This window comes from Nicotiana tabacum, chromosome 10 (assembly GCF_000715075.1).
Source record: "Nicotiana tabacum cultivar K326 chromosome 10, ASM71507v2, whole genome shotgun sequence".
NCBI classification, from domain to species: domain Eukaryota; kingdom Viridiplantae; phylum Streptophyta; class Magnoliopsida; order Solanales; family Solanaceae; genus Nicotiana; species Nicotiana tabacum.
Genome location: NC_134089.1, coordinates 81,881,360 through 81,953,448, shown reverse-complemented (window position 1 = coordinate 81,953,448; position 72,089 = coordinate 81,881,360). Strand labels below are relative to the sequence as shown.

Here is a 72,089-nt window from a genome sequence, read left to right as displayed (position 1 = left end):
TAAAGTATAGTATAAGTTTTGCCAGACATTTCGTGTCCCTGCAATAGTTGTTGAAGTCACTATTTATAGCTATACCTAGGAAACAAAATACTAGGAGCAAGCCCCTCTTAAATGACAATAAATAGCGCCATTGATGAAGGTGTAACGACAGGCCATGAAATCCAAAATTCTCTGCAACGGATGCCTATTTTATATTAAGGAATATTCTTCATTATATGTCACCTGGTGACAAACATTCGTTTTGCTTCCTTTAATTACATTCCCTTCGGGATCTATCCGATACCAACCGTAGTTGTTGTCCTCAGTCGTGGTTCTTACTCGATTCATCTTCCGTCTGCCTCTGGTTCTACGTGTCACGCAATCATTCGATCATTTAATATAAACCAATTTTACCCTGTACAGATAGTCCCCTTGCTTTGTGGTGGCACATCTTTGTGTCATCGGGAAGTTAGTGAAGATTCCTTTCTTGGCGAAAAATTTTCTAAAACACTCTTGGCAGTCTTTGACGCTTGATAAGATGCACGTATCCTTGCATTTAATGTGTTGCTCCACGATTCTTCAATATTTTTGTTGGTTCTCGAGGTAATCATGACCATGATTTTAGTCGTCTCTACCTTTACTTATACGCATCATTCCACCTCTTTCACTTCAAAAATCCTCATAAGTTTATTATCTCCTTTGCTCTTAATACTCTTCTTCTTTTAACACTTTCCGACTTTATTTGCTATTAAACCATAAACTCTTCATTACCATGTCTTTATTTATTGAATCCTCTATGAACTCTGGTCTTATCTTTAGTGGAGGCCCGAAGAGAAGAAAAGATAAAAAGGTGGATGTCAATGATGATCCTCCACCGGTGAGCACCATCATACCCAGACACTCGAGCATTGTTAACGACTTCCAAGAGAAGTTCTCTTCTGCAAATCCTCAAGCTTGGCCTATTAGTAGTATATATCCTTCTTCTATTCTCCCTTCCAGTATTCCTACTATGAAGGAGGACTGTAATTGTCATGATCTAAACATCATTACCCCTGACTTGGTGGAGGGAGTGACCTTCACGGAGAAGGGTTTTACATTGTCTATATGTCCCCTTCACTTTAGGCCCGTTTTCTTTGAGCGAGGGACTTGACCTCGTGATCTTGGAGTTATTTTACCGGTACCAGGTCTATTTGGCACAAATAGGCCCTTTTGTGTAGCAAACAGTGGCATGTTTGTGCCGGTTGTGCATAGAAACAGGTAAAACCCTATCCCTAACACATATGATGAACATGTACTCCCACAAAATCTTCCATGGGGGAGTAATAAATTTCAGCAAGCACGACCACAATGATATGCTTACCAGCATGGATGATGACAATGACCATGGTGGATGGAGCGGTTTGTCATCATTGCTACCAGGGATATCATCCCGTCCATAAATCCATTTTTCCTGAATCACGAAGTCGTTCACGTAAGTTTATAATCTCTCTCTTTCTCTGTAAAAGGTTGTTCCATGTCATTGCTAACCCTTTTGCTTCTGTTATTTCAGCTACTCAGTGGATACCACCGAGGGTTGAAGGCCTGGACCAATTGGTTCAGAAGATTCTGGATATTACTATGCCAGAGACCCGTCGATGGAAGGAGTTGGCCCCCAAATACAGGTGGAAGGCCAAGAACCACGGTAAACTAATTTTTTATACTTTCCGACTTTGTATGTTCATAGGAAAACTTGCTAACCATACAATTTTGTTTGATCCAAGACTCCCGCATGGTTTTGTTACTTGTTCCAAAGTCGAAGTTTTGGCCGATCCCAAAGAGACTGCGAGGCTATTGCAGGAGCCTCTCACTCGGAGCGGTGCCCTCAGGTCTTCCTTCGGTGCAGGTGCTTCTTCTCGGAGTCCCCGCCTAGAGAACAAGCAACTAAAAAGGTGGCGTTCTTCCTCGGTCGGGGATAAAAGTAAGTAAATAAAGAAGGCCACGCCCGAACCAGCCGCAACCACTATGGTCATTGACGATGACGGGGAAGCGAGTGATGAAGAGGCTTCCCTTCAAAGGAGACAACGATCTTCATCAGCTCAACAAAATGATCAATCTGGAGAGCTTAGAACCCCAATCGAGGGTGTGGTCCGAGAAATCTGGGGACAAATGGATTTAGAGAAGAATGTTATTCTTCCTTTTCGATCCCAGTTGCTGCTCCCGATCCTATGAGGTTGGAGATCGAGCCTTTTCTGCCTTTGGTTGATGAGCAACCAATAATCAACAATGCCTATGTCGCAGCTGCTTCTCAACCCACAACACCATCAGCTTCATCCCCCTCTGTACCAGTTGTACCTTTATCACTAGCAACTACTGTATCTCTTCCGTCGGCCGCAGGCACCTGAGAAGAGGATTGTAAGGCCCCGTAAAAGTTTACCCAAAGACCCAAAATTTCATGGTGCCGAGATAGTCTTATGTGTTAAAGAGTGTAGTGTAATGACTTTTTGGGTTGAATAGTGCACTGAGGAGTTAAAGGAAGATGTTGGTATAAGAAGGCATTTTTGCGGCCCACTATGCAGCCGCAGAATGGCTACAGAGTGAAGTAGAAACTTGAGATAAATTTTGGACCAATTTGCGTTCTATTATGCGGCCGTACAACGATTTTGCGGGCCGCACACCAATCGTAGATTCAGCTTGGAAATTTTTGGAGGTAGGTTCTGTGGCACATTATGTGACCGTAGAACAGGTCTGCGAACCACAGACTGGTCAAAAAGTGAAGCAAAAAATATCAGTTACTGAGGACCAATTATGCGGCCATTTTGCGGATTGCAGAAACATTATGTGGTCGCATATGCGACCGCAGACCTGTGTCGGGACACCTATTTTCTAATGTTTAAACCCGACCCCATTCTAATATAACACCCTTGGGGATCTTTTTAGAAAGATAAAACATACACTTCTAGAGAGAGGGAGTGACATAGAGTGAGAAAGGGAGTTCCGAAGCTCCATCCACCAATTCTTGCCCGAACATTGGAAGATTATCAAGTAAAACTCACTAGGTCGTCATCCTAAAGGTAAGATTCTACACCCTAACCCTTAATTCTGAAATTTATCTAAAAATGGATAATTAATAAGTTAATTCATGGGTATGGGAGTTGTCCATCTTGCATTCATGTGTTAACAAAGGGTGTAGAAACATTGTGAGCTAAACATGGTAAAGAATGGGTTGTGGGATGAGGAAATCCTCCATAAAAGGACCTTGAAACCTTAATGTGCACCTAGTGTTTGATAAAATGCTCAAATGAGCTAGAACCATGATCATCTTCCTAATTTTGATTCAATTTGCTATATTTCTAAAATAGATTGAAGTTGCTAAGAATTCTAGAACATTTTAGAGTTTAAAGAAGCTAAATTGAGGTATGTTGGCTAAACCCTCTCTTCTTAGAACTGAATCCCACGGTGTTCATGTAATTTGTGTAAGTCCCAAATTGATCATTATAAAATTGGCTATCCAGGATAAACTTGTGGTGAAAGATATATGTTCAATATATGTTCCATAATGCTTTTATCATGTTATGTTATCACTTGAGAATATGTTCAAAGTATGGACTGTGTGTTATAAATGTTACGACTTCAAGTCAAGTGGAATGAATGTTGTTATGCCAAATAATCTGAAAATCTCTATATGTCTGAGACTCATAATTGCTCACATGTGTACTTAATGTCTTGAATTGAAAGGCTTTGCTATTGACAATGATGGTGATGGTTTAAATGGATAAGGTGAGCACAAAATATGAAATACGGCCAAGTGCCAAGGATGATATTATAACTATGGCCACTAGTGCCAATGAATTGAAAAGATGTGAAAGAAGTATGATGTGAGATGATTGATAGAAAAAGGTAATATTTCGGATGAGGCAGCCTAGCCAATCCGGCCGTGATCAGATGCCATGTCGTACACATGGTGGTGATTGTGCTAGAAATTATAATTGAAATTGTGATTGTGGTTGATGTCTCGAATTAGATGGCCTAGCCGATCGGGTTGTGATCGGACTTCGTATAAAAGTACGGTGGTATTGTGAATGATGGTATATCAGTACTAAAGATCTCCCAACCTAAAAACATGGAAATTTACTTGAAAACTTATATGGTTCTTAACTTTATATTTTGGTATTGTTCGAGGCTTCTATTGAATTCATGATTATTTCCCCCTTGTATATTATTCATTCTATTGAGATGGTGTTTAGTTATATATACTAGTACTATTCGACAGTACTAACGTCCTTTTTACTGGGGGCGCTACATCTTTAAATGGATGCATGCGGTGTTAATCAGCGATAGTAGTACACCCTCTTTCCAGCAGACTCGGTGAGCCCCACTTTATTCTGGGGTTATACATCTTTTGTTTATTATACTATCACATTTTGAGGTATAGCCGGAGCCTTGTTGTCAGCACTACTATCGTACTCTTTGTAATTATTAGAGGCTCTGTAGACATAGTGTGGGTTGTATATGGGTGCTGGAAAAGTCAAACGAGTTATGTTATGTTTGAACCATTTATTCCACTTTAGCCTATGAATATGTGTGTATTTTGAGACATTAAAAATAAAGTAACTAATGGAACGAATTGTTATTGTTACATGATCTCTTTGTGGTCTAATTAACGGAAATATGTATTATCTTTAAGCATGAGTGAGTTTGGGTAGAAATTATCTAACAAGATTGCTTGACCGGGTTCACTAGACTGAGCGCCAGTTGCGCTCCCCGAGTTTGGGGCGTGACAAGGATGTGTCTCCTCCCCAGTCCCCTGACCACGGGAATTTGGGGCACAACTACTCACCCCCTCCCCCCCCCTATCCAGATCCCGGAAGGAGGAGGAGTGTCACTCTCTCAGTTTTAAATGGGTGCCATCTGTTGTCCAAGCCGGTGGATCTTGCCAACTATCTGAAGTCGCTGCTTCAAAAATAGATAATAAGGAAATACACTCTCTTCCTGGGGAGTGTATGTTGAATAATGCCATGCACAATGTGGTAGCGATACCGTACTTGTACTCTTACTGGTTATTTTTATTCATCTGTTACAATAGGGTTTTTGACTTTGATATATGTTTGACAGGCCAACTTCCTTGCTTCCGAGGGCCTTCACAGATTGATCCTTGATAAAGAGGGTCTTATGTCCAAGCGGGATCAGTTGTTGGCCGAGAGGGACCAAATTGCTGCTCATCTGCCAATGATGGAAGAAAAAGCTGTTGAGGCCAATGAGTTAGAAGCTTGGTTGCAGCAAAGTGATCAGGAAGTGATGGCCCTCAGCCAAGAAGCCTCTCAAATAAATGTACAGTTTCAAGAAGCTAAATGTTTACGGTGCTCTTGAAGAGGATGTCTCCTATTCATTCTGGCACTAGCATTTGAAGTATTAAGTTAACTTTCAAATGATAAAATCAATCTATCGTTTGGACAAGAAACAAGATAAAAATAAAAGGACTTCATTTTATTCCTTCTATCTTTAAAGTACATAAGCATTCGTTTGCTGAAAAGGAAATTGCCAATACATGTGGCTAACTTGTACAACTTATTTCTACGGGGCTAGTTGTGCAGATGTAACGACCCGGTCGGTCGTTTCAAGAGTTATAGCCTCGTTCCCCCATTTTCTGCTTCATTTTTGTGTTCTTCAGCTGTATTTGATCGTATCGTGTTAGTTGGTTCGGGTTCGGAGTGATTTTGGAGGGGACTGAGACACTTAGTCTCTTTTGAGAAGGCTTGAGTTGGGAAAGTTGATCGGATCTTGACTTATGAGTAAATGACCTCGAATTTGAATTTTGATGGTTCTGTTAGCTCCGTTAGTTGATTTTGGACTTAGGAGCACGTCCGGAATGTGATTTGGAGGTCTGTGGTAGAATTAGGCATGAATTGGCGAAAATTGGAAATCTGACAATTTCGGCCGGCAGTGGAAAAATTTGATATCGGGGTCGGAATGGTTGAGGTCCCAAGGGACTCGGGTGAGTTTCGGGTGGTTATTGGATCACTATTTGGCCTTGGAAGTTGCAAAATACCTGATATCTGGTGTTGGAAAGTTGCAGGTCTCGGATCATTGGAAGTGCGGCCGCGGTATGGATGACGCGGACCGCAGTAGGAGGATGCGGTCGCGATGGGAATTTTGTGGACCGCGGAAGGACTTGATTCAGGATTCGCGCTAGCGGTAAGAATCTCGCGGACTGCGGTAGAGGTTGGTTCAGGACTCGCAGACGCTGTGGAATTTCGCGGACCGCGGTAGTGATTGTGCAGCCGCGGTGAGAAATATGCGGATTGCAGACTGGGAGTTCAGAGAGCACTATATAAGCGAGGTTTAGGGTTTTATTTCACATCTTGTAATTTGGGAGCTCGATTTGAGGCAAATTTTCGAAAGTTTTTCAAGGAAATCGTTGGGGTAAGTAATTCTAACTCGATTTTGGTTAATAATCATAAATATATCATTGATTTCACTATTTGATTAGTGATTTGGGATGAAATTTAGGGAAAATTTGTAGAGTTTCATAAAATGAACTTTTGGGATTTGAAAGCTGATTCGAAGTCGAAATTTAGTAGAACTAGTATAGTTAGTCTCGTAATCGAATGGGTTATCGAATTTTGTGACTTTGGTCAGATTTCGAGATGTGAGCCCGGGGCCCAACTTTGAGTTGACCTTTTTGACTTTTGGCCTAAAGCTTAGTATTTTGTTATGGGAATGAGTCCTTTAGCTTGTATTGATTGTATTGAATTGTTTATGGCTTGATTCGGAGCATCCGGAGGTCGATTTGACGGGCAAAGGCATTGCGGAGTAGGAGTTTGGCTTGGTTGAGGTAAGTAACGCTTCCAAACTTAGTTTTGAGGGTTCAAAACCCCGAGCTATGTGTTATATGATTGCATTGAGATGATGCACATGCCAAGTGATAGGCGTGCAGGCGTGCACCGTGAGAATTGTGGCTTGGTTCATCCCATGGCACTGCTTCATGACTCATTCTTGCTGATATCCTTATTTCTATCATGTGACTAAGTAAATATGTTGTAAATCATGCTAGCTATCCTATTAGGGCTTCACGCCGATACTGTTGAGACCCGAGTGGTCGTTTCTTGCTATCATTTCATTAGATTCATTGATATTCTGCACTAAGTTTTTTTCATGCATATCATATCATGTCTCTGTCTCAGTTGTTATTATTTTGGCACATCATATCATTGTTTTGGGCTAGTTTCATGGCATTGTGAGCCCGTGTGTGTGAGACTGGAGAATGATGACTAAGTGAGGCCGAGAGCCTGATTGTGAGTGATAGTTATGGGATCGGGCTGCACGCCGCAGCGGTTATATTGATGATTATGATAGCGCTTGGGCTGTAGGAGCCCCTCCAGAGTCTGTAACACACCCTCAGTGAGCACAAATAATATTTTGAGGGATGAATTTCCTTGGACATGGATTTTTCCGAAGTATTGATATCTGGAGATGGATTTCTCCATAGGGTTGGATTACCCTTCACCTCAGTACCAAGTGACTTATAGTCAGCGATGAGTATGTTCTGGGATGGATTTCCCTAGGTCAGATGGCCATATGCGGTACCTAGTGATTGAGTGTGTGTATATATATACCTGGATACGGATTTCTCCTTGGGGTGGATTACCATTGTCTCTCGGTACTAGTTGACTTGTAGTCAGTGTTGTATATGATCTGGGATAGATTTCCCTAGGCCGGATGTCCATATGCAGTGTCGAGTGGTTAAGTACTTGAGAGTGGGAGCACATGGTGCATTTCATACATTCTATGCATTGGCATATAGAGTTAGTTGAGCTTTATATCTCACATTGTTCATATTCATATTAATTTTCCTGCTTGAGCCGTATTCCTGAACTGATAGCATGCGTACTTTTCTGCATAATTTATGTTTATTTCCCCATTGAGGTTACATTCCTCAGTACATATAAGTCCGTAGTTTGGACTTGTTATATACTGTGACGACCCGGCCGATCGTCTTACAAATTCATGCCCTGATCCCTTGTTATTTGCTTTTTCCATGTTTATTTCTCCTATTTTGAATTGCCGGAATGTTCAGTTTTGAGTTTCGGGAGAGTTTTGGGAAACTTAGTCCCTAAATGAGAGCTTAATTATTGGAAAGTGACCGTAGTTGAAACAGTGTGAAGACGTCCTCGGAATGAAAATCTGATGGTTCTATTAGCTCCGTTAGGTGATTTCGGGTTTAGGGGCGTGTTCGGATTGTGTTTTGGAGGTCCGTAGCTAATTTAGGTTTGAAATGCCGAAAGGTCAAATTTTGAAGTTTCCGGTTTGATAGTGAGATTTTGATCCGAGGGTCGGAATGGAATTACGGAAGTTGGAGTAGCTCCGTAGTGTTGAATGTGACGTGTGTGCAAAATTTCAGGTCATTCGGACGAGGTTTGATAGACTTTTTGATCAAAAGCGTATTTCTAGAGTTTTGGAGTTCTTAAGCTTGAATCCGTGGTTGATTCGTCGTTTCGATGTTGTTTTAGGTGTTTTAAGGATTGGTATAAGTTTGGACAGTGGTATCAGACTTGTTGGTGCTTTTAGCTGAGGTCCGGGGACCTTGGGATTATTTCGGATGGTTGACGGAAGGATTTTGGAGTTTAGAATTGCAGCTTCAGCTACTGGTATTCTGTCATAACCGCACCTACGAGTGTGGGACCGCAGGTGCAGCGTCGCAGAAGCGAGTTTGGGCCAAGCTCTAGGATTTCGCAGGTGCGGCTGGGTTTTCGCAAATGCGGTGCTGCAGATGTAGCCCAGCGACCGCAGATGCGGATCCAGCCCATTAAGTGACTTTTCGCACCTACGATGCATTCTTCCGCAGGTGCGCTCCCTTGACCGCAGATGCAGTAATAGCTGGGCAGAAATATGAAATTTCGAGGGTTTAGTTTCAAAAGTTGGAAATTCGATTTGGAGATCGAGAGAGGGCAATTTTGAGAGGAAATTGAAGAGGAGATCAGTGGGTAACAATTCTTTAACCCTTCCTAGTTATAATCCATCAATCTATAGTTAGTTTCATCATTTAATTTCGGATTGGAGATGAAAATTGGGGAAAAGTTGGAAGAAAGTTCTTAGACCTAAAAATTCGACTTTTGATTAGGAATTTGACCTTAAATTTGGATAATTTTGGTATTCATGAACTCGTGAGAGCATGAGAATTCTGAAAATATAGATTTTACCCGATTCCGAGCTGTGGGCCCGAGGGGCATTTTGGTCATTTTACCTAATTTCGCATATTAGCTTAGAATTTAATTGTATAATCAGTTACTTGAAGTGTTATTTACATTATGAAATTGAATTGAATAGATTTGGGCCATTTGGAGTCGAATACTCGTGGCAAGAACGTGATTTCGAGTTGATTTTGAGCTGGTTCGAGGTAAGTGGCTTACCTAACCTTGTGTGGGGGACTTTCCCCTTAGGATTTGGTAATCGAAATATCTTGTACGTGAGGTGATGAGTGCATACTTGTGCTAATTGTTGGGAATCCGATTTTCATTAAGTAATTACTAGTATGTGTCCTTTCCTGTTTTTATTACTTGCACTATTAAGCATGTTGTTAGCTTAGGAAAGCATGTCTAAGTGACTTAATTGTCTTACTTGCTCAAACTGCCTTACCTGAATTCTATGCAGCATGATAGGCTAGAATTACTTGTTTGCCTTAATATGAAATTTGTCATTCCTGAATATTTTCCTGTTGTTGCTGTGTATTTACAATGGGACTACGGATGTGGGATTCCGGTAGATCCCCCTGCACAGTTATATGGAACTACGGGAATGCACCCGGTAGATTCCCCCAGTACTGGGTATTTACATTTGGAACTACGGAACGAGATTTCGGTAGATCCTTGCGCACTATGAGGTGGACTAAGGGACGGGATCCCGGGAGGTCCATTTGATATGTATATTTGGGACTACAGGACGGTATCCTAGGAGATGCTCGATTGTTACTTTGGTGTTGGACCGTATTTCTTTCTATGTTTACCTTGTCTCTGTAATAGTTGTTGTTGCCCTTTATATCTGGTGTTACTTTTATTGCTACACTTATTTATAATGTTCTGTTTTACATTGTTGAACTTTATATCTTATTTAACCTCAGTAGGACCCTGACCTTCCTCGTCACTACCCGACCGAGGTTAGGCTTGGCACTTATTGAGTATCGATGTGGTGTACTCTTTCCCCTTCTGTGCATGTTTTTCATATGCTAATCCAGGTACTGCGACTCAGTCCTATCACCCTTGAGGCTAGGCGACTGCTCCAGCGACTTCGAGGTATATTTGTCGCGTCCGTAGACCGAGAAGTCCTTTTCCATTCTCACTTTTAAGTATTAGCCCTTCTACATTTCTGTTCTTTGTTAGACATTCTGGAGTTAGACACTGTTAGATATTCAAAGGCTTGTGGTTTCATGAGATTCCGGGTTTTGGGAAAGTGTATTAGTTTTTGAGAAGTTGTATTGTATATGTCGAGCGGCATTTTAAATACTGTTTCATTCAGTTATTTTGGCTTTTAATTATTTTCCACAAGTTTCGTTTATTTTCTGCGTTTGTTAGGGTTACCTAGTCGTAGAAACTAGGTGTCATCACGACAATTCATGGAGGGCAAACTGGGGTCGTGATAAGTTGGTATCAGAGTACTAGGTTCATAGGAGTCATGAATCACAAGTCAGTTTATCAGAGTCTCGTTGATCGGTACGGAGACGTCTATACTTATCTACGAGAGGCTATGTAGCTGTTAGGAAAATTTCACTTCATTTGATTTCCTTGTTGTACGATATTTTAACATCATAATTCTAAACTTCTATATTCTATTCTCTCATAGATGGTGAGGAAATGCGCTACACGAGATAATCAGGCACCCGCGCCCCCTACTACAGCCGTTAGAGGCCGGGGCCTGGGTAGATGCCGAGAACGCGCACGTGGTGCAGCCATATCACCTACGTGAGCTGCCGTCGAGGTACCACCAGCAGTTCCAGCTGGATTCCAGGCACTAGATATGCCTACTACTACTACTGCAGCACTTCAGAAGACTCTGGCGCAGTTCATGAACATGTACACCACTTTGGCTCAGGAAGGGTTGCTTCCCCTTGCTGTAGCTACGTCTCAGGTCGGGGGAGGAGCACAAACTCCCGCCGCTCGCACTCCTGAGTAGCGAGTGCATATCGAGCAGGTCCCTGAGATTATTCCTGTATAACCTACAGTCCGAGATCAGCCCGAGGACAGGGCAGCGACTTCCGAGGATGAGCAGTTGAGGCTTGAGAGGTTCAAAAAGTACAAGCCTCCTGTATTCAGTGGTCTAGTATCGGATGATGCTCTGGGATTTCTGGATGAGTGTTACCGCATTCTCCGTACCATGGGTATATCAAGATCGAGCAGGGTTTCCTTCACTACTTTCCAGCTTCGAGGAGCCGCCTATGAGTGGTGGCGCACCTATGAGTTAGATAGTTCGGATGAGGCTACTTCACTGACTTGGGCTCAGTTTTCAGACCTGTTCCTGAGAGAGTATGTTCCTTAGAGCCTCAGGGACGCGTGGCGCATAGAGTTTGAGCATTTGCGCCAGGGTACTATGACTATTTCGGAGTATGTAGTCAGTTACACTAGTTTGGCTAGACATGTCCCAGCCCTGGTTTCTACTGTTTGTGAGAGGGTTCGCCGGTTTATTATGGGGCTTATTCCCAGCATCAGGTCTAGCATGGCTCGTGAGTTGGAGATGGATATTTCTTATCAGTAGGTGGTAAGCATTGCTAGGAGGATTGAGGGTATGCATGTTAGGGAGAGAGAGGAGAGAGAGGCCAAGAGGTCTCGAGAGTCGGGCCATTTCTCTACTGCCCGTGCCCCAGCAACAGGTCGTCATGGTAAGGGTTATATGAGTTGCCCTATTCATTCAGCTCTTCCAGTAGCCAGTGGTATTCCAGCTCCTCCTAGGCCTTAGGGGCCTTATTATGCACCACCGGTATCTAGCGCACCTCCTACGCGGGGTGCTTTCAGAGGTCAGTCCAGCAGACCTGGCTTGAGCTATTCACAGCCAGCATGTCCTCCCAAATCTTGTTTTAAGTGTGGTGACACATGCCATATGGCGAGGGATTGCCCCAGACTTGGGATGGGTGCACCTCCAAAGACTTCTTAGCCACAGCGTGCCCCACAGAGTTCTCAGGCTATGGTTACAGCTCCAGTTGCTACCCCACCTGCTCAGCCAGCTAGAGGTGGAGGTCGGGGACGTAGAGGTCGCCCTAGAAGGGGAGGCCAGGCCAGATACTATGCCCTTCCTGCTCGTACCGAGTCTGTTGCATCCGATTCTATCATCACAGGTATTATACTGGTTTGTCACAGAGATGCATCGGTTCTGTTCGATCCAGACTCTATTTACTCTTATGTGTCTTCTTATTTTGCTCTGCATTTGAGTGTACCTTGGGATTTTTTGGGTTCCCTTGTTTATGTTTCTACTCCTGTGGGAGATCTCTTGTTGTGGACCGCATTTATCAGTCATTTTTGGTTGCTCTTAGTGGTTTTGAGACCAGAGCCGATTTATTGTTGCTCAGCATGGTAGATTTTGACATTATCTTGGGCATGAACTGGTTGTCGCCCCATTATGCTATCCTTGATTGTCATTCCAAAATCATGATGCTGGTTATGCCAGGTGTACCGTGTATTGAGTGGAGGGGTACTTTAGATCATACTCCCAGTAGAGTTATTTCTTTCCTTAAGGCTTAGCATATGGTTGAGAAGGGGTGTGACGCGTATTTAGCTTATGTGAGAGATGTCGGTATTGATACCCCTTCAGTTGATTCAGTCCCAGTAGTGCAGGATTTTCCCGATGTGCTTCCAGCTGATCTTCTAGGCATGCCACCTGATAGAGATATTGATTTTGGCATTGATCTGTTGTTGGGCACTCAGTCCAGTTATATTCCCCATATCATATGGCTCCTTCTAAGTTGAAGGAGTTGAAGGATCGGTTACAGGAATTGCTTGATAAGGGTTTTATTCATCCTAGTGTATCACCTTGGGGTGATCCTGTCTTGTTTGTGAAGAAAAATGATGGTTCTATGCGTATGTGTATTCATTATCGCCAGCTGAACAAGGTTACAGTAAAGAACTGTTATCCTTTGCCTCGTATTGATGATCTGTTTGACCAGCTTCAGGGCGCACGGGTGTTTTCTAAGATTGACTTGCGCTCAAGTTACCATTAGTTGAAGATTCGAGAACCAGATATCTCGAAGACTGATTTTAGGACTCGGTATGGTCATTACGAGTTCCTTGTCATGTCATTTAGGCTGACCAATGCCCCAGCAACTTTTATGAACTTGATGCACAATGTGTTTCAGCCGTATCTTGACTCGTTCATCATTGTATTTATTGATGATATTCTGGTGTATTCCCGAAGTCGGGAAGATCATGAGCAGCATCTGAGGACTGTGCTTCAAACTCTGAGAGAGAAAAAGTTATATACTAAGTTCTCGAAATGTGAGTTTTGGTTGGATTCAGTGGCATTCTTAGGCCACATGGCATCGAGTGAGGGTAGTCAGGTGGATCCAAAGAAAATAGAGGTTGTGTAGAGTTGGCCCAGACCATCCTCAGCTACAGAGATCTGCAGTTTCCTTGGCTTGGCAGGTTACTACCATTGTTTTGTGGAGGGGTTTTCATCGATTGCAACCCCTATGACCAGGTTGACCCAGAAAGGTGCTCCATCCCAGTGGACGAAGGAGTGTGAGGCGAGCTTTCAGAAGCTCAAGACAGCTTTGACTACAACCCTAATTTTGATATTGCCTACAGGTTCGGGGTCTTATACGGTTTATTGTGATGCCTCGAGAATTGTCCTCAGAGCGGTATTGATACAGGATGGTAGGGTGATTGCTTATGTATCCAGACAGTTGAAAGTATATGAGAAGAATTATCTGGTCCACGACCTTGAGTTAGCCGCCATTGTTCGCGCTTTAAAGATTTGGCGCCATTATTTATACGGTGTGCCTTATGAGATTTATACTGACCATTGGAGCTTGTAGCACCTGTTCAAGCAAAAGGATTTAAATTTGCGCCAAAGGAGGTCGTTAGAGTTGCTGAAGAACTATGATATCACTATTTTGTATCACCTAGGCAAGGCCAATGTGGTGGACGATGCTTTGAGTCGCTGGGTGGAGAGTTTGGGGAGTTTGGCTTATTTACCAGCATTAGAGAGGCCTATGGCGATGGATGTTCAGGCCTTAGCCAGCCAGTTTGTGAGATTGGATCTTTCGAAGCCCAGTCGGGTTCTAGCTTGTGTGGTTTCTCGGTCTTCCCTATTTGATCGTATCAGGGAGCGGTAGTATGATGACCCTCATTTACTTGTCCTCAAGGACAAGGTTCGGCACGGTGATGCTAGAGATGTGACTATTGGTGATGATGGGGTATTGAGGATGTAGGGTCGGATTTGTGTACCCAATTTTGATGGGCTTCGGGAGATGATTCTGGAGGAGGACCATAGCTCACTGTATTCCATTCATCCGGGTGCCGTGAAGATGTATCAGGATTTGAGGCAGCACTACTGATGGAGGCGGATGAAGAAAGATATAGTTGGATTTGTAGCTTGGTGCCTCAACTGTCAGCAGGTGAAGTATTAGCACCAGAGACCGGGTGGGTTGCTTTAGCAGATAGAGATTCCAGAGTGGAAGTGGGAGCGGATCACCATGGACTTTGTAGTTGGACTCCCACGGACTTTGAGAAAGTTCGATGCTATTTCGGTGATTGTGGATCGGCTGACCAAGTCCGCTCACTTCATTCCTGTGAACTACTTATTTTTCGGAGCGGTTGGCAGAGATCTATATCCAGGAGATTGTTCGTCTACATGGTATTCCAGTTTCCATCATTTTAGATAGAGGTACTCAGTTCACATCACGATTCTGGAGAGTCGTTAAGCATGAGTTGGGTACTCGGGTGGAGTTGAGTACAACATTTCACCCTCAGACGGATGGACAGTCCGAGTGCACTATTCAGATTCTTAAGGATATGCTCCGTGCGTGTGTGATCGAGTTTGGAGGGTCTTGGGATCAGTTCTTGACATTGGCGGAGTTTGCCTACAACAACAACTATCAGTCCAACATTCAGATGGCATAGTATGAGGCTTTATATGGTAGGCGGTGTAGATCCCTGGTGGGTTGGTTTGAACCGGGTGAGGCTAGATTATTGGGAACAAAATTGGTTCAGGATGCTTTGGAGAAGGTTAAAGTGATTCATGATAGACTCCATACAGCCCAGTCCAGACAGAAGAGTTATGCGGACCGGAAGGTTCGTGATGTTTCCTATATGGTTGGAGAGTGGGTTCTACTTCGGTTTTTGCCTATGAAGGGCGTTATGAGATTTGGGAAAAAGGGCAAGTTGAGTCCGAGGTTTATTGGCCCTTTTGAGATATTGAGGCGTGTTGGGGAGGTTGCTTATGAGCTTGTCTTACCTCCCAGCTTGACAGGAGTTCATTCGGTATTTCATGTTTCGATGCTTCGGAGGTATCACGGTGATCCGTCGCACGTGTTGTATTTCAGTTCAGTGCAATTGGACAAGGATCTATCCTATGTTGAGGAGCCAGTGGCAATATTGGACAGACAAGTTAGAAAGCTGAGGTCAAAGAACATTGCATCAGTAAAGGTTCAGTGGCGGGGTCAGCCGGTCGAGGAGGCGACCTGGGAGACCGAGCAGGATATGCGCAACTGTTACCCTCATCTTTTCACTACTTCAAGTATGTCTCTATACTCGTTCGAGGACAAATGAATGTTTAAGTGTAGGAGGATGTGACGACCCGCGACCTGGCTAGTCGTCTTAAGAATTTTTGCCTCGATCCCCTATTATCTGCTTTCCCCGTATTTATTTCTGCTATTTTGAATTGTCGGGATGTTCGGTTTTGAGTTTCGGAGAGTTTTGGGATACTTAGTCCCTAAATGAGAGCTTAAGTGTTGGGAAGTTGACCGTAGTCGGAACAGTATGAAGTCAGCCTCACAATGGAAATCCGATGGTTCTGTTAGCTCCTTTGGGTGATTTCGGGCTTAGGGGCATGTTCGGATTGTGTTTTGGAGGTTCGTAGCTAATTTAGGCTTGAAATACCGAAAGGTCGAATTTTGAAGTTTACAGTTTGATAGTGAGATTTTGATCCGAGGGTCGAAATGGAATTCTGGAAGTTGCAGTAGCTCTGTAGTGTTGAATGTGACGTATGTACAAATTATAGGTCATTCAGACGAGGTTTGATAGACTTTTTGATCGAAAGCATATTTCTAGAGTTTTGGAGTTCTTAGGCTTGAATCTGTGGTTGATTCGTCATTTCGATGTTGTTTTAGGTGTTTTAAGGATTGGTATAAGTTTGGACGGTGGTATTAGACTTGTTGGTGCTTTTGGTTGAGGTCCCGGGGGCCTCCAGATGATTTTGGATGGTTGACAAAAGGATTTTGGAGTTCAGAGCTGCAGCTTCAGCTGCTAGTTTTCTGTCATAACCGCACCTGCGAGTGTGGGACCGCAGAAGCGGCTAAGTGGCCATAGAAGCGAGTTTGGTCCAAGCTCCAGGATTTCGCAGGTGCGGCAGGGTTTTCGCAAAAATGGCACCACAGATGCGGCCCAGCGACCGCAGATGGGGACACAGCCCGTTAAGTGACTTTTCTCACTTGTGATGCATTCTTCCGCAGGTGCGGGACCACAGGTGCGAGACCGCAGGTGCGCTCCCTTGACCGCAGGTGCGGTAATAGCTGGGCAGAAATATGAAATTTCGAGGGTTTAGTTTCAAAAGTTAAAAATTCGATTTGGAGCTCGGGAGAGGGCGAATTTGAGAGGAAATTGAAGAGGAGATTAGTGGGTAACAATTCTTTAACCCTTCTAGGTATATTCCATCAATCTATAGTTAGTTTCATCATTCAATTTCCGATTGGAGATGAAAATTGGGGAAAAGTTGGAAGAAAGTTCTTAGACATAAAATTCGACTTTTGATTGGGATTTTGACATTAGATTTGGATAATTTTGGTATGCATGAACTCGTGAGAGTATGAGGATTCTGAAAATATAGATTTTACCCGATTCCAAGACGTGGGCCCGAAGGGCATTTTGGTTATTTTATCTAATTTCGCGTATTAGCTTAGAATTTAATTGTAAAATCAGTTACTTGAAGTGTTATTTACATTATGCAATTGAATTAAATAGATTTGGGTCATTTGGAGTCGAATACTCGTGGCAAGAATGTGATTTCGAGTTGATTTTGAGTTGGTTCGAGGTAAGTGGCTTGCCTAACCTTGTGTGGGGGACTTTCCCCTTAGGATTTGGTATATTTGGTAATTGAAATGCCTTGTACGTGAGGTGACGAGTGCGTACTTGTGCTAATTGTTGGAAATTCGGTTTTCATTATGATTTTACTAGTATGTTTCCTTTCCTGTTTTTATTACTTACACTATTAAGCCTGTTGTTAGCTTAGAAAAGCATGTCTAAGTGACGTAATTGCCTTACTTGCTCAAACTGACTTACCTGAATTCTATGCAGTATGCTAGGCTAGAATTACTTGTTTGCCTTAATATGAAATTTGTCATTTCTGAATATTTTCCTGTTGCTGCTGTGTATCCACATTGGGACTATGGATGTGGGATTCCGGTAGCTCCCCCTTGTCTATTTATTTTGGGACTACGGATGTGGGATTCCGGTAGATCCCCCTGCACAGTTATATGGAACTAGGGGAATGCACCCGGTAGATTCCCCCAGTACTAGGTATTTACATTTGGGACTACGGAATGGGATTCCAGTAGATCCCCCCGCACTATGAGTTGGACAACGGGACGGGATCCTGGGAGATCCATTGGATATGTATATTTGGGACTACAGGATGGTATCCTAGGAGATCCCCGATTGTTATTTTGGTGTTGGACCGTATTTCTTTCTGTGTTTACCTTATCCTGTAATAGCTGTTGTTGCCTTTTATATCTGGTGTTACTTTTATTGCTGCACTTATTTATATTGTTCTGTTCTACACTGTTGAACTTTATATTTTATTTAACCTTAGTAGGGCCCTGACCTTCCTCGTCACTACCCGACCGAGGTTAGGCTTGGCACTTACTGAGTACCGCTGTGGTGTACTCATGCCCTTTCTGTGCATGTTTTTCATGTGCTAATCCAGGTACTGCGACTCAGTCCTATCACCCTGAGGCTAGGCGACTGCTCCAGCGACTTCGAGGTATATTTGTCGCGTCCGCAGACCGAGGAGTCCTTTTCCATTATCGCTTTTAAGTATTAGCCCTTCTATATTTATGTTCTTTGTTAGACATTCTGGAGTTAGACACTGTTAGATATTCAAAGGCTTGTGGTTTCATGAGATTCCGGGTTTTGGGAATGTGTATTAGTTTTTGAGAAGTTGTATTGTATCTGTCGAGCAGCATTTTAAATACTATTTCATTCGGTTATTTTGGCTTTTAATTATTTGTTCTGCAAGTTTTGTTTATTTTCCGCATTTGTTAGGCTTACCTAGTCGTAGAGACTAGGTGTCGTCACGACAGTTCATGGAGGGCAAACTGGGGTCATGACACTCACTGCGTTGGTGCACTCACGTTACCCTCTGCACCTTGTGTGCAGATCTAGGTACTTTCGGTCCCAGTGGCAGTCATTGATCGAGGTTGCAGGCTTTGGTGATTGTTGAGGTATCTGCATGGTGTTCGCAAGCCTCAACCATCCTTCTCTATTCTAGTCGTGTTTCAGTTGTATTCAGTGAACATTGTAGTAGACTATGCTATTTCTCTAGACGCTCATATACTCCGTGACACCCTGGTTTTGGGCCGGTTGTATCGTATTATGAATTTTTCCTTATATTTTTAAATAAGTTATTTTAACGATAAAAGATTTTTTTCCGCAAATCTTCTAAATTTTAGTATTGTGTTGTTGTATTACGTTGAGTTGAGGTTGTTCTAGTTCCACGATAGGCGCCATCACGACAGGTTGAGTTTTGGGTCGTGACAGCAGTCCCCGATCCAGATGAGACATTATTGTTCCCGAGACTCGTAGTCTCGATTATCGTGGAAATCATGTTGTCGTATTCTCATACTATCCCCCTCCCCCAGTGTTTGAATGTGAAGTATGCGAATTGGAACACTGGAAGTCTTGCTCCTTTGAGGAAAAGCACTTGTGAACGATTGGATAATCTTTGGTTCGATGGCAATCTTCGTTTCCTATTAGGAACTTTTCCATCGAGCCAAAGATTATCTAACCATCCCATAGTGGCTTGTTGTTTCAACGCCTTGTCATTTAAATGTCTTAACTTTGCTAATGATACTCCCTTCGTAGTATGCTTTTCATTGTTGCCTCATTAAAAACCTTGCCAGAAAAATCCTATTGGGACAAAACTAGATGAAAGGAAAAGAGTGCAGCACATACTTTCAGTATAGGCAGGATCCATCAGTAGAAGTACCTCTTGAGGTTAGTCACGTTCCAGTTGCTAGGCAATTTGACTTCATCTTAATCCTCCTGCTCGTGTGAACCTTTACCAATGACAGCTGAAACCGGTAGGCAATTTGACTCCATATTGATCCTCGCACGTTGGACCTAGCTTCCCTGCGTTGATTTGTCAACTATTCTAAGTGAATTTCCTCAAAACCAAGTCTTCTACTTCAAAGTAGTCGATATTGGTCCTTCAGTTATAGTACCTTTCCTATAGTACCTCTACTTCTGAGCAATCATTCTTATGTGTGCCAAGCCCCTGTGTTCATCAAGCAATTCTATCTTGACCAACAATGCCTCATTATTCGCTTACTTGTCCGTTCGGAAGAATCATAATGTCATTTCTCCCACTTCTACCAGGATCAGAACTTCTGCACCATATATGATAGAGAAAGGTGTCTCTCCCATATTTGATTTTGCCTTTATCAGTTACACCCATAGCACGCCCGGTAACTCTTCGGGCCACTTGCCTTTAGCCGCTTCTAAGCTCTTTTTGAGGTTTTGAATGATCACCTTATTGGTCGATTCCGCCTGCCCATCAGTGCTTGGATGGTATGGTAAAGATGTTATCCTTTTGATCTTCAAGTGTTCAAGAAATTTTGTCACTCTTGAACCTATGAATTGTGGCCTTTTATCACAAGCAATCTCCTTCGGTATTCTAAACCGACAAATTATGTTTTCCAAGAGGAAGTCGACCACTTCGCGCGTACCGATCTTTTGGTAAGGACTGGTTCAACCTATTTAGTGAAGTAATCACTTAAAATTGAAAGAAATCTTACCTTTCCGGGACTCGGTGGCAGTGACCCAACTATATTCATCCCCTATTTCATGAATGGCCATGGGGATAGTACCGAATGCAAGAGTTTCACTGGTTGGTGCACCAATTGAGCATGGCGCTGACATACTTGTCGCATTTCTGAACGAATGCCTTTGCATATTGTTCTATCAAGGGCCAATAGTATCCTACCCTAGCCAGTTTTAGCACCAACGAATTTGCCCCGGAGTGAATCGCACAAATTCCTTCATGGACCTCTCTAATTACATAGTCCGCTTCTAAGGCTCCTAGACATCGGACCAAAGGGCCTTGGAAAGATCTTCTATACAATTGTCCACCCAAGAGGCTATAGCGAGCCATTTTGGTGTTTAGTGCCTGGAACGTCTTCAGGTCTTCAGGCAACTTGTCATGCCAAAGATACTCGATGAACTCATTCCTACAATCCCAGGCTAGGTTGGTTGTATTTACTTCACAATAGTTGTCCACATCCAGCACCGAATGCATAAAGTGAATGACAGTGCTAGAGTCGGATCCTTTCATCTCTGTAGAAGACCCCAAATTGGTCAATGCATCTGCTTCTATAATTTCTTCTCTTGGGATGTGGGTGATCGACCTCTCCTTGAACCGTGTGAGCAAAGTTTGAACTTTAATCACATATTGTTGCATGCGTTCCTCATTTGTGTCAAAGATCGCATTTACTAAGTTTACTACCAGCAGTGAATCACATTTGATCTCTATGACCAAAAGAGGCCAAGTCCTTGGGTCCGTTCGAGTCCTGCAATCAATGTCTCATACTCGGTTTTATTGCTAGTTAAAGGAACAATTTTTATGGCATGCCACAAGGTCTCCCCCGAATGGGTGATTAGAACCACCTCGAGCCCAGGCCATTTCATATTGGAAGCTCCGTCTATGAACAAGGTTCGAACTCTTTATGTCATTTCTGACACCATCACTGCTTCTTTTGCAGCCAAAGGCAGTAAGTAACCCAAGACTGAAATCTGCCATAAAGTCGGCCAGAACTTGCGATTTGATCACAGTCCTGGGCTTATATTTAATATCAAACTCGTTAATTTCAACTTCCCATTTGGCCAACCGACTTGACAACTCAAGTTTGTGAAGGACATTCCACAGGGGAAAGGTTGTCACGACAGCTACGGGGTGGCACTGAAAATAAGGCCTATGTTTTTTAGAGGTGACTACGAGAGCTAAGGCCAGTTTTTTGAGGTACGGATAATGAGTTTCTCCTCTTGACAAAATTTTGCTAACATAATAGACAGGAGATTGCGTACCTTCATCCTCCCGGACTAGAACAGCACTAACTACTACCTCAGAGACCGGTAAGTATATTAGCATCTATTCATTTTTGCCTGAATTTGATAGTAACAAGGGGCTTGATAGGTAATGTTTAGGACTTTTAAGGTATGTTGACATTATGGAGTCTATTCCAAATTGTTCTTGTTCTTCAGAAGTGATAAAAAGTGATGACATTTTTCCAAGGATCAAGAGATGAACCTGCTTAGAGAGGCCAATCTTCTGGTTAGCCTTTGGACTTCTTTCACACTTGTCAGATGGTCTGGTATGTCCTTGATGGCTTTGATATTATTGGGATTTACCTTGATTCCCCTTTGTGAAACCCAAGAACTTAGCGGAGTTAACCCCAAACGCTCATATTTCGGGCTTGAGTTTCATGTTGTGCTTCCTCAGCATATCGAAGGTTTCCAAGAGGTGTTTTAAATGGTCACCTGCATTCAAAGACTTGACCAACATGTCATCTATGTGGAATTCCCTTGTTTTACCTATTTGTTTCCCAAACATCTTGTTTAAGAGCCTCTGATAGGTGGCTCCAGCGTTTTTAAGCCCGAAGGGCATCACTTTATAGCAATATGTGCCAAAGGTTGTTATGAACGAAGTCTTTTCCTGATCCTTCAAGCTCATATTAATTTGATTGTACCCAGAATAGGCATCAAAAAAAACTCATTAACTCGTGTCCGGCCATTGCATCAATCATTTAACCAATATTTGGCAGTGGGAATGAGTCTTTTGGGCATGCCTTTTTCAAGTCTTTGTATTCTACGCACATTCAAAATCTATTATTCTTTTAGGAACTACAACTACATTAGCTAGCTAGGTGGGATACTTTATCTCCCGGATTAAACCGATGTTAAGTAATCGAGTTACTTCTTCCTTAATAAACCTATTTTTGACCTCGAATATCGGGCATTTTGTTTGCCTCACCAGAGGGATGCTTAGGTCCAGGCTTAGCTTATACATGACCATCTCTAGCGGGATACCTATCATATTCAAGTGCGACCATAAAAAACAACCAACGATAGTTTTACAAAAATCAATAAATCCTGACTTGAGCTCAGGGTTGAGTCTTGTTCCCAAGTGAAATTTTCTCTCTAGGAATTCCTCAAACAAAGCTACTTGTTCGAGTTCTTCTGTCGTGGACTTGGTTATGTCTGCCTCTTCCGGTACCTGAAAGTATCTTGGTACCTGGTGGGATTCCGACGACCTCACATCCTTATCATCTTCGCTTGGCTCGGGAGTAGGCGTTGGTTCCTGTAATTGCTATTTATTGGATCCTTTCCCCCTACTACTTGAAATTGACATTGCGTTCGTTTCCTTTTCTTCCGGTTGATCTACTTTTATCTGTTTGATTCCTTATAGGGTCGCTAATTTTAGCAGTTGGTGATATGGTGATGGTACAGCATTTATCTCATGTAATAATGGTCTACAAATGATTATGTTGTAGCTCATGTCACTGTCCCCCACTTTAAATAAGGTGGTCTTGGTGACCCCCTTCAATGTTTGTGGGCAGAAAGATCTCCTATCGGGTTGTCACACTTTCCAGATTGAACCCGGTGAGGAGCTTTGCTATCGGAATGATGCTTCCGGTTAACTTGGTTTGTTCCAATACTCTCCATTAAAAGATGTTGGTTGAGCTTCCTGGGTCAACCAAAACACGTTTAATCATAAAATCTAGAACATTAAGAGAAATACCATGGCTTCATTATATGGCACGAGAAGTCTGTTGTTAAGGTGATGCCGTCTCGGCAATTTTTTAGAGTCTCTTGTTATGGGTCACCAATACTTTTGTATTCTTGGCCACCGAGAATGTTACACTATTGATTTTAGTCCCTCCAAAAATCATGTTGATAGTCAACTGAAGAGGGTCTTCCCCTATCTTCGAGGGCTCTGCGTTATCTTGGTTGCAGCCGTAGTTATTTTTGGATCGATTGCTCAAGAACTCCCTGATATTGATGTTCTTCAACATCGTTGCCACCTCCTCGCTCAAATGCCGACAGTCCTCAGTTCGGTGGCCATGAGTCCCATGATATTTGCACCATAAGTTAGGACCATTTTGGTTGGGATCGAATCTTATTGGTTTTAGGAATTGTGCCTCTTTGATATTCCTCATTGCCGATACCAACTCCACGAAGCTAAACTTGAAATTGTACTCTAACAACCTATGATAAGTGGAATACAATGACCCCGATACCTTTTTGTCTTGCAACGATCGGTTGGTTCAGCCATGGTCAGTTTTGCTTTCGAGAGCGAACCTATCTGAGGACCAGAACCCTTTACTACCACGTCCCTCGGCTCTATCGTAAGGCAATAAGCGACCTTTGGATGCTCGTTGGTCTACATCAAAATCATCCTTGACCTTATCCTAGCTCTTGTCTCGGTCCCACCCCTTGGTTGATGTCGGGAACCCGATATAATAATCTTCTATCCTTATCTTCGACTCATAGTGGTTATGGACATCTGCCCATGTGGCCGCCTAGAATTCGAGCAGGCTTTCCTTCAACTTTTGGGAGGCATCGAGGCTTCTCGAGTTCAGACCCTTAGTGAATGCCTCTGATGCCCATTTATCTAGTACGGGCGGTAACAACATCTTTTCTTTTTTGGAACCTGATAACGCAGAAATTCGAACCCTCCTTGAATAATTCTAAATATGTTCGCCTACCGAGCCTAGACCTTCCTAACCCCGGCATGGGCCTTAATGAAATAATCTGCAACCATTTCAAAAGAATCTATTGAGTGTTGAGGTATGAGTGAATACCATGTCAATGCCCTTTTCGTGAGGGTTTCTCTGAATTTGTTCAATCTCATGTTGAGCCAAGTCGTTTCCTTTCACTTCCATTGTATAAATTGTGATGTGCTCTTGAGGGTGGCCTGAAGTCCCATCGTACATCAGAATGTCTGGCATTTTGAACCATTTTTGGAATCAATTCCGGTGTTTTGATCGGCTTAAATAGTAAATGGGTGTACTTCTTCGAATCTTGGCCCTTCAACACTGGTGTTGTGCCCGAAATCTGGTCCATTCGAGCGCGAAACTCCTTCGTGTTCTGATCCATCTGCTTGTTCATCGCCCTCATGAATCTCATGAGTTCAATTTTGAAGGCATCATTACCGTTGTTATTACCGGATTTGCTATCAGTACCCCTGGTTATGTCGAAACCAACCTCTCTCATCGGGGCGTTATTATCTACTCTTTGAGCCGTTTGATTTACAGGAGAATTGGGAGGAACTGGGCCTCTTCCTTTTGCATTGTTGGAAGCACCTAATATTGCCTGCTTCAATTCTATCATGACTTGGTCCTACCTTGAGAGATGGTCCATGATGGTTTTTTGTTGCTCTCTTAAGATCCTTACTCTTTCCGCAATGTGTTCGTCCTCCGCATCATCGGGAGTTGGCACCCGCACATGTTAGGGATATTCTCTGCCATGGACCGGAGTTGCAACGTCCCCCCTCGTTGTGGGTGTCACTGATTGAATCCTCGTGTTGAGGCAGATGTTCGTGTGCTTCAACGTTATGTGCGATGTTGACATCGCTAGCTTTCATTTTCGATTTTTGCTATGAAATAAAAAATCAAATAGGTTAGTAATAGATGCAAGGATCAACTTAATTACGCAATTATCTAAGCCTCATGGTGGGCGCCAAACTATTTACCTGTAAAACAGTACAATTGAATTTATTGCGTGGTTTATAGATAAGCGAACTGATTTGATCCAAAATAATAAATAAATTAAATTAAATTAAAAATAATATTCGTTAAAATCAAAGGAAATGGCAAGCCTAACTCCGGGAATAATGCTTCCAGGGACAGAAGTCGGAGCAATATCAGACAGAAAGTAAAGTTGTATTCTTCAGCTTGAGAATAAAGTATAGCATAAGTTCTATCAGAGATTTCGTGTCCCTGATGGTTGTTGAAATCACTATTTATAGTCATACTTAGGAAACAATATCCTAGGATCAACCGCTCTTAAATGGCAATAAAGGGGGTCATTGATGAAGGTGTAACGGCAGGCCATGAATGCTAAAAGTATATAATGTAATAGCTTAAGCTTTGAGCATTAACGGTGTCAAAAATACTTAACCCTTATGTTGACGTTAAATGATAATTGTAGTTCATTCTATTAAGTATCCCTTATTGGTGAATATCTAAAATAAATTATAAACAACCTAATATAGTATGTCGAATTGCACTAAAAGAAAACGGGTGCATGAATGTTTTTGTGTTCATGCAGTTTGAGAGAACGGTAAAAGAAATTCATTACGTTACCGATATATATAACTTAATTTCTATATAAAAAGGATAAAATTAAAATTGAAGACTGAAGCAAATATGCTTATTAATCAATAAAGAAAATTATCAAAATTTATTAATATAAAATAACCCCAATCAAATAACAAAAAAAATATATTGTAATACTTTTCTTTATATTAATTATTATATAATTTATATAGCAATGATTTGTTTTATGGACAGTTATATTATTTCCAGTCCAAATGAGGTAGTGCCTAATGTCACCGGGAGCGAGTTGGTAGGGGGGCCTGAGATCTTGAGAATGGATCAAGGAAATCCTGATGCTCCGCCAGCCATTCCTCATGCTGAACAGGCTATGGGGGATCTGGATCTAGCCTTGCGATTGGGGCCGCCGAGCCCAACAAAAGAGGCTCTCGAAAGAGAGCTTTCGACCTTTCTTTCTTCCTTTGGAAATAGGGAAGTTAGAAGGGATGTCTTGGAAGGGACAATAAGGAAACTCGACTTGAACAGCGCGTCCCCAGAAAAGCTTTTTTTTGAGGATCCGACAACTTATAACTTATTTTGGAATTACTATTCCATCCTTTGGCAGGTATAAGTTATTATAGTACTATTTTATCCTGAGATAACTTATCCCAAAATTAGTAACCAAATAAGGGATGCGATATTAAATTTTTATCCCAAAATTATTTTTGTTTATCCATCCTAGGGATAAGGTAGGGACCTTATGAAGGACTGAGAGTTGAGATGATCTTCAATGCGGAGGCTACTGGAGGACCTTTACTGAGTCAACAATGAATTACATTCACTCTGTTCTATTCCCATTTAGAGATATACAAGAAAAATACAAAAAAGAGAATGTGTATAAATACTATATCTGTGTGTATACATGCAGCATTCCTTTCTTTTTCCTTTTTTTGGGGGAGGGTAGAGGGGGGTGTTGGGTGGATGCTACTAAATTCATTAGAAACCGCATTTCACTTTCCTTTCATGTGCCCATTCTTAATAAATCAACATCAAGTATACAAAGTTTAAAATCCCCTTCCCCGAGTTGAGATGTCAACTAAAAAGTCGACTAATTTAATTGAATCTTAACAAGCATAAATAAAACATAATCCTTACATTTTAAGAAAAAATATAATAAGATACTAGGAGTAGTAATTACTAGAGCTGTCAATATGGCTGGGTCGGGCTAGTCCAGTCCGGCCCATATGAGCTTAGCAATTGACGGGTTGGACTAGGCTAGCCCACCATTTTGATGGGCCTTATAATGGTCAGCTTACTCCAGCCCTATGTGGGCTGTGGGCCCTCACGGAGCTGGCGCATCATTTTTTAAAGTATAATTTTTTTTAAAGTTCTGACCTAAAAAAAGGATTATTATTTAAAAGTTAAAAAATATCTTATTAGAATTTTTTGCAAAACTTAATAACTTTTTATATTGTTCTAATATATCACAATAAACCTTAAAAGAGTAAAAGACAAGACTATATTTCATTCACTAAAAGTTAAAACTCAAACAAACTATTCTAGAGAACGTTCATGATGCTTATGGGGTATCCAACACATCATTTTCATCAAACACATTTGAATCTGTTTGTGACAAGGTTGTTTTTAACATCTTCACTTTCATCTACATCTACATTTCATATGCAATATTAATTAGTTAAATATTAAGAATAATTAAATTTTAAAAACAAATAATATTCAAATTCACATAAAAAAAATATTACCAGTTTGAGTGTGAGAAAAGTTGTGCAACCAATTTCGAGTAGTAACAAGTGTTTGGACAATTTAATAAAAATTCAACTTCTGTACTTTGTAAGAACACGCTCACCAATGCTAAATGGCGATTCCGATGCTACAGTGGTAATAGTAATACTAAGTACATCACACGCCATCACTGAAAGATCGAGATATTTTCCAGAATGGTCCTTCTAATACATGACAACAGCTATCTATTGAAACATCTCAAGATCAAGCTTTGGTTCCTCTAAAAAAAGATCCAATTCTGACTTTCCATCTCTAGACGCAGTATACTTTTTATTTTTTTTTACATATTTTAAATAAATATTTTATTAGGCTCACGGGCTTGCCCAGCCCAGCCTCAGTCAAGCCTCACGGGCCACGTGTTTACTTGGGCCGAGCTTAAAAGCCTTGTTTTTAAATGGGCTCCAAAAATTCTAGCTCAACCCTGCTAAATCACATGCTGGACTAGGCTGGCCCAACAGGCCAAACCCATATTGACAGTTCTAGTAATTATGGATACATGAAAACTGGGCACGACAGTTGTTGAATTAAGATTTTATGGTTTAATCTTTAAAGTTTTTAGCATTAAATTCAGTCTTACAAAAATACTAAATTGAATTGAATTAGTAACACCAAGTTACATCTGCCACTGGGCGTTGAAGCCACAAAAAGAGTATAGAAAAATAGAAAATGAGAAAGCGGATTAGTGATCCACGAGACTGAACTGTTGATATATATATTTTTGATAAAGAGAAACCAATATTTCCTTTTAGGGAAGGGGAAGAGGGGATCTGATCCTGTAGCTTCGTGATGAAGGAATCACCTCAAAATTCATACTACTTTTGATTTCCGAGTCATGAACCTGAATTAAGAAATAAAGAAAGTGCTTTTGTTTCTTTTCGCTAGATCAAATTTTAATATGTCTATAATTAATAGTACATTCTTTGATCAGTCCACACATAGAGATATTAGGTGTGAGGTGCTTTTTGCGGAGAAACTTCATCGTTTCCTTGCTCACCGAACCCCTCTATAAAAATAATACAGTATTATTTGATTACAAGGCATCACATTGTCAAATAAAAAGTAATCCTTTGAATATTTAATTTGTTCTCTGGCCACTTTATTAGCCTCCAAATTGAAAGAAATCCTCTAAAAATTAGCTCTCCATCTTTTTAGCTTTTCGTTCTAATGAACCACATGCTTATCAAACCTTGCCCCCTTCCTCGTATGTGTGCCACCTCTTTATATTGGTTTCTATCTCCACCTTGTTATATCTCACGGTCGATATCGATTTTCAATTTAATAATTTCAATCTTTATGTTCTCGACATCTAATATATTGGTCACTTGTACAATTATGAGTTCAGATTTTAATATTTATTAAAATTTTAATCATTTTTTAGATATATATTCATGCTTAATATAATAAATACGACTAAATTCTTATGAACTCTAAATACATCCCTCAGTACACCCCTTGCAGATCAAGTCGCTGCTGGGTGCTGGCCCTCTAAATAAACGAAATTAAAGTGTTCCAAAAATTATGGTTTAAACTTTAAAAAAATAAAAACATCTCAACCTTTAGCAATACTCAAAAGACCAAAGTATTTAAATTTTCCCTGAAAGATAATTTAAAAGAGCAGAGTTCAAGTTCTACTGTTAAAAATTTGAGTTGTACTAGTAATTTGAGTTGTAAGTATTTTCACTATCTTTTTGTGATAATGCATAATTACCTCATTGAGGTTGTAGCACATTACCTAATGCACCCTTTAATTTTGCGGGTGACCTATGATCACCTTATTTTTAGTGGAATTATTACCTTATTTGGAACTTACGTGGCACTTGTTGTGTAATGTACTTGATGCATGCCCATAAAAAGCTCCAAAATGACTTTTTTTTCTTTTTCTTTTTTTTTTCGTTTTCTCTCTCTTTTGTTTCTTTTCCCTATTACTCCATACCCATTTAACTATTTTCATACATCTCTATGCAACTTCCACCAAATTCCTCCCCTTTTCTTTTCTTTTTTTTAACTTGTTAATTTTGTCTTGTTTGCTCTCTGTCTTTGCTTCAAGAATTATTTGGATTTCTTTTGGTCACACGAATTTATCGATGAGATTGGAGTCACCAAATCAATTATCGTCCTTGGAATATACACAAATTTTCTAGGCCTTCAACTTCTTGGCAACTTTCATGGCCTGTTTCTGGACTTCCATTACCAAATACTTGGAGATCTAGAATGAAAGCTTATAAATAAAGGTTTAATAAATACAAATATATAAAGAAGCAAAGGAAGAAGAACAATTATTTTCGTTTTCACATGCTTAAGGGGTTTTGAGGATACTGGGCTTTGGAAAAGGTCATTGGAAAATGACGGAACAATAGCGGTAATGGTGGTTTTGAATTTTTGGATTTTGTAGTGGTGCTTTTGGTGGCAATTCGAATCTTCAGAATTTGATTTAGTTTAGTTTTATGATGATTTTACTTTTTAAATTCTAATCTGATGGGAATTTAATGGTGTTTGATGGTGGCTACAATGAAGATGGTAGCTTTGGCAATGATGGTGGCGGCTATAGAGAAAGAGATGTTGGTAGTGAAAAAGTAATCGCCGATAGAGAAAAAGAAAAAGGAGAAATCACAAAATAGAAAAAGGGACAATGCATAAAATCCACCCCATCTTATGACCCATTTACCAAGTATACACTTTTTCTTTTCGGGGGTCCTATTACCCTCCTGAACTTATTTTTACCATAATTGATGTAACATTATATGCTCAATTAAACCCTACTGTGACTACACCTCTTCCAAGCGCGTGAGGACTAATTTTAAAAGGTCCATCTGTGATTCAATTGCCACGTGTATGCCAAATAAGTCATAAAAAAGGGTCCCAAACGACATATCCAATAAACCACTTTATTTTTACATTCTCATGGAAGAAGGGGCGGAAAATTGAAGAAGAAACATTAAGGCTTTTGAATTTGAGCAAATAATTTTACTCTCAGAAAATGCAGCGGTGCCAGAACCTCGCCGACAACTCGAATGGAACTAGCAACCAACGAACGGAGCTTTAACTGAACTCGATCTCAATAGAAACTGCTTTTATGAGGAAAAAGGGTTGTAAAAACGGAAGGAGGAGAGGGAGGTTTAGCTGCGGCTGCTTCTTTCTTTTTCTGTCCAGAGCAAATTTGTGCAAATATTTTTCAAGATTTTTGGCTAAATCAACACCCCAGTCAGATTTTAAATCCCTGAGTGGCTGTACAACACTGTGGAGAGCTTGTGTCTTAAAATTTGATGGAAGAAGCTACTAGTATTCATAGAGGAAAAAGAAAGTGGCGTTGCTACTGGAGTGATTATGATTGGAGTGATTTTATGGAAGGAATCGAAGAGGGAGATTAAGAATTTGGTTTGGACTGCCCGTCGAAAATGGGAGAGTATGAAAGGAAATAATAAAATAGGGTAGGGTTTAATTAATGAATGAGTTTAATTTAGTTTAGAATAAAAGGGATCTGATAAAATGAGAGGGAATTGAGTGGGACCCATTAGCGCGTGTATACACAATAATCTTATAGATGGGGGTTGGGTTTAATTGAGCATATAATGTTAAATCAATTATGGTAAAAATAAGTTCAGGGGGTAATAGGACCCCCGAAAAGAAAAGGTGTGTAGTTGGTAAATGGGTCATAGGATGGGGTGGATTTTATGCATTATCCCATAGAAAAAAAAAGAAAAATTAAAATAAAATTGACGTGGCGTCACATGATTGATGTGTGTGTGTGTTCACGTATATTTTGTGAAATGGAGCTTGTCAGAAAAGGGGGTAATTACACCATTTAAAACGATTATAAGAGGGTCATAGGCCCCTCGCAAAATTAAAAGGTGCATTAGGTAATTTGCCCCAACATCAATGGGATAATTATGTATTATCCCTATCATTTTTCAATGGACATTTTCTATTTTTTGATTACCTATGTAAATATAATTGTCGCAACGCAAAAACCCATCAAGTCATGATGACACCTAACCTCAATCTGCTAGGCAAGCCAACCAACATATATACAATCTAAACCAGGAATCATCAAATACTAATACAAGAATGCGGAAATCACTACAACTATCCCAAGAACTAGTAGTGCAAGTCATGAACGACTAAAAATAAGAATAATATACCGATACAGAGATGGATTACATCATCTATTTAGAAGATACATAAACACTAAACTACTATGCACAAAGTGGTAGTTTATATATGGAACATTGGTACATATTCAATTGTCACGACCTAAATCTCCCTTCGTAGGAAGTCGTGATGACACCTAGTCTTAGGGACTAGGTAAGCCTAACATTTACCGAAATAACAACAATAATAAATAACGATTGACAAATGCGAACAAGAAATCTTGATATAAAGTTTACAATCCCAAAACCGGTAGTACAAGTCATAAACTCTATAGAATTTTTGCTACAAACCTCTAAATACAACTATTCTGAAATAAGGATAAACAGTGCAAATACAAAACTAGAAGGTAACTCTGAAGCTTGCGAACGCAGCAGCAGGTTTACCTTAAGTCTCCACAGCAAAAATCCGCACATCTAGCTAACGATTGAATACCTGGATTTGCACAAAAAATTATGCAGAAGCGTAGTATGAATACACCACAGCAGTACCCAGTAAGTATCAATACTAACCTCAGTGGAGTAGTAACGAGGGACAGTCAAGACACCTACTGGACTAGATAACCTGAACAAGTATAAGTGTAGTACTAACAGAACACGATATCTTTATAAACTACGCATAATGACGACGATGAAAAGGTACTTGCAATAAGAAAATAGAAACAAAAATTAGCAGCAGAACACAACAAGTAATAATACAATAGAGTAAGCTGAACACAAACTAAATCTGGTGGTCACAATTAAAAGAAAACAGGTAGCAGCTAGGCTAACCACTTTCACATTAGATTTTATCGAATAATCATCACGAGGTACCAAACCTCAGAATATCCACAAGTCAAGGGTCCCACTTTAAAAACCCTAAACACTTGGAATCGTGTGCCTTTATTTCAACTAGCAGCCACACGAACAGAGCATGTGCCAATAGAACCATTTTCGCATAGAAGGCAAGTAAACGAGGGTGTGCATCAATACTCAACAATATTAGAATCCATCTTCTTAAACTGATAGGAGTGATTAACTACGTGTATGCTTGTGTAAATGTTCTAACATAGTTCATGCCAGCTAGTAAGTATAGATAAAAGGGACAACACGTAAGAATATTTTCCCATAATTTTTCATAAGATAAAACTCACATAGGTATGTATGCTACTACACGAAAATCAACAACAAGAATGCCCACAGGCCATCACAAGTCATCACAAATCAATCCCTGACATAGCCCACCTTGTCTCGCCACGTGTGCAATAATAAAGTAAATGCTCACCTTATCTCGTCACACATGCATAATAATATTCCCACCCTGTCTCGCCACATGCGTAACCCACATATATATAGCCCGCCTTGTCACACCGCATGTGCACATATCAATAGTAACAACTGCATGGCAGAAACCTCGTGCAAAATAACCACAACCGCACGGCAAAAACCTCGTGCATCACAATAATAACCGCACGGAAGAAACCTCATGCATCACAACACTGAGTACAACAACAACAATGATAATAACACAACAGTATGGCAAATAAATCAATTCAAGAGCTTTCGATCATAAAGAAATGGTAGAACTAGTTCACAAGGAATAAACATAATAGAGAATACTAGTCATAATGAGAATAGCTCAACAAGGAAGAAATAATATGTAACAACGATCCCACAAGGTACAGTTCAACAACAAGGGAGATAACACGAGTCAATAACTCCAAATAAGGATAAGTCAACTAAAATATAGGATATCTAAACTTCTTTTAAGGTTGACCAATTACGAAAGAGATACAACAAATTCAATTAAGAGTAAGCAACAGAAGGATAATCATAACCTCAATTAGGGATGAACAATTACAGGACAGATAATTATACTTTTAATTAAGGGGAAGCGACTAGGAAGGGATAGCATGACAATAGAAGAGGTAACAACTTCAGTTAAATCATATAAGAGTCAAATAGGCAAAAAAAATGGATCATGAAGCAATTAATTCCAATTAAAGCATGTAGAGGTGAAACTAGTAAATAGAGAATTAAATCATAGTGAAACAACTTCATATCTAGTGAATATAAAGACCTGAGAGCCCTAAAAGGTCAACTTTCCACAAAATAAGCCCGAGCACGTACTCGTCACCTTGCGTACACGGACTTTACATGATACAATTAGCATAGAAGACTCAAATCCTAGGGATAGTTTCCCCACACGAAGTTAAGCAAGATACTTACCTCAAAGCAGACAGACCGATATTCTAAAATGAACTTCTCGGGTGAAATAACCTCCGGACGGCTCAAATCTAGCCAAAATAACTTCAAAACATAAATAAAACTCATAAAAACTATTCCGGATAATAAAGCTTCAATCTTTATCAAAAACTAAAAATCAACCGAAAAGTCGACCCCCTAGCCCGCACCTCGGAACCAGATAAATTTCAGAAAACTCGAACACCAATTCCGATACGAGTTCAACCATACTAAAATTATCAAATTCTGATACCATTTCGCCCCTCAAATCATCATTTTACATTTTGAAAGTTTTCTTAAAAAATTCTCATTTTTCCTCAACTCAAAACACAAATTATAAGATGAAATTAAAAATAGAATTATGGAATATAATAAATTATAGGTGAAGAACACTTAATGATTGGCTTGAAAAACCCACGAAAAATCTCCTAAAACCGAGGTCTAAAACTCAAAATATGGAGAAAATGGCGAAACCCTCGAATATAAACTCTCTGCCCAGGTATGACCGCACCTGCGACATAATTAGCCACTTCTGCGGTGTCGCTTCTATGACAAAAGAACCGTACATGCGAAGACCACTGACCAGCTTCCGTCTCGCACCTGCGGACATCCAACTGCAAGTGCACATGCCCAAACCGCATATGCGCTCAAGCTCGCCTCTATGCCCAAGAATCCGCTTCTACGGAGCTGCAGATGCGCACCAATTTTCCGCATCTGCGAAGACTGCCAAGCTCAGCCCTTCACGCGCATGCGTCCTCATCTTCGCACCTGCGACCATCCCACCTCCGCCCAGGGTCTGCAGGTGCGATTACACCAGAACTCAGACTATTCACAACTATGAAAATCATCTGCAACTCGTCCGAAACACACTCGGGGCCCCTGGGACCCCGTCCAAGCACACCAACAAGTTCCATAACCTAGCACGGACTTGCTCGAGGCCTCAAATCACATCAAACAACGTCAAAACTACGAATCTCACCATGAGTTGAACTTATGAACTTTCAATCTTTCAACTTCTAAAACTCGCATCGAAACCTATCAAACCAACCCGGAATGATGTCAAATTTTGCAAGCAAGTCCCAAATGACATAACAGAGATGTTCCAACTCTCGGAATCGCATTCCGACCCCGATATTACCAAAGTCAACTCTTGGTCAAACCTCTCAACCTTCCAAACTTCAACTTTTCCAACTTTCGCCGAAATGCTTCAAATTACCCTACAGACCTCCAAATCCAAATTCGGACATGCGTCTAAGTACAAAATCACCATACGAAGCTGTCGGAACCATCCAAACCTCATTCCGTAGTCGTTTACACAAAAGTCAAATTTCGGTCAACTCTTACCGCTTAAGCTCCCAAAACTAGAATCCTTCTTCCAAATTGGCTCTGAATCATCCGGTAACTAAACTCGACCACGCACAAAGTTGCTCAAGACCTTATGCCGCCGAACGAGACCTTAAATTCTCAAAATAACCGGTCGGGTCATTACATCAATACTAGCATTCGTCATCCACATTAGCCCAACTCCAGAATATGCACGCAAGGAGCAGAAGTATAGTGTGAGTACAACATATCTCATGTATTTTAGTAAGTATTTTGACTAACTTTACAGAAGTAATGATAGAGTTTTATGTCAAAGATATTCACTATACATAACCCGTGCAGCTCAAAAGCATATATAATAACAGAGAAATATCCAAGGAACAACAAAATAACATTGGATGTCAACAATAATATGTGAGATTCGGGAATAAGGTAATTAGCATGCCTTTTAAATAACTAGATTAAAATATGTACAATTGCACCCAATACGCATATCTACACAATTTGCATCAAATAACCTTATACTTCAAATACTTATGCATGATCATCAGGGACTATGCCTGATAAAGGTGCCTTTTCTCAAAAATTTCCAAAGAGCATTTATATGAATGTTTCGACATGAGTTCAACATATCGTTGTATGATATTACTCACCTTTTTCCATCAATTTGATACTCTTCAGGTGTCCAACAACTAACGAGTAAGTCAAATGTGTATGTATAATGCATCAACTAGCACATATAGAAGATATGTATGTAAAATGCATGAATACGCACAAAGAATTCACTTGAATGGTCAAAGTTTTCACCTTTATGCTCAACATTCATCATGTCAGATTCCATAACACAATCAACCAGAAATCCATCGATTTCTCACAACCTGCATATCCGCCATCAAGAGAGAAACATGAGAGGACGACTCTAGAGGGATGGATCCATATCCACACGCTGCACGATAGAAACCTCTTGCACTACACGGCAGAAACCTCATGCTATAACAATGTAAATAGCACAATAATCGCATGGCAGAAACCTCATGCCATAGAAATCACAATTTCACAATAATCGCACGGTACAAACCTCGTGTCATAATCATTCCAATTGCACGAATAACTCACATGCCCAATTTTGGTCCATATCAGGGACCATATGCATGTGACGTATGAGTACAACTCCAACATGGATTACATCCTCCAAATAATCATTATGTTCAATTAAGTATCAAAGGCTTAAACATGAGCTCTAACATAAATAAGGGAATTCAAGCAGTCATATAACAGTTTAAGGCAAATCACAAGAATAACATGTTTGAATGTGTGCTCATAAAATAATGTGCAACTATGCCCAAATCAAGTATATTATCAATCTTAAGAATGGCTCATCATGTCCCAAAATAAAAGGTGTCATTAGCCTGAACATTATCTCTAGCATAATTTGTTATGCTCGCATAGTCAAACAATAGAATAAAACATAGAACAAGTAGAACACATAACTAAATAAGGCACAAAATAGTCGAGAATCTATCTCGAACATGAATAACCATGGCACATGCATATACGCTCATCACTTCGCATATACATCACCCACGCATGTATCAAACAATGTCATTTATTAGTAAAAAAATTCTCAACCACAGTTAGGCAAGACACTTACCTTATCCAGCTGGTCTAAAGCTCCAAAATTGCTTTTCCTTTAGAAATCACCTCCAACCGATTCAAATCTAACCAAACATCATCCAAGAAAGTCATCAATGCTATAATAAGCAATCTCAATCAATAAGCTTCGATCTTTGAAATTTTTTTACCAAAATCAACAAAAGTCAATCCAGGCTCGCGTACCAGAAATCTAAAACCAATACCAAATCCTGATGATCCATAACCTATCATGTCCAAATATGTGGTTAGATTTCAAATTCGAGTCCAAATCGATATTCTAAATCTCAAAATATACTCTCTAAGTTGTGGGCTTCCTTATTTTAGGTGTAGAATAACCATGAGGAATCAAGATATATAATCAAAACCAAGTAAGAATTACTTATCATCAATCATGGGGTGAAAATCTCCTCAAAAATCGTCTCTAACCGAAGTCTAGATCTCAAAAAATAAAAAATGAACTAAAAATCCCGAAAACCAACTATTTATATTGTCGATGAAACCTCCTTCGCGAACATGACCGGACCATCACGCTCACGACTCACAAATTCTGATCGCGATCAATATCTCCTTCGTGTTCGCAGAAAACCCACCGTGTTCGCGGAGAATGAAACCTGCCCCAGCCAAAACCTTCTCCGTGTTTGCGGGACATCTTTTGTGTTCGCATAAGCCAAAACCATTCCCCTTCGTGTTCACGTACCTTCCCTCGCGAACGCCTAGAACAAAATAATCCAGCCCATTCTTTTCTTTGTGAACGCAAAACAATTCTCGCGAACACTACTAAAAAATGGCCTATTTCCGAATGAAATATTCCTACCGAAAATAAGTAATCGGAAATTTTCGACGGAATCGGTCAGAAATGGCATAAAAATATATTTTTCAATTTTTAATAATAATTATGGCAGATATTCCGTCTATATCCATCGCAAAATTTGACGAAAAATACCGCGAAGGCATTAGCGACCGATTCGGTCGGAAAAATATTTTTTTTAAAAAAAAAAATTGCGGCCGATTCGGTCGCAAAAATTTATTAAAATGAGGTCTGGCTTTCTTGATAACATTGACGATCGGAAATTAGCCATTTTCTAGTAGTGAAACGCGATGACCACCTGACACCTGCAAAAACCAACAATCTCAAAATGGCCCAAAATGATCTGAAGTCATCCGAAACTCACCCGAGCCCTTAAGAATCCCGTCTAAACATACTAACTATGTTCGTATACCACTCACGAATTTAATAGCATATGTGATCAAACACCGAAGTGGTGTGTAATATACACTTTTAAAAATTGTGGTGTATAATATTATTCCCGTATTTAATATGTGTGTTAAAAGAGACCCGTAAACAAGATCGATGGGTAAAGAATGTATTTTGCTAATTTTTATGGCACAAAATCATTTGTATTCATAGATTGTGGGATGATCATAACTACAAAATTTTAAGAACTTAATACTATTATTAGCTGAGCCTATGCTATTAGTAGCAGTGGAAGTGTTAAAAGGCAAATGAAAGAAAAACACAACAATGGCAATAATGCCATGTCAAAGTTTACCCCACTTTGAAGCCATCTTTTTAAAATTCCAAGCAAACCACATACGCAAAAGTCACTCTACAGTCTATACACACTTTTCACCTACACTACACACTGTCTCTATCTCAGCCTTCTCCTCTCTCTCTCTCCTAAAGCAAAGCAAAGTCGAGAACAATAGTAGTAACAAAGCAATAGAGAGAGAGGAGAGAAGATCCTTTACCAATTACTCCTCCTGCAACTGCTTGGCGCAGAAAAAATATGACTCATCAGACCGTCAATGGCAGCAACCATAACTCACATGATCCAGTACCACTTCAAAGTCACCCTCATTACTACCCACCCCCTTCTTCATCATCTTCGAAAGCTTCTTTCAGAGGCTGCTGTTGTTGTCTATTCCTACTTTTCTCCTTTTTGCTTCTACTAATACTCGCCGTCATACTAGTTATCGTCCTCGCCTTGAAGCCCAAGAAACCCCAATTCGACCTTCAACAAGTGGGTGTTCAGTACGTGGGCATCACTCCCAACTCCGTCATTGCTGCTGCAGCGTCATCTGCCTCTGTTTCTCTCAATATCCACATGGTCTTCACCGCTGTCAATGATAATAAGGTGGGAATCAAGTACGACGAGTCCAGGTTTACTGTCATGTACCGCGGGATTCCACTCGGTCGGGGAATCGTTCCCGGGTTTTACCAGCCCGCTCACAGTGTTCGGCGGGTCGAAACTACGATCGCCGTGGATCGGGTCAACTTGCTCCAGGCCGATGCAGCTGATTTGATCCGTGATGCGGCGTTGAATGACCGGGTCGAGCTTCGGATTTTGGGTGATGTCGGAGCTAAGATTCGGATCCTTGGGCTTACTTCACCCGGTGTACAGGTTAGCTCTTTGCTTCACCGTTTTAATTTCTCTCTCTAAGATTGCCCTGTTTTTTTGGTCTTTCTGCATTTTCTCTGTCTAGACTTTTAGTACATTTTGTGCTCTAGAAACGCTGCATTTGCAGTGTAGAATATCAGCTTCGTCTCTCTCTCACGCGCACACACGCGAGAGAGACAAGAATTGGGGATCGGTGCTGACGTGTACGTTTGGTGCTACTAGCTTAGCTTTAAGAATTTAGGGACCAATTCAAGTTATATAATAATAATGTTAGTGTAGTTTAATGCTTTGTCCATGGGAGCTTGGTTACATTGCTCGTGCTAATTAAAAGAGCAAGTTTGTTGTAAGTATCATTCGCGTAAAATTAGTTAATTTATGATTAATTCTTACCATTTTCTTATTTTTGTAGGTTGCCTACTCACATTATTAGAAGATAAAAATAAAGATTAGAAACTCATCATAAAAATTATATAAACAATTACCTTATATAAGAAATTAAATCCTTTACTAAATATATTTTAGGTAATATATTGAACTTTTTATACACCAATACTTTTAACAAGAATTAGGCTATTGTGCTACTTAAGGAATATTTACAAATTACAAGTAGCCACATTTTATTAATGTGGATTGATAATTTATAAAAGATGGTATATAATTGCTATTATTGCATACACTATAGGAGGGAGCCTTGGAAAAATGGTCAAGTTGTCTTCGTGTGACCTATAAGTCACGGGTTCAAGACGTGGATTCAAGTGCTTTCCCGGACCCCGCGTGAACGCAGGATGCCTTGTGCACCGAACTACCCTTTTTTTAATACACTATAAATGCAAATTTAGGCACCCAGAGGCCAGAAACCAATATAGTGAACCAATCGCCCTTAAAGTAGTAGGAAATGAATTCTACATTTGCCAAAGCCAACATGGTATATTGTTGGTCCGTCCTTAAAGTAGTAGGAAAAGGGTGTTATTTACCAAAAGCCAATCTGGTTTCTTCTGGATTTGGTTAGGTCCAAAAGTAGGGGAAGCAAAAGTGGGAAAAAGGACTCAAAAAAGAAGGGGAAACTGAGAATCTAATAATTAAAGAGTGGGGATTTGGATGAATGATTCCATGAGTGTAGGAATGTTTTTCTCCTTTAGCTTTCTAAGTTTCAACAAGAACCAATAATTTGAAGGAATGGGAGCCACCCACATTGCCTATCATGTCTAGTAGTTTGTTGTCTAGCTATACAGTACTCTGCCATTTCTGAAATTTTTTTGAGCTGGTTTGCCGTAGTTTTCTGGATTCCCCACTACGCATGACCCAACAAACTATTTACTCTCTGAACGGCACTAAAATTTTCTCCTAGTACTGTGTTTGTGGTGTGCACTGCTTACAACTCCTGCTATTGGATCTTTATTGAAAGGGACTTTCTTGTTGAATAGTGCTCCAAAACTTAGTGGCTTTTGATATAGTGGTAGGACCATGGCGCGTTATGATGTGTGGGTTAGGTACACGTCACTGGTTCGCATTCTACCGTGCAAAGAAAAATTTGATAATTAAGTGAAGAAGTGCAAAGGGTTGGGCCATTTTCCTGAATTTTGAACCGTGCGCCACTAATCCTCGGAGAGAAAAAGTTTGTCTATTATTTAGTTTTGACACTAGTTTTTAGTAGTTACTTGATAACTTACGTCTTGGACCATGGTCAAGCATAATTGCTGGTAATAGTGCTCCGATCCTTAGTTATATCATGTTTCCATGCACTTTTTTAAGGAGCTTAAGTGAAAATCAATTTGTTGCTTGTTGAGCTATAATTGTATCCTTTAATCAGCTTGCAATATCAATTCAAGAAACAAACAACTTACAGTATATGTCATCATTAAAAAGCTGTCTCCTTTGTTTCATTTATAACCAAATTATTACTAGCTATCCGTTTCCAACATTTCCCTGTTCTCTTTGCTGACTTTTTGAGAGGCTGACACTTTCTCTCCCACTTTCTTGAACTGTTTGTCTTCCTAAATCAAGGTTCATGTTATTCAGCTTTTGCACAGCTTAATTATTGAGATATCATTGAATGCAAGTGATGGTGCTTTCCCTATTTAGTGCATGCTTCAAACAAGTAGAAACATTTGAAATAGGATATGATCATGGCATCACTCGTGAAGCGATTTCATCGTATTTTTAATGATATTGACGAATCGAGAATGTTTTCTGCCGAATTAATGATTACATCTTGTGGCACTTCAGTAATGCTTGTTTTAATCTTCCCTAAAACTCCCGATCTGAACTATTTTCAGCTCTTCACGATCACGAGTTACCTTCACTTCAAAAAAAAATGAATCTTATGTTGGTATTATTAGTATATTAATCCTTTAATTGAACAATAGATGAGTGAATCAGAAACATAACGTAACTGAGAATGGTTGCTGGAGCAGGTATCCGTGGATTGCGCAATAGTGATCAGCCCAAGGAAACAGGCTCTCACCTACAAGCAGTGTGGATTCGATGGCCTTAGCGTATGACAAATACTCCTAATTAACTGGTCTTAATTTGTCTGCCTTTGGGACTTTTCCAAAGCTACATTTTCTCTTTAATTCCACAAAGGGAGATGTACTATTAGTAGTCGGTAACAAGTGCACATGCATATCATTGGAAAAAAGGTTAAAAAAGAAAAGGCGCACATGCATCTGCTTCTACTTCATAGAAAAGCAAATTGAAACCCATAACATTTGAAACTTCTTCTTTTAGATTTAGAAAAATGACAAGTCAGTTACTGTAGCTAAAGGGTATCTTGTTATTAAAATAGTTTTTTTATTCTTTTTTAAAGACTTGGACTAATAGGTATTCCACGACTCATTTATTGTATTCATTAATTATTATAGTGTACCTTCTGAACTCTAGAGGTCCAATGGTAGAATCTGCCAAGTTTGGGAAATTAATAAACCTTAATCTTATGCACATTTACACTACCCTCCTCCCCCTTTTTCCTTCTCTTCACTCTTCCTTTCCTTTTCCCAACCGTAACTATTGCATGATATGAAATCCAAAATAATGCTGCCAAAGAATAATTTCAATCTTTAAGGATATCTCGAACTATAATATAATTGAACAAGTCTTGTGGTAAACAACGAAAGAGTAAAAAAAATATGAATCGTTGATAAACTTTTCAAACGAATAGTGAAACCCAAAAGAGGTCTGAGCAAGTTGACACTACAAAAATAGCAAACAGTTCAACATCCATTTTTCTTTGAAGAAACTAAAGATGCCCTTGCTTATTTTTATAATTTTTTTCAAACTACATTCTTTCTACCACACAAAGACTAGTTCCCGTTTGGCCTCTGTAGAGTTAATCACAAATTCTAACCAAATCCCAGAATATTTTCTTTCCACAAAAACACTCGTACTTGATTAAACTTTCAACAAAAATTGGTTTTGGCCATGGTTTTAGAGATATGCATGCAAAAATAATGAATACAAAATATGTATCTTTCGAAACACATTTTATCATAGTTTAGTGATATATATTCACTTTAATTTAACTTTCGTTTAGCGTAAACACCACCTAGTGCAAATAAATTTTTACCATGTTTCAACCCAACTAAAGGAAAGGCATTTTGGCAAGAGATAATCTAAATAGACCACGCCGCCACATTAGCTCCTTCAATCCTCACATTACTACACAAATCCAGCACTTGGTACTCTACTATACGACCAAAGTGTATCAACGTTTCTACTACTAGAGAGCTAATAGAGCCTTTTGATAGAAATGATGATTGGTTAAAATTTCACACGGCATAGAGCACATCTGACTTTAAAACCTAGAGGTACACATACAGACACTATCACAACAAAAATACACATCATTTAAGCTAAAAAACAAAAAATAGTTTGACCCTCAAACAGAGCTAAGATAGAATGTCATGTCTGAACCTATCATAGATAAGGAGCAGAAGAGAGCATTCCTTACCCCGGAAATGGTTCACGAGACTCGAAAGAGCAGTCTTAATTTTTGCCTGTAAATCAGGATGACAATTGCTCCTTCATCCATAGTCAAACATAAGAGGCAAATTCAGTGATCAGACAATTTTTCAAGACAGTGGCATAAAGGAACTATTTCAAGGTTTCATGTTATGCAAACTAACACACTAAAATCCAATAGGTGTTTAGTAGCATTCGGATAAACAGCAGTCTTCAGATGACCTCATAAAATAAAGATAACAATACCAATAGTAACTTGTCAAAACTTCTGTTCTACAAAATCGCATGTGTTTTAAGCTCGGCAACAGTTGAAGTTCAACTAAAATCCTAAAGGCACTTGAAAGCATTTAGATAAACACCATTCATTTTACAAAGACCTTGTAAAAATAAAGAAGAAAAAAAACAATAACGTGTCCAACGCTTCTCTTCTACCAAGATAGCATGGGCTTAGCTCAGCAAAGAGTTGCAGTTCTATAATGTCACTCAAGCCTTCAACCGACCATAGAACTTCTGCTTCTCCTGGGTGGTCTGGAAGCGACCATGTCCAAACTTTGAGGATGTGTCAATGAACTTGAGCTTAATCTCCTCAAGAGCAACACGAGAAGTCTGGTTGAGAAGTGATTGACGAAGGGTAACAACCCTCTTCTTAGGACCTACACAGCATCCCTTGATCAACAGGTAATCTTCCTTCACCACACCATAATGGGGAAATCCACCCATAGGTGTGATGTCTTTCTCAGTCCTGCCATCGTCAAGTAAGTGTAAGCAACAAAAGTGGAAACTAAAAAGTGACTAGCACAATCAAGGCACAACAAAGCTTCCACAGTGCCACTAGTACAAAATATGAGATATCTTCAGCAAGCGGAGTATAAAACATTGTTGAGTAAGAACTTTAAATCAAGCAATTTCAAATTGCAATTACCACTACCAAACCTAACAAACACTAATTGCAGACAAATAGAAAGTAGAATATCAGCTTTGCGGGAAAGGAATTTAGCAAGGAGAAATTATAAAAGAACCTGTCAAAGTCGGTAATAGCTGCATGTGACTCTTGCCCAGCTTTGCCAAGCTTGTAAACCTTCTTGTTCATCTCAGTACGGTGATGATATCCGTTTTGACCAGCACGGGCAACTGTGTAGGAAACTCTAGCAGGGTGCCAAGCACCAATACAAGCAACTTTACGAAGACCCCTATGGGTTTTGCGAGGAAGACGTGTCACACCCCAACGTGTTACGACACCTTCATAACCCTTACCCTTGGTAACACCAATGATGTCGATCATCTCATCCTTCTGGAAAATAGCATCAACTGGTACCTGCTTCTCAAAGAAACCATATGCATAGTCAACCTTTTGGGCAATAGTCCCACCATTCACCTGAATTTCCATCAAATGTGCTTTCTTCTGTTTCAGCCCCTTCATCTTCCTTATCTGAAGTAAAATGTGGTAACCAATACAATGAGTATCCAAATAACTAATTTGTTCAAATACCCAGGACATCTAACACCTGGAAAGAATAATTAAATCAAAACATGAAACTAAGCCAGGACAAGAATGCCTAGCACGCACGACCACCTACAGAAACAAATTCACTACATAAATAACCAGTCAGCATTTGAGAATTAGAAAGAACCAAATAGATCTTTTTTTATAAGGGTGGTGTTCGGGCAAGCTTGCACGCACCTAACACTATTCCATCAGTACCTACTACCTCCCACCAGCAGCACAAGTACCAGGCTTAGACAAATAGGACGAAATCAACTAGTGTTTTTTCCTCCACCGGGATTTGAACCTGACACTTCATTGACCACTAGCAACTCCCTTGGGTGCAAAAACCAAATAGATCTACTGCTCAGCAAAATGGGAATAATTTAATCAAAATATGAAACTAGATCAGTATAAGCATGCTTAGCACACATGACCACCTAAACCAACAACTTCACTACATAACTAATCCTTTTTCTATAACTTACATAAATAGCCAGTATTCATGAATTATAAAGAACCAAACAAATCTGTTGCTTAGCAAAATATTATAACATGCACGTCCACTAAAATTATCCTAAATGAGCTTATTTAACTTTAAGAGGTGCAAATATCAATGAGAAACTAATTCTCACAGCACCTCTTATTACAAGTATCTCAAACATGACAGTTTGTCTGTCTAAAATTTCGAAAAAGCAGGGGCAAAATATAGAACACATTTTATATATGCAACAAAAGCAGATATGGGTCATGGTCCCCAAAAAAAAAGTAGCTGTGAGAGATGGCATTAGGATAGTACCTGAGTGTGAGCCAACACACGGATGACTGAAGAATACTTCTTCAGTTTCTCCAACTGCGCCTGGATATCTTTTTTACCTTCATCAGTCTCGTATTTCTTTGAGTACTTCAAAAAGGCCTTCTTCTTGGACTTGCACCAATTCTTGTAGAACCTCCTCTTTAACTCTTCACTGAGATGCTGAGCCCAAACAGTGTTGAGGCAACGCAGGCCACGAGGTGTCGTAACATATCCAACAACACCAACTATCACCATTGGGGGTGTTTCAATTATAGTGACTGCTTCACATGTTTCTTTCTTGTGGAGTTCTACAATCACCAGATAAAATGTAATGTTTAACATCAACATACCAGTTTTCCCCCTAGGGTAAAGGGGAGTAGGACAATGCAAGAAACCCAATCAGTATCAAAATCTAATTACTAACACAGCTACCAAATAATGTGAATACAGGGCTAAAATACTATACACGAAAAGGGGATTTTACTTGATCCAGGTTTTTCTACATCTCTCACAATGTGGGTCATTCCAGCCTTGTAACCCAAGAAGGCTGTCAGCTTGCAGGGTTTGCTTTGATCATCCTTAGGGAATGCCTTCACTGAAAAAACAAAAACAAGAAAAAAAGACAAATGAAAACAGATGAAAATGACAAAGGATGACTCCTTTTTTTTCACTGAGCTTTCCTGGGATTTGTTAAAAAGCTATTTAAACCATCATATCATAACTACAACCTTCTCAATTTAATGTAAAGTAGAAAATTTGATTAAAATTCTACTATCAATTATCTCGTGGTACTGAAAAGAATATAGCATACCCTTTCCCCTGTGACGAGCAGCTCTCTTTCTGGGCAGAAAGCCCAAAGACCCGTGTCTTGGGTGCTCAAACTTCCTATGAGACATTTTTCTCGTCCTTCAATCTGTAAACACAACACAAAATGTAAATAATACAATTACTACGCTTCAATCCCAAAGAAAATCAAAGTCAGATATATGTATACAATTCAGCACTATTACCCCAATATTACTTTGCTTATAAATAATTTTCATTTCACTGCAAATTAGGAGCTCGCTAAAAGCCTAAACATATATAAGCAAATAAATGACGCACAAATCTATCCAAAAATTAACGATAACACATCCAAATAGACCTTAAAAAACGTGAAACCGTATACAGGTTCATAGCTATATCACTAATTTACTAAGCTTTTGGCATTTGATAATGCCATAATAGCTCATTTAAAAGAGCAACACGAATGTGTCCACCAATTCTCCAGATGTATATTGAGATTTACGTAAAAAATAGCTAGCTAGAAATTCAGAAATTAGAATGCATACACAAGTTTGAGGGAAAGAGGAGGGTACCTGCAAGGGACGGCTTTGGGAGGCTGCAGCGAAGAGGAAAAACCCTACTCAAACTGAGATTTATATATTGTCGTTTTGTTGCCGTACGGGGGATATTAGGCTTTTGGCCCAACTTTCTTTTGATCGTTTTGTCAAGCCCAGCTATCAGAGCTGCAAATTAGATTAAGGGATTTCTTTCCTATAAATATAAAAATCCAAGGGAACTTTCAGAAATGACTACCTTTAAAGGAGCTTTTAACAATTCATAGCTACATTTTATGTATTTACGTTCCGTAGCTAGTTTTGAACAATTCGTTGTATTTGAGTATATTTGAATACACTGTTAAGCTATATATTTTTTTAAAAAAATTATTTTTATTTTTTTCACGTATATTTGAGTGTATTCGAATATATTGTTCAGTTGTATCCAACCTTATTTGATGTAATAAGATTGAACATATTCGAATGTATTTGCATTAAAAAATGACGAAATAAAGAATCTGGTCAAATCTTCAGCAACAATACAAAATACACTATATTTAAAAAAGGAATAATACTATCAAACCAGTCGGATCTTCAGAGATATACAAAATACTACTGTATTTACACTAAAAATGAAGAATACATTTAAATCCTTTTAAAAATTAACTGTATTTAACTAAAAATAAAGAATACAGTCAAATCTCCAACGAGAATATAAAATACACTATATTTAAAAATGGAGAATACAATCAAACCCCGTCAGATCTCTGGTGAAAATCCAAAATACACTTAAGACATCTAACAAAAATATAAAATACATTGTATTTATACAACGATTTTTTGACGTGAAAGGCAGTGGAGAAGAAAGAGACGACACTAATGTTTAAGGGTGATTTTGCGGTGAGGGGTGTATACAACGGAGGGTAGTGATGTGCGGGGAAGAGAGAAAGAGGCGGCAATTTTGTTGGGCTCCGTAAAACTCCGCCGAAAAAGCGGGTTGAGAGAAAAGATTATACTGTGTAATAACTTTGTGTATTTGGTATTAGCTATGATGGGTAAATTGAAAATTCTTTGTAGCAATAAAAAATAACTAAATTAAAAGATAATTATGATCCATTAATAGCTCTTAGATTTAGCTATGACAAGTAAATATTTTTTTAAAGTAGTGAGATTCTTTTTATAAAATATATAAAATCTGGTCAAAATATTCAACTTACATATAACTCGGATATAATTATGTTGTTTTGTGTATTATACATTGCACATATAAATTATAAATCCGGCATACAAAATATACACAACTTAAGAAACAATATTGTTCTTCTTCCTCTTTGTGTTTAGATCTAAAATTCTAACTCAAACTCTCTCAAATTTGCGATATAAACTCCAAAGAATATTCTTAAGCATTTGCATCAACAATTCAAACAAGTAATAATTTCGCAAAACTCAATTTTAAATTCAAAGCTTCTCTAATATATTATATTAGAATAAATTTTATATTCTAAGCTTCGAATTATCAAAAGCCTATTTAACTAGTTTCAGACCTAAACAAAATAATTATATAAAAAAATACGCTCTCCTTCCTCATGCTCTCGCCACATGTTAAGTAACGTGCGCCGCCTATGTCAGTCATGACGAAAGGGAGAGGCAGAGGACTTGGTCGAACTAAGATGCAAACATTAGCTACCTTTGTAAGCTCGGTGGTAACTCGTAATCAACCACCGATGGAGAAATCAACACAAGAAATAACTACACCACCGTCAGTCCCAATTGCAGATCCAACGACAAACGGAGGCACTGCATGTGAAATTGGATCTTCATCGACAAATCTTGGTATCTCTAAGAGGCTAGATATAAACAACCTAGTGACAATTGGTCAATTAGCAACTTATCCACCAGTACCAGTCAATGGAACAATAAATCTATTAAATCAAGCTCGAAATAAAGTAAGTATACAAGGTTCATTGGAGAAATCAACAGTGGAAGAGGTGGCGATAACAAATGAGTCTACTAGACCTAAAGCTCCATGGACAACTCTGTTTCAGAAGAATAGATTTGCCACCAATAGTATGTCACTATCCTATATTCCACCATAAATTGTTGATGGCCAACCCATGGTTCAATTAGATAAATTAGAGGTAGAAGAGGTAGAGAACAAATGAAGATATGCATTGATAGCATGTATCATAGGTGATGGACTAGGGTATAATGCAATGAAGCGATACATCAAGTTGCATTGGTAAAATGTCACTGAACCTAAATTGTTCTATCATGATGAAGGCTATTATATTATTAGATTTCAATCTGTAGTAGATGCTCGAGAGATATTATATGCTAGCCCTTACTCAATTTCTAATAAGCCTGTCATTCTAAAACTATGGACTCCTGATTTTGATTTCACAGAAGAAATCCCTACTGTTATGCCATTGTGGGTAACGTTTCCTAAGTTGCTTATGTCGTGTTGGGGAGTTGGCTCTTTAAGCAGAATTGCTAGTGTAATTGGGACTCCTATCATTGCTGATGAGTGTACTACTAAACAGACTCGAGTATCCTATGCTCGAATGCATATTGAAGTTAATGTTACAAAATAATTCCCCACTGAAATCATGGTTATGGACCCTTATGGAAAGAAGTTTCTGCAAGATGTAACCTATGGCTTGAAACCTGCTTATTGTGACAAATGTTTGGTTGTGGGACACAAATGCACAAACCAGGCACAACCTGTAATGCAGCAGCCCAATCAGACAAGGAGAACAAGGAGTAGCAAGGTTATCACATAAGAATGGAGAACCGGGGGGTCTATACATATTGCATCTGGACCTCAGAATGTAACTCCATCCGAGGAACAACATCAAGAAGGTTATTGGTACTCAATTTTTTCCTCATATATTTTTAAATATGTATATATATTTTCAAAATAGTGCACATACATATTACATGCACAACTATTTCTATAATTTTTAAGGCTTTAAATCAATTTATTTCTGCATTTTTGTTATACAAATATCCAATAATTATCCCTCATATTATTTTTATAATGATTTGATCATCTAAACTCATCATTTATGCCCATATAGGGCTTAAATATTTTAACTATATTTTTTAGGGCTAGAATTGCACATTTTTCAACAATAGCCCATATATATATGCATAATTATATTATCTATACAGAAAATGACTTTCTATATTTTTATAATATTAAATAATTATTTTAAATTATTTTCATGCATAAATGATATTTTTATCATTTATTAATTATTTTTATAAATTCTTTTAGTAATTTAAATGGGTATTTAAAACATAGCCCCTTTCCTAATTAAATTCGGACCTAGACCAACCCCAATTTCCCCTGGCCCAAACTCATTAGCCCAATCCCTTACCCACTTAATCAACCCGACCCAGAACCCCCGACCAATCATGGCCGTTGACTCTGAGATCAACGGCCCATACTATTCCTACCCTTTTTAATTACACCCAAACCCCTAACCCTAATCCATTTCACCCCACCCCGCCGCCTTCAAACTCTCTCGTCTCTCACCTCTTTTCCTCTCAAAACCCTAGCGTTGTAACCTTAATTCCCCCTTCGATTCTAACCAGATATGGAATCAACCGCGGATTCCCTTACCTTATTGGTCTCTCCTCACCAGTGGCTACTCGTTTATGACCCTATTTAGTTGCTTGCCTAACATGGCAAGCAAATCTTGCCAAAATCAAACTAAATCGGTTTAACTCTCTGATTTCTGTGGCTATTCCGGCTACATTCATCTCTGAGTTTTTGTGAGTAATGAACATGTTCATATCTTCTTTGATTCTTACTTACCCAAAATTAGGGTTTCAAATCCTCTCTAATTTGAACCAAATCTGGTTCAAACTCTATCGTTTAAACATTTTCTTCGTTTATATTTGCTCTATTATTTATGGATTTGTTGATTTTTAACCGATTTTGTGATTTACTTGAATCTAGGGTTTCAAACATTTCTTTTGCTTGAATTAAAACTCATTGGACTATGAGTTTCCTTTAATAAACTTCTGTATATGTTTATTTGGTACGAATCTGTGTTATTCTCTTTTACTCTGGCTGATTTGAGTGTTTTACCCAAAACTAGGGTTTCAGATCTTTCTAGATCCAATTTGGTTTTCAATTGCTTAATTACTTTTCTTTAATAATGTCATTTATGTGTCTCTAAATATTTTACTACAACTCTTTGTTACTGCTGCTTCTTACTCGCCCTAAATTTGGGGTTTTGATTCTTTAGAATCAAACTAAGTCTGTTCGATTCTAGTTTTCCTTTTTGAATTCTCTTATCTACATTATGTACCCTATTTTACTGCTGATTTTTGGTTTACTGAAAATTAAGGTTGAAATCTTTTATTGATTTTCCGATACTTCTTTCCTTCCTCATATGTGACTAATACTTTCCTTATTTACCATGAGACTGCTTGTAAATTGATATTTTCCTCATTTCTATTACTCGCTTGATTACATGTTGTTATGCCCTGTTAATTTACTGAACCTTGCATTATTTATTCTGTGATTGATTTCTTTCCTTATTCATATATGTTTGGTTACTTCCCTTATTTGTTCACTTAACTGAACACTATTTAAACCCTTTTTTCCTTTCCCCTTAAGACAACTCTCGAGCTTTTCGATTCTCATTACTAAAACTTAAGCTCTCTTTCTTTCTCTTGTTCTGATTTCTGCACTAAGTGCCTATTATTTGGCCGGCTGAAAACTAAGGCCAAATTATTCTGGAACTTAACTGTTACTGTAACTTTACTTTCTTTCTTCTCGACTGGTATGCCCTAACCTTTGCAATTTCCTTCTTTATCCTTTGTTTGATTTAGCCTATTTCAATTCCTAGCATGATTCTATCCTTTATCTGGTAATTTGATAATACTGTTAACTTAAGACTAAGGCATTTATAATAACAGGAATCCTCTCATAAATTAGTTTAAGGTTTGATTTGTTTGTCAGCTTTATATCTGTTCTAAACTATGAGCATGTAATCGAGTATGTTTGTGCTTAATTCATATGTCCTATCTGCTCAATTCAAATGCTTCTGCCTAATTGCTTCTGTAACTAAACCATGATTGTTTCAAATACTAGCATAAGTACTTATCTTAATCAGACTTCACTAGGTTTGAACTGTATGCTGAACCTGAAGCTGGTTTGTTTTCTTGGAGCAGTTCTGCTTATAACTCTATATTCTGAACTTCCTCTCTTCTGAAAATTGAACTATTTCAAAACTTGCCCCTCACCCTTTATGCACTAGTTTTCCAAACTCCTACTCTTAGTCATTAAGGTTCTCACCACCTCCAATGTGAGCGCTACCTAGGGTCCTTGAGACTCCTTTGAACTCTGACATATTGGGGTTGGTTTTCCAATCTTTTATGAACTCTGTGCTGAATATGTGGTTCTGGTATGAGTATTGCCTGGGGTCCTTGAGGCTCTTTGGGGAGTTTGACACACTGGAAGCCTGGTTTTAATGTGCTATGAATAGATCACTGCTATGCTTCAGAGCTGTTGTGCTTGAAGACCTGGTTCCGAGGTTTAGATTGGGCCTATGAAGGCTTCCTATAGTGTAATCATTATTATTTCATTCTGGGCTATAATAATCTCTGTAATAACAGATTTTGGGTTAATTAGTAAAAGCTGGGGGGGTCTATTCTTATATCTTTTGTTGAAATTGGGTAGAAATCCTGCCTATATCAGGACTATGCTACCAGAACTTCGTCATATTCTCATGTGTTGCCTTGGACTTATCTGTCTAAATATATCATCTTGATATTACTTGTTATCGGTACTATCTTGCTATTCTTTGTTGTTATTTCCGATTTAGTTTTCTAACTATTTATCCTGCTATCACTTGCTATCAGGGCTTCCTTCACCTTCTTTAGCCAATGGTCATTCAGAAATAGTCTTCATACCCTTCCAAGGTAGGGGTAAGGCTGCGTACATCCTACCTTCCCCAGACCCCACTTGGTGGGATTATACTAGATAGTTGTTGTTGTTGTTGTTGTTGTTATCCTGCCTATAGGACTTAACTATACTGATTGAATTATGTGGATACTGTACTGTGTTTAGAGATCCTGCCTATAGGATTTTTCATGATCATTTGCATGCTAGAAACCCTGCTTATAGGACTTCACGTTTGATTCTGTATTAGAAATCCTGTTCATAGGATCTACACATATTTTCAACTCAATGTGCATTAGTGACCATGCCTATAGGATCTTGTTTGTTTGAGTCAACTATACTTCCTGGCAAATCTGTTAATTTCTGTCTAAATACGATTAATAGATATCATGCCTATAGGAATAAAAATTAGTTTCAAACCTAGAAATCATGCTTATAGGATTTAAAACTAATAGATATCATGCCTATAGGGTGAAATCAGTTCTGAAACTTAGAAATCCTGCCTACGGGAGTTTAAATCAAATCAGCAATTAGAAAGCATGCCTATAGGGGTTTAAATCAATTCAGCAATTAGAAACCATGCCTATAGGATCTAAAAGGAATAAAATTGTCTTTATGAGTTAAAATCAGTGCTACACTTAGAAAGCATGCCTATAAGTCTATCATTGACAAACTCGTAGAAATCACGCTTATAGGATCATGTTAGTCTATTATGAATTCAAGCGCTCTTGTAAATCACTTAGGCAATAGATCCACAGAACTTATTAATGATTCTGGGTTTAAAACCGTGACATATTTCTACCTGAGGCACACGGATTCATGCTGAATAAAATCAATAGGCAAACAAATAGGTCTTAATGCTCGCCTTAACAAAGCTGTCTCTGAACCCTATTTTCTCGCATAGATATCCTGCCTATAGGATCTTAAATTAATAAGTTTGCTGGTTCAAATGCGTGTTTTTGTTGCTTATATGTGGAGGTTAATATGAGCCTATACTTGCTCTTTATCTGAAAGTCCTATTTGTTTTTTGTGTGTCCCCTAGATTTCACATTTTTAAGTAACATAGATTGGTCTAGAACCATCCCAAATATAGGTCCTGATACCTCAAGGATCATAGGTAAGGGACGGGTAGTCCACGCATAGGGTACGGTTTAGAATCAATTAGTGCGCTTAAGTAACAACTTGAAGATAGTAATTGGGTAGTAAAGGAGATGATAGCCCATGCGCTAATGCTATGAGTAAAACCCCGACCTGAGGGAGTTGCAAAGCATTGCATGGAATGATCCTATAGGTTAAAAAACTTAGGACCACATCCTATAATCTTGTTTGAAATAAACGGAATATTGTATTTGTCTAAATTATTTTCTTCCCCTTTAAGACTAATTCGCTTAATTTAAGTTCGGTCGGGACCCACCGTTATGGACCCCGAGGGATGCCTAACACCTTCCCCTCAAGGTAATTTCGAGCCTCACCCGATCTCTGGTGATATAGATTGGTTATTTGAGTTAATTGCTCTAGATGCCCTAACACACTTTAAATCCATTAGGTGACGACTCTTTCAAATCCAATTCCCTACCCTCATGGAAAGGAGTTGTCCTAGAAATGTCAAAACCCGATTTCGCGAGAAAAAAGGGGCATGACAAGGCAATAAAGTGGAAGTTGCAGATCAAAGAGGAACAACAAAGCTACCTGATCCTAAGGGGACTAATGATCAACACAACATGATTCATGTAGCTGCAAAGGAGAAGCAGGATGACAGAGGAAAAGTAGTGCAAAGTCCTGAACTTAACTTCATCAACTTTCCAGCTTTGAATCCCATCCTAGTGAAGAATAGATTTGAAGTTTTATCAACAAATAGACATGAGGAGCACATTCCACCCGGGGATAGAGGTTGAAATACCATGCAACAATGATGAATTGGTTGTTCTGGAACATAAGGGGTGTAAATAAAAGGTATAAACAAAAGGAGGTTAGAGAGTATATTAGAGGAAATAAAATTAAGCTAGTAGGACTTATAGAAACTAAAGTGAAGGAAGGGAATACTCAAAGTATTGTAAAAGCTATTGCACTTAGATGGAATGTGCTGACTAACTACAAAGATGCCAGGAATGGAAGGATCTAGATACTATGAGATACCAATAACTTGATTATCAATGATATTAAAGATGATGCTCAAATGATACATTGTCAGGTAAAAAGTAAAAGAAGTGATATTGATTGCTTACTCACAATAGTGTATGGCCACAATGGGCTGGAACAAAGAATAGTCCTCTGGGATAACTTACAACAACTATCACTAAATATAGCAGTACCATGGATGATAGTTGGAGATTTTAATGCAATACTATACCCCAATGATAGACTATCTTGTAACCCAGTAAGCTACTTAGAAATACAAGACTTTGCAGCCTGCCTTCAACACACTATATTGACAGAACTACCTTGGAAAGGTGACTATTATACATGGTCTAATAAGCAGCCTAGAGCAGATATGATCAGTAGTAGATTGGATAGAGTATTTGGCAATTATGAATGGATGATGTCCTGGGGTTATGTGGAAACAAGTTATGGATTGCCTCAAATTTTAGACCATGCTCCTATGCTATTAACCTTGACATCCTCCACATGGAAAGGTAGAGTGCCTTTTAGATTTTTTAACATATGGGCAGCACATGAAGACTTTCCCAAATAGTTGCTAGCATGTGGAATTCACATAGTACACAGGGTACTTTGAAATCAATTTGGGCAAGATTGAAAGACCTGAAACCTGCTTTGAAAGCTTTAAACTCTAAGGAATTCAGGGGCATCACTCAGAAAATTGAGAAGGCTAGAATAGAGCTGAGGGACATCCAAGGGAAAATCTCATAGGATTGCACTGATGCTTTACTAGATATGGAGGAAAAACACTACTGAACCTTGAGAAGTGGTCTTTAATTGAAGAGAGTGTCCTACAACAGAAAGCCAGATCAAAATGGATAGAACTTGAAGATTCAAATTCTAAGTACTTCACAGCAGTAATGAAGGATAGAACTCAAAAAAAGCAAATCACAGAAATTACGACTTTACTAGGAGACAAGTTGACTGACACTGATGCTATCAAAAGAGAGATTGTTAATTTCTATAAAAGCCTAATGGGACCAGCTGTCACTTCCTTGCTTGCCATCAATAGAATGTACATGAAGAATGGTCATGTTACATCTTGCGTTTTCATACGTTAAGATTTTATCTTCAGTTAATCAACATAGACTCGGGGATGAGATTATCATGAGGTTAATGTAATTATGCTATTTATAACAAGCGATAAGTAAATTTGTAAAGGTGAGAGAGGAAGCAAATCAAAGAAAATGAATTTTCGTCCAAGTTTGGCATATTGGGGTAAAATACGGGCCGAGCAATAATACCTGATATTTATGAACTAGTACCATACAAGGTACCATATGACCATGATAGAAGGATGTACAAAGTGTATTAAAAATAAGTAGAATTTTAAGTAATTTGAGACAATTCTTAATTATGCGGGTAACTGGTTAATTACCGAGTAACGAGACATTACCTAATTACCTAATAAGTGGATAAAGATTAATAATTTCTACCCCACCCCTCTAAAAACGTGGCAGTAAGCCACTTCTTGAAAATGTGGCTATTAGCTATTTATGATTAGTTGGAAAATAAGGTGTCAATAACAAAGATACCTCATTCTCTCATAATAAAAATACAAAGACTTTTAACTAATGTGGTAAGTACCAAACCTATCATCCCTATTAATTTAAATACAAGGATTTCAATCAGATGAGGTTTGGCTCCTTACCAACTAAAGCTCTAACCAAATTTTACGTATTCCTCTGGTTGAAAACGATTTGGACGCAAGAATTTTTAAAACTCGTAGGAAATCTCTAACACTCTGGTTGAAGCTTAGCAATCGTAAACTTTTGGGATTCTAGAAGAGTACAGTGCAACTTTTTCTAAGAATATTATACGGAGTTTTCCTACTCCAAGTATGTTAAGGTTATCCCTTCTTTCTTTTTGGCATGATCCAAATTATACAGAAGAAACGAGCAAACACACAGTTTTCATAAGCGACTCTATTCATAGAAATACTAGGGGTCTCTGTGTTTTTGATTCCCCATGTGACATATTATTATATCTTCTGTTCATGGGTCTCAGAATAATACGCAGTTGATAAAGTTTATCCGAAAGGAATATTGAGATTATTAACATATTTTCATGCATTTCATTCATTTATACATGTACATTGACCCATGACCAGATGGCGTTATATACGCGTATTTAATGTATATATATGTATATTATATTTATATGGGATATGGAAAATAGGTTACAGCGTTATGGGAAAAAGGTTATGGCATTATATACGCACCACCACTTGATCAGTTGGTATATGTTGATGATGTTGCCCACAGTGGCCGAGACGATATGATGGGATGCCCTCAGAGGCGTGATGATGTTATGTACACCTATACCTATGCATGACACGACATTTATATTCACGTGCATGACACTATAAATATTTCAAAATTTACAAAGTTATTCAGACTTACATGTGGATTTCTTTATTCCATGTTTCATATATGTCTTTTATGTACTGATTTCCATGCTTTACATACTCAGTACATTATTCGTACCGACGCCTTATTTTTGGGGCCTGCATTTCATGCCCGCAGGTACAGGTAGGCAAGCCGACGGTCCCCCTTCTTAGGATCCTTGATCAGTGAGAGTTGGCGTGCTCCATTTAATCCGGAGCTGCTTTTGATTTTGGTACGATATCTTGTATATATATATGGGTATGACGTGACTCAGTCCCGTCTTTGTACAGTTGTATTTCTATTAGAGGTCTGTAGATAGTTATGTATAGTTGGATATTATGTGGCCTTGTTGGCTTTTAGTTTTAGGTATATAGTTCAATTCATGTTCCTAACAATATGTTACGTTTTCAGCTATGCCTCCAAAGACTACAGCCGCCCAGAAGAGAAAGTCCATGGCTGGTGAGACTACTAGTTGAGCGCCACGAGTTATCGGGGCTCGGAGAGAGTCTCATAGTGAGATTCCATCTTAGACTTCATATACCCCGCCCTTTCCAGAAGAGCTCCGAGGGGCACCAGCCCCAGTGCCCGCCCCTGTATGTTTAGTCCCTCAGCCAGATGCACCAGGTTAGGAGATGAGAGATGTTATTCAGCTATTAACTCGATTAGTAGCCACACAGGCTCGGCATCAGGAAGTAGGTATTGGTCATGGAGATAGGTCTATCAGTGTGAGGGTTCGTTACTTCATTAATTAGACCCTCTAGTATTCACCGGGGCAGATTTAAACGAGGACCCTCAGTATTTATTGATAGAATGTAGAGGACGTTAAAGGTAATGAAAGCCACTACGACTGAGTCAGTTGAGCTAGCTTCCTATAGACTCCGAGATGTTGTAGTTAATTGGTACGAGTCTTGGGAATTATCCAGAGGTGAGGATGCCCCTCCAGCAGTATGGCAGGAGTTAACAGAAGCTTTTCTTCGTCATTATCTACCACCAGTGCTTAGACGGGCCAAAGTTGATAGGTTCTTGACCCTTCGGCAGGGTAACATGAGTGTTCAGGAGTACAGTATTTAGTTTGATTCGTTGGCTAGGTATGCTCCCACTATTGTATCTAAGATGGAGGATCAGGTTCACTGGTTTGTGATGGGATTAGAGCCGCACTTGCTTAATGATTGTATGTCGGTCTCACTTCAGCCAGACATGGATATTTCTCGTATTCAGGCATACGCTCAGGGTGTAGAGGAGCGTAAGTAGAAATAGAGGGCCGATTGTGAGCATGATAGGGCCCAGAATAAGAGAGCGAGTTCTTCGGGTCCTTCTGGTGAGTTCCGAGGTGGTCAGAGACAATAGTACCTGAGGTATCCAGCCCAGCCATCGGCTAGCGCACCCCCCAGTTTGGCGGTAAGAGATCTAATCATTCCACATATTCAGGGCCTGGTCAGAATTCCAGGGACTCAGGTTCTCAGTATAGGGGTGAGTCAAGTCAGATGAGGCCGCCTTTGCCACGATGTGCTTAGTGTGGTAAGCAGCATGTCGGGCAGTGTCGTATGGGATTGGGTATTTGTTATACTCGTGGTTATTCGGGCCACGTTATGAGGGATTGTCCAACGAGAGGTGATGCAAGCATAGCTCAGCCAGCGGGATCTGCAACTGGTTTGTCATCATTAGTACGCCTCATGGGCAAGGTTCACAAGAACCAATGAGTCGTGGTAGAGGCAGAGGTAGAGTATCTAGCTTGAGCGGTCCTCAGAACCGCATGTATGCATTGGCAGGATGACAGGATCAAGAGTCATCACCTGATGTTGTTACAGATGTATTATCAGTCTCCTCATATGATTTATATGCACTGACTGACCCAGGTTCCACCTTATCATATATTACTACGTTGGTTGCTAGTAAGTTTGGAATAAAACATGAATTGGTTAAACCTTTTGAGGTACCTACACCTATTGGGGACTCAGTGATTGCTAAGCAAGTATATAGGGGTTGTATAATAATATTCATAATCGATCTACCGTAGCGGACTTAACCGAGTTAGATATGGATTGGTTGGCTTCTTGTCATGCCAACGTTGATTGTAGATCAAAGATAGTCTTATTTGAATTTCCAGGGGAGCCTGTTTTGGAGTGGAAAGGTAATACGGCGTCGCCGAGAGGTAGATTCATTTCCTATCTCAAGGCAAGGAAGATAATCAGGAAGGGCTGTATTTATCACTTAATTCAGGTTCAGGATATGGAAGTAGAGTCACCAACCATTCAGTCCATCCCTGTGGTTAATGAGTTTCCCGATGTTTTTCCCAATGAGCTTCTAGGTCTTCCGCTAGAGCAAGAAATTGAGTTTGTTATTGACCTACTACCAGATACTCATCCAATATCTATTCCTCCCTATAGAATGGCCCCTGCAGAGCTAAAAGAGTTGAAGGAACAACTAAAAGACTTACTTGAAAAAGGCTTTATCAGACCTAGTATATCACTGTGGGGAGCGCCTGTGTTATTTTTAAGGAAGAAAGATGGTTCTTTACGGACGTGTATTGATTATAGACAGCTGAATAAGGTGACGATCAAGAATAAGTACCCGCTCCCGAGGATTGATGATTTATTTGATCAGTTGCAAGGTGCCAAGTGTTTTCCAAAGATATACGTGAGGTCCATCAGGTAAGGGTTAAGGAGGAAGATATTCCGAAGACAACATTCAGGACCAGATACGGGCATTTTGAGTTTTGTGTTATGTCGTTCGGTTTAACCAATGCCCTAACAATATTTATGGATTTGATGAACCGTGTGTTCATGCCCTTTTTAGATCTTTTCGTAATTGTATTTATCGACGATATATTGGTGTATTCTCGTTCAGAGGCTGAGCATGTATATCATTTGCGTACTGTGCTTAGAGTTCTACAAAAAGGAAAGTTGTATGCAAAATTCTCTAAATGTGAATTCTGGTTGAACTCTATAGCTTTCCTTGGGCATATCATTTCGGGTGAAGGCATCCGGGTGGATACACAAAAGAATGAGACAGTAAAGACTTGGCCTAGACTCACAACACCGACGGAGGTTCGTAGCTTTCTCGGACTGGCAGGCTATTACAAGATATTTGTCGAGGGATTTTCTTCCCTTTCAGCACCTTTGACAAAGTTGACTCAAAAGGGAGCAAAATTTCAATGGACTGATGCTTGCGAACGGAGTTTCCAGGCATTAAAGGACAAATTAACCTCACCACCGGTTCCAATGCTCCCAGAAGGGACCGATGGCTACGTTATCTATTGTGACGCTTTAGGCATTGGACTGGGTTATATGCTGATGCAGCATGATAAGGTTGTAGCTTATGCTTCTAGACAACTAAGAAAGCACGAGAAGAACTACCCGACCCACGATTTAGAGTTAGCCGCGGTGATTCATGCACTAAAGATGTGGAGGCACTACTTGTATGGCTATGATGACCCGGACAGTCGTCTCATGAGTTACCGCTCTATTTTACCCCATTTCTGCTTTTTTATGCTTTGTTTATCCGTGTTATGTGATATCGGGTCGGTCGGATTGAATTCAGAAGGAATTTGGTAAGGTTTGAGGCACTTAGTCTCTTTTAAGGAAGTTAAAGTTGAAAAAATCAACCAGATATTGACTTATGTGTCGGAGGGCTCGGATATAGATTTAGACTTGAATTGGCAAAGTTGATATTTTAGCGATTTTCTGTTGGTAGGTAAGATTTTGATATAGGGGTTGGAATGGAATTCCGAGAGTTGAAGTAGCTTCGTCGTGTCATTTGGGATGTGTGTGTAAAATTTCAGGTCATTCGGACGTGGTTTGGTTTGGTTTTTGATCAAAAGCGTATTTCGGAAGATTATTAAAACTTAGGCTTGAATCCGATGTGATTTGGTAGATTTGATGTTGTTTGAGGCATTTTGATGATTGGAACAAGTTTGAATAAGGTATTGGGTTATGTTTGTTCTTTTGGTTGAGGTCTCGGGGGCCTCGGGATGATTTCAGGTGGTTAACGGAGAAGTTGAGATGTCATTGCAGCTGCTAAGATTTTTCTGCTTCTGGTGTTTTCACACCTGCAGTTTGGGGACCGCAGGTGCGGTGCCGCAAATGCGAGAGGGAAGCCGCAAAAGCGGTTTTGGAGGGGAGAGTCAGGAATCCGCAAATGCGGTTATGGGGCCGCATCTGCGGAACTGCAAATGCGGAAGAATGACCGCAGCTACGGATGTGGCTGATTTTAGTGATTTCCACAGAAGCAGAGTAGTAACCGCAAATGCGGTACCGTAGAAGCAGGTTTTGGATCGCAGATGCGAAAATCCCTGGACAGAAGGTATATATTACTTTCTTCGCGAATTTTTGCAAAGAACTCCATTTTTGAAGACGGGAAAGAGGCTAAGGCATATGATCTCAAGTGGAATCAAAGGATATCGGTTGGGTAAGTTCCCTAAGCTTAATTACTTGGATTAAGATCATTTTTCCACTGTTTAATCATGGTTTTAGTGGAGATTAAGGGATAAAAATGGAGGATTAGGGCTTGGGTTTAAGAGGCCTTAAATTGAGTATTTGAGGGGTCATTTGGACTCCGATTTTAGTGTTCTTGATATGCATAGACTCGTGGGGAGACGAGGAATCTATTGATATAAAAAATTTTGAATTTCGAGACATGGGACCGGGGGTCGGGTTTTGGTAATTTCAGGATTTTTGGTAGTTTTCGATTGTTTTCGCTTGGGCTTCATTCCCTTAGCATATTTTGACGCCGTGATTCTGATTTTGACTAGATTTGACGTGAGTAGAGGCTGATTCGAGGGGCAAAGGCATTGCGGAGTAGTATTTTCACCGGTTTGAGGTGAGTAACTATTGTAAATCTGGAACTGAGGGTACAAAACCTCGGTTTTGGACTTGTTTTTGATAAATGCGATGACGCACATGCTAGATGACGAGCGTATGGGCATGCACCGGTAGGGATTGTGACTTGGTCCGCCCTGTAACGACTATTAAGTTGCGTACTCGATTTAGAAATATTATGTTATCCCATATTTTGGATATTTATATTGTATTATGAGTTGTATGTCATATTTGGGGTCTTGTGCCGACCTGTATCAACCCTTAGGGGCATTCTGACTATTTTCCTCACTTACTTGCTAGAAGTATATCCTCAGTCTTGTTTTACCCGTTTAAATGATTAAAACTGATTTTATCACTCTACTCCTAATTGTGAGGACTGTTCGGGCTGAGTTTCCTAATCTCTATTGATAAGCCCGTGAGGCTGTGAGGTTAATGACTGAGAGAGGTTGAGAACCTAATTGTGAGGATATTTGTATGTATGTGAGTTATGTATCGGGCTGCTCACCGCAACAATACTTATATGGATCGGACTGCACGCCACCGTGATATACATACTGGATCAGGCTTCGCGCCGCAGCGATATGACGCTTGGGCTGTAGGAGCCCCTACGGTGTCTGTACACCCCCAGTGAGCGTAGTCGACTATAAATTACGGATCAGGCTACACGCCGCAGCGGTTACTATAATTTTTATTATTATGAGATACTAAAGAGCCGAGTGCTGAGAGTGAGTATTGTGCAATGAGAGTCGAGTCACGGGCGATTGAGAGGCTGCCCGAAGGGCCATATTCTGAGTGATTCCTTGCCCGAGAGGCCTTGTTATGATGTTTTCACTGATTTCACTCTTCTTTTAAATAAGACTTTATTGGATACATTGCTAAGCAACTGACTTCAATGTTTTAAACTGGAAATGTGATTCTATAATGAAAACTGATTTTTAAACTGTAAAGATGACCTGATATTCTGTTGATTATCCAGTTATGTATTTTCAAAACTGCTTGTCACTGCTTTCAGTCCTTATTTACTCTAGTTACTTACTGAGTTGGTGTACTCACGTTACTCCCTACACCTTGTGTGCAGATCCAGGTGCCCAAGCGGCTGAGTGAGGGCTTTCAGTTGTTTCAGTATTGGACGGAGACTTCGAGGTAGCTGCATGGTGTCCGCAACCCTATTTTCTCCCTCTTATCTTATGATCTTTCTGCATTTCCTAGACTATTGATTTATTAGGTATTCAGACTTGTATTAGAGGCTGTAGACTCATGACACCAGATTGTTGGGGTTGTGTAGTTTATTGTTATTTTGACTTTCCGTATATCTTTTGTTGTCTTAACGCTTATAATGAATTTGATATCTAAAACTTGCGTTAGAAAATGGCTTAATGTTATTAGAAAGAAGGTTGTGGTTATTGATTAGTTGGCTTGCCTAGTAATGTGATAGACGCCATCACGATCGGTATTTGGGGTCGTGACAAGTTGGTATCAAAACCTAGGTTACATAGGTCTCGCGAGTTATGAGCTGGTTAGTAGAGTCTCGCGGATCGGTACAGAGACGTTTGTATTTATCCTTGAGAGGCTGCAGAACCTTTAGAAAAATTCTTTGTATTCTTGAAATTCTTGTCGTGTGAACTTGTTGACCCGAATACTAAACTTCTATTATTCCATTCTCTCATAGATGGTGAGGGCACGAGCTACCGGGCAGGGTAGACGACCACCAGTTGGGGCCACCAGAGGTCGAGGACACGATCGAGGCCATGGTAGGGGCAGAGCAGCTAGGGTAGCACCCGCAGATCCACCAGCTACCCCAATTCAGGATTAGGTCCCAATTGTGGATGCTACAGCAGTACCAGCTTAGGCACTAGCTGTGCCTATTGTGATTCCAAGCCTTTAGCTCAGATCTTATCAGTGTGTACCAGTTTGGCTCAGGCGGTCTCAATTACTACGGCTGCAACTACTTCTCAGGAAGGAGAGACACCCAGACTCTCATTACCCGCACACCTAAGAAGGTTGTGCAGGGACTTTAGACACCAGGGGCACCTCCAGCCCAGCCGGCTACACCAGCTCAGGAGTTCGTGGTACTAGTTATGCCGAATGATGAGCAGCGTCGACTTGAGAGGTTTGGTAGACTCCAACCTCCAACATTTAGCGGTGTAGAGGGCGAGGATTCCCAGGGTTTCTTGGATAAGTGCCAGCGGATGCTTCGTACAGCAAGGATTCTTGAGACCAGTGGTGTGGCATTTACTACTTTTCAGTTTTTTGGGGTTGCCTTCAATTGGTAGGAGGCGTATTAGAGGCGTAGGCCTGTTGGAGCAACACCCCTTACTTGGCAGCAGTTCTCTGTTCTTTTCCTGGAGAAGTATGTACCACAGTCGCGCTGAGAGGAGCTACGTAGGTAGGTTGAGCAGCTGCGTTAGGGGGAGATGACGGGGACACAGTATGAGATGCGGTTCTCTGAGTTAGCCTGTCATGCGGTTTGGATGGTTCCCATAGACCGAGAGAGGATCAAAAGGTTTGTTGATGGCCTCACGTAACCAGCTTCGGATCCTCATGACTAGGGAGAGGGTGACAGGTGCTACCTTCGAGGAGGTTGTTGATATCGCTCGTGAGATTGAGTCGGTTCGCCGGCAGGAGCGAGAGGAGAGGGAGGCCAAGAGGCCTCGAGGATCTGGTAGCTTTAATAGATGCTCCTTCGAGGGGTCAGTTCTAGCAAGGCAGAGGCCGTTCATTCAGACAAGCACCTTCAGCTCGCCCAGGTTACCGTGGAGCATCATCAGGTCATAGCTTTCATAGTTCTCATCAGGGCCACTCATCACTTAGTGCCCTTCCAGCTCAGAGCTCGTCTCGTGCTCCATCAGTCCAGGGTTCTTCCATGCTAGGTCCTTCTACTGGTCATTTCGGTGCCAGGGGTTCCCTTCAGTCCCCATCTCCAACACCGGGGAGTTGTTATGAGTGTGGAGAGTTTGGGCATATGAGGAGGCAGTGTCCTCGTCTTCGTGATGGTCAGTCTCAACAGAGGGATCAGCCCCTCGATTTCTGCTCCAGTTACTTCACCACCCGCCCAGCCAGCTAGGGGTGGAGGTCAGGTAGCTAGGGGTCTCCCTATAGGGGAGGTCGATCACGCGGTGGTGAGGCTCGTTTCTATGCCCTCCCAGGTAGACCATATACTGCTGCTTCAGATGCCGTGATTTCAGGTATTGTTTCAGTCTGCCACAGAGATGCCTCTGTATTATTTGATCCCGGTTCCACCTTTTCTTATATGTCATCATACTTCCCCTGTTATTTGGATATGCCCCGTGAGTCTCTTGTTTCACTTGTTCATGTATCTACTCTGGTGGGCGATATTGTTGTTGTAGACCGTGTGTATCGATCGTGTGTGGTGACTATTGGGGGTCTGGAGACCCTAGTGGATCTTTTACTATTATGTATGGTGGATTTCGATATCATTTTGGTCATGGATTGGCTATCTCCGTATTGTGCTATTCTGGACTGTCAAGCTAAGACAGTCACATTGTCTATACCGGGTGTGCCACGAATCAAGTGGCGAGGTGTGATCGATTATGTTTCTAGTAGAGTGATCTCATTCTTGAAAGCCCAGCGTATGGTTGGGAAGGGTTGTCTTTCATATCTAGCATTTGTGAGGGATGTCAGAGTTGGAGCTCCCAATATTGATTCTGTTCCAGTTGTGAGGGATTTTCCCGATGTTTTTCTTGCAGACCTATCGGGCATGCCACCGGACAGGGATATTGATTTTGGTATTGACCTGGTGCTGGGCACTCAGCCCATTTCTATTCCGCCATATCGTATGGCACCACCAGAGTTGAAGGAATTAAAGGAGCAACTTCAGGAGCTCCTAGATAAGGGGTTCATTCGGCCTAGCGTGTCACCTTGGGGTGTGCCGGTTCTATTTGTGAAGAAGAAGGATGGCACAATGAGAATGTGCATTGATTATAGGCAATTGAATAAGGTAACAATTAAGAACAAGTATCCTTTGCCTCATATCGATGATTTATTTGACCAGCTTCAGGGAGCTAGAGTGTTCTCCAAGATTGATCTCCGTTCAGGTTATCGCCAGTTGAAGATCAGGGACTCGGATGTTCTTAAGACGGCTTTCAGGACCCGATATGGTCATTATGAGTCCTTGGTGATGTCTTTTGGGCTGACCAATGCCCCAGTAGCGTTCATGCATTTGATGAACAGCTTGTTCCGACCTTATCTTGATTCGTTTGTCATAGTTTTCATTGATGATATTCTGGTGTATTCGTGTAGTCAGGAGGAGCACGCGGAGCATTTGAGAGTTGTGCTACAAAGATTGAGGGAGGAGAAGCTTTATGAAATATTCTCCAAGCGTGAGTTTTGGCTTAGTTCAGTGGCTTTCTTGGGGCACGTGGTGTCCAGTGAGGGTATTCAGGTTGATCCGAAGAAGATAGAGGCAGTTCAGAGTTGGCCCAGGCCGTCCTCAACTATAGAAATTCGCAACTTTCTTGGTTTGACATGCTATTATCGCCGATTTGTTTAGGGATTTTCCTTTATCGCATCGCCCTTGACCAAGTTGACTCAGAAGGGTGCTTCATTTGTATGGTCAGACGAGTGTGAGGAGAGCTTTCAGAAGCTCAAAACAGCTTTGATCACAACTCCAATGTTGGTTTTGCCAGCAACTTCAAGTTCCTATACCGTGTATTGTGATGCTTCGAGAGTTGGGGTTGGTTGTGTGTTGATGCAGGAGGGTAGAGTTATTGCTTATGCTTCTCGTCAATTGAAGCCCCATGAGAAGAACTACCCCGTCCATGATTTGGAGTTGGCTGCCATAGTTCACACTTTGAAGATTTGGAGGCATTACCTGTATGGCATATCTTGTGAGGTGTTCACTGATCATCGCAGTCTTCAACACTTGTTCAAATAGAAGGATCTCAATTTGAGGCAAGGGAGATGGTTGGAGTTGCTTAAGGATTATGATATCACTATATTGTACCATCCGGGAAAGGCCAATGTGGTGACCGATGCTTTGAGCCGAAAGACAGTGAGTATGGGGAGTTTGACATATATTCCAGTTGGGGAGAGACCTCTTGCAGTTGTTCAGGCCTTGGCCAATCGGTTCATGAGGTTAGGTATTTCGGAGCCCAGTCGGGTGTTGGCTTGTGTGGTTTCTCGGTCCTCCCGATATGAGCGCATCAGAGAGAGCCAATATGATGATCCGCATTTGCTTGTCCTTAGAGACAGAGTTCAACATGATGATGCTAGAGATTGACCATTAGTGATGATAGGGTGTTGAGGATGCAGGGCCGAATTTGTGTGCCCCATGTGGATGGGCTTAGGGAGTTGATTCTAGGGGAGGCCCATAGCTCGCGGTATTCCATTCATCCGGGTGCCGCTAAGATTTATCAGGATTTGAGACAACATTATTGGTGGAGAAGAATGAAGAAAGATATTGTGGGATTTGTAGCTCGGTGTCTCAATTGTCAGCAGGTGAAATATGAGCATCAGAGACCGGGTGGCTTGCTTCAGCAGATGATTATTCCCGAGTAGAAGTGGGAGAGGATCACTATGGACTTTGTTGTTGGACTTCCACGGACTTTGAAGAAGTTTGATGCTATTTGGGTGATTGTGGATCAGCTGACCAAGTTCGTGCACTTTATTTCTATGTGTACTACCTATTCTTCAAAGCGGTTGGTAGAGATCTATATCCGGGAGATCATTCGTTTGCATGGGGTCCCAGTTTCCATCATTTCAGATAGGGGCACTCAGTTTACTTCCCAGTTTTGGAGGTCTGTGCAGTGAGATTTGGGTACTCAGGTGGAGTTAAGCACAGCTTTTCACCCTCAGACGGACGGACAGTCCGAACGCACTATTCAGATATTGGAGGACATGTTGCGTGCTTGTGTCGTTGATTTCGGAGGGTCATGGGATCAGTTTCTACCGCTTGCAAAGTTTGCCTATAACAACAGCTACCAGTCGAGTATTCAGATGACTTCATATGAGGCTTTGTATGGGAGGCGGTGTAGATCTCCAGTTGGTTGGTTTGATCCCGGTAAGGCTAGGCTATTGGGGACTAATTTAGTGCAGGATGCTTTAGAAAAGGTGAAGGTGATTCAGGAGAGGCTTCGTATAGTGCAGTCGAGGCAAAAGAGCTATGCTGATAGGAAGGTCTGAGATGTGTCCTACATGGTTGGCGAGAAGGTTCTATTGAAGGTTTCACCCATGAAGGGTGTTATGAGATTTGGGAAGAAAGGGAAATTGAGTCCTCGGTTTATTGGGCCTTTTGAGGTGCTTCGGAGGATCGGGGAGGTGGCTTATGAGCTTGATTTGCCACCCAGCTTGTCGAGTGTGCATCCGGTATTTCATGTTTCTATGCTCCAGAAGTATATTGGGGATCCGTCTCATGTTTTGGATTTCAGCACGGTTCAGTTAGATGATGATCTGACCTATGTTGTGGAGCCAGTAGCGATTTTGGGTCGTCAGGTTCGAAAGTTGAGGTCAAAGGATATAGCTTCAGTGAAAGTACAGTGGAGAGGTCGGCCCATGGAGGAGGCTACCTAGGAGACCGAGCGAAAGATGCGGAGCATATATCCTCACCTGTTTGAGGCTTCAGGTTTGTTTCTTGACTCGTTCGAGGATGAATGTTTGTTTAAGTTGGGGAGGATGTGACGACCCGGACAATCATCTCATGAGTTACCGCTCTGTTTCCCCTATTTCTGATTCTTTATGCTTTGTTTATCCGTGTTATGTGATTTCGGGTCGGTCGGATCGAATCCGTAAGGAATTTGGTAAGGTTTGAGATACTTAGTCTCTTTTAAGAAAGTTAAAGATGAAAAGGTCAACCAGATGTTGACTTATATGTCAGAGTGCTTGGATGTGAGTTCTGATGGTTCGGTTAGCTTCGAGAGGTGATTTTTGGCTTAGGAGCACAATCAGAATGAATTTTGGAGGTCCGTAGTAGATTTAGGCTTGAATTGGCAAAGTTGATATTTTGGCGATTTCTGGTTGGTAGGTGAGATTTTGATATAGGGGTCGGAATGAAATTCCAAGAGTTGCAGTAGCTCCGTCGTGTCATTTGGGATGTGTGTGTAAAATTTCAGGTCATTCGGACGTGGTTTGGTTGGGTTTTTGATCAAAAGCGTATTTCGGAAGATTTTTGAAACTTAGGCTTGAATCCAATATGATTTGGTAGATTTGATGTTGTTTGAGGCGTTTTGATGATTGGAACAAGTTTGAATAAGGTATTGGATTATGTTTGTGCTTTTGGTTGAGGTCCCGGGGGCCTCGGGATGATTTCGGGAGGTTAATGGAGAAGTTGAGATGTCATTGCAGATGCTGAGATTTTTCTACTTCTGGTGTTTTCGCACCTGCGGTTTGGGGGCCGCAGGTGCGGCACCGCAAATGCGAGAGGGAAGCCGCAAAAACGGTTTTGGAGGAGAGAGTCAGGAATCCGCAAATGCGGTTATGGGGACGCATCTGTGGAACCGCAAATGCAGAAGAATGACCGCAGATGCGGATGTGGCCGATTTTAGTGATTTCCATAGAAGCAGAGTAGTAACCGCAAATGCGGTACCACAGAAGCGGGTTTTGGATCGCATATGCGAAAATCCCTGGACAGAAGGTATATATTGCTTTCTTCGCGAATTTTTGCAAAGAACTCCATTTTTGAAGACGGGAAAGAGGCTAAGGCATAGGATCTCAAGAGGAATCAAAGGATATCGGTTGGGTAAGTTCCCTAAGCTTAATTACTTGGGTTAAGATCATTTTTTCACTGTTTAATCATGGTTTTAGTGGAGATTAAGGGCTAAAAATGGTGGATTAGGGCTTGAGTTTAAGAGGCATTAAACTGAGGATTTGAGGGGTCATTTGGACTCCGATTTTAGTGTTCTTGATATGAATAGACTCGTGGGGAAATGAGGAATCCATTGATATAAAAATTTCTTAATTTCGAGACGTGGGCCCGGGGGTCGGGTTTTGGCAATTTCGGGATTTTTGGTACTTTTCGATTATTTTTTCTTGGGCTTCGTTCCCTTAGCATATTTTGATGTCGTGATTATGATTTTGACTAGATTCGACGCGAGTGGAGGCCGATTCAAGGGGTAAAGGCATCGCGGAGTAGTATTTTCACCGGTTTGAGGTAAGTAACCATTGTAAATCTGGAACTGAGGGCACAAAACCCCGGTATCAGACTTGTTTTTGATAAATGCGGTGGCGCACATGCTAGGTGACGAGCATGTGGGTATGCACCTATAGGGATTGTGACTTGGTCCTTCCCATAGAGACTATTAAGTCGCGTATTTGATTTAGAAATATTATGTTATCCCGTATTTTGGATATTTATATTGTATTATGAGTTGTATGCCATTTTTGGGGCCTTGTGCCAACTTGTATCAACCCTTAGGGGCATTCTGACTATTTTCCTCACTTTACTTGCTAGAAGTATATCCTCAGTCTTGTTTTACCCATTTAAATGATTAAAACTGATTTTATCACTCTACTCCTAATTGTGAGGACTGTTCGGGCTGAGGTCCCTAATCTCTATTGATAAGCCCGAGAGGCTGTGAGGTTAATGACTGAGAGAGGTTGAGAACCTAATTGTGAGGATATTTGTATATATGTGAGTTATGGATCGGGCTGCACGCCGCAACAATACTTATATGGATTGGGCTGCACGCCGCAGCGATATGCATATTGGATTGGGCTACGTGCCACAACGATATGATGTTTGGGCTGTAGGAGCCCCTCCGGAGTCTGTACACCCCCAATAAGCATAGTCGACTATAAATTATGGATCGGGCTGCACGCCGCAGCGGTTACTATGATTTCTATTATTATGAGATACTAAAGAGCCGAGTGCTGAGAGTGAATACTGTGTGACGAGAGTCGAGTCACGAGTGATTGAGAGGCTGCCCGAGGGGCCATATTCTGAGTGATTCCTTGCCCGAGAGGCCTTGTTATAATGTTTTCACTGATTTCACCCTTCTTTTAAATAAGCCTCTATTGGATATATTACTAAGCAACTGACTTTAATGTTTTAAACTGGAAATGTGATTCTATAACGAAAACTGATTTTTAAACTGTAAAGATGACCTGGTATTCTATTGATTACCCAGTTATGTATTTTCAAAACTGCTCGTCACTGCTTTCAGTCCTTATTTACTCTAGTTACTTACCGAGTTGGCGTACTCACGTTACTCCCTGCACCTTGTGTGCAGATCCAGGTGCCCGAGCGGCCGAGTGAGGGCTTTCAGTTGTTTCAGTATTGGACGGAGACTTCGAGGTAGATGCATGACGTCCACAACCCTGTTCTCTCCCTCTTATCTTATTATCTTTCCGCATTTCCTAGACTATTAATGTATTAGGTATTCAGACTTGTATTAGAGGCTCTAGACTAGTGACACCAGATTGTTGGGGCTGTGTAGTTTATTATTATTTCGACTTTCCGCATATCTTTTGTTGCCTTAATGCTTATAATGAATTTGGTATCTAAAACTTGCATTAGAAAATGGCTTAATGTTATTAGAAAGAGGGTTGTGGTTATTGATTAGTTGGCTTGTCTAGTAATGTGATAAGCGCCATCACGACCGGTATTTGGGGTCGTGAGAAAATGGAAATAATGTTGATATCTATACGGATCATAAGAGCCTCCAATATATCTTCAGGCAAAAGGAATTGAATTTACGTCAAAGGAGATGGTTGAAGCTACTCAAAGACTATGATGCTGATATTTTATACCATCCGGGGAAGGCAAATATGGTAGTCGACGCCCTCAGCCGTAGATCTATGGGTAGCCTGTCATATTTACAGCCATAAAAGAGGGGAATAGCCCATAAGGTTCATCAGCTAACTAGTGTTGGAGTTCAGTTACTGGACTCAGGTGATATTGGAATTTCTATTCAGGATACGACAACATCCTCTTTAGTAACTGAAGTAAATGAATGTCAGTACGAGGATCCTGTGTTAGTTCATTATAGGGATACCACCCCTCAAAAGGAGAAGACACCGTTCAAAATTATAGGAGATGGAGTCCTCAGATATCGAGGACAATTATGTGTCCCTAATGTT

General features: G+C 40.3%; 3 protein-coding genes and 1 long non-coding RNA gene across 4 annotated transcripts; 1 reads left to right on the top strand and 3 right to left on the bottom strand.

Moving 5' to 3' along the window:
• Window positions 1–20,250: 20,250 nt before the first annotated feature.
• LOC107803514 (uncharacterized) lies at window positions 20,251–20,826 on the bottom strand. Its single transcript, XM_016627254.2, has one exon. It carries the CDS (start codon window positions 20,824–20,826, stop codon window positions 20,251–20,253), a length of 576 nt encoding a protein of 191 aa, XP_016482740.2.
• Window positions 20,827–31,835: 11,009 nt separating this feature from the next.
• Window positions 31,836–38,056, bottom strand: LOC142164689 (uncharacterized). Its single transcript, XR_012695571.1, has 2 exons — window positions 36,824–38,056; window positions 31,836–36,050 (listed from the first exon to the last, which is right to left on the bottom strand). It is a non-coding gene; the product is annotated as an uncharacterized LOC142164689 (long non-coding RNA).
• A 370-nt stretch (window positions 38,057–38,426) lies between these two features.
• On the top strand, window positions 38,427–41,981 carry LOC107803517 (NDR1/HIN1-like protein 13). Its single transcript, XM_016627256.2, has 2 exons — window positions 38,427–39,227; window positions 41,639–41,981. The coding sequence occupies exons 1-2, from the start codon at window positions 38,613–38,615 to the stop codon at window positions 41,723–41,725; spliced, it is 702 nt and encodes a 233-aa protein (XP_016482742.1). The 5' UTR covers window positions 38,427–38,612; the 3' UTR covers window positions 41,726–41,981.
• Window positions 41,982–43,393: 1,412 nt separating this feature from the next.
• On the bottom strand, window positions 43,394–46,972 carry LOC107803515 (large ribosomal subunit protein uL3-like). The gene is made up of 6 exons (XM_016627255.2): window positions 46,819–46,972; window positions 46,272–46,373; window positions 45,945–46,055; window positions 45,464–45,768; window positions 44,201–44,610; window positions 43,394–43,923 (listed from the first exon to the last, which is right to left on the bottom strand). Exons 2-6 carry the CDS (start codon window positions 46,354–46,356, stop codon window positions 43,665–43,667), a joined length of 1,170 nt encoding a protein of 389 aa, XP_016482741.1. The 5' UTR covers window positions 46,357–46,373; window positions 46,819–46,972; the 3' UTR covers window positions 43,394–43,664.
• Between the last annotated feature and the right edge of the window lie 25,117 nt (window positions 46,973–72,089).

What these genes read in the sequence shown, in the direction of transcription:
- LOC107803515 (XM_016627255.2), bottom strand. Translation starts at nt 46,356, where the DNA reads ATGTCTCATAGGAAGTTTGAGCACCCAAGACACGGGTCTTTGGGCTTT. An exon ending in GTGTGTTGGCTCACACTCAG is followed by an intron (nt 44,611 to 45,463) that starts GTACTATCCTAA and finishes ATTTTACTTCAG; the next exon opens with ATAAGGAAGATGAAGGGGCT. An exon ending in GCTATTACCGACTTTGACAG is followed by an intron (nt 43,924 to 44,200) that starts GTTCTTTTATAA and finishes TGACGATGGCAG; the next exon opens with GACTGAGAAAGACATCACAC.
- LOC107803517 (XM_016627256.2), top strand. Translation starts at nt 38,613, where the DNA reads ATGACTCATCAGACCGTCAATGGCAGCAACCATAACTCACATGATCCA. An exon ending in TTACTTCACCCGGTGTACAG is followed by an intron (nt 39,228 to 41,638) that starts GTTAGCTCTTTG and finishes TTGCTGGAGCAG; the next exon opens with GTATCCGTGGATTGCGCAAT.
- LOC107803514 (XM_016627254.2), bottom strand. Translation starts at nt 20,826, where the DNA reads ATGCAACAATATGTGATTAAAGTTCAAACTTTGCTCACACGGTTCAAG.